At 31.8% G+C, this 72089-nt stretch overlaps 2 protein-coding genes across 2 annotated transcripts in view; both read right to left on the bottom strand.

The window, feature by feature from the left end:
- LOC107914315 (nodulation protein H) overlaps nucleotides 1-1911 on the bottom strand; it is a 3244-nt gene extending 1333 nt beyond the window's left edge. Inside the window, exons 1-3 of the mRNA XM_016843184.2 lie at nucleotides 1469-1911; nucleotides 944-1164; nucleotides 595-853 (exon numbers count right to left, since the gene is read on the bottom strand). Of these exons, the coding sequence (XP_016698673.2) occupies nucleotides 595-853; nucleotides 944-1164; nucleotides 1469-1498 (510 nt within the window). The 5' untranslated portion in view covers nucleotides 1499-1911. The remainder of the gene's footprint in view (nucleotides 1-594; nucleotides 854-943; nucleotides 1165-1468) is intronic.
- Nucleotides 1912-42013: 40102 nt separating this feature from the next.
- LOC121207949 (protein MAINTENANCE OF MERISTEMS-like) lies at nucleotides 42014-42825 on the bottom strand. The gene is made up of 2 exons (XM_041078498.1): nucleotides 42769-42825; nucleotides 42014-42661 (listed from the first exon to the last, which is right to left on the bottom strand). Exons 1-2 carry the CDS (start codon nucleotides 42823-42825, stop codon nucleotides 42014-42016), a joined length of 705 nt encoding a protein of 234 aa, XP_040934432.1.
- Nucleotides 42826-72089: the final 29264 nt, after the last annotated feature.

Genomic DNA, 72089 nt, shown 5'->3' with positions numbered 1-72089 from the left:
ACCATCTCACTTTCGGAGTTCTTTACATGGTTGCTTCTAGAAACAAATGTGGTTTTGTTTGCTAAACCAGAGAGATAAAACATACATGATGAACAGTAAACGCAGCACTTTTCTCACTTTAACTTCATAAAATCACCCATTGAAAGCTATAAATAAAACAATGAATGAAAACTATGAACCATCATCTGCCTGAATCAAATTCCAAAGAACTAAAATGCATGGGTTGAAGATCAATAGACCAATAGGCATCAACAGGGGCTAAACTAGAACAATTTTTTAGGGAGCCCGAATGAAATTTTAATTTTTTATAGTCTATATATTTATAATTTTTAAAAGATTAAATCGAATTTTTATAATTTTAAGGGGCCAAAGTGCAATTTTACCTTTACTAATTTAAAATTTTAAAAAAATTTAAAGGGCCTAAATAATAATTTTCCATTTTTAGGGGGGTGCTGGCATCAAGCATCAACAGCTAAAATGAACAGAAAGAGTTAAAGCCCAAACCACATGATTACTGCCATTGTTCCAAGTTTCATCTACAATCTTATCAGCAAATTTCGTTATTATAACTGAAAATCCGACTACATTGTTTACCTGATTCAGCATCCACTTTAAGCCAACTGCGGCCGAGCACTCATTCTTGGAAGCACTAGTGAACCAATCTAAATTGTAAACTCTCTCCAAAGTCTGTAAAATATTCGATACATTGTTCCTCCTATCAATTACAGAAAAGATCTCACCATTTGAGCTTACATTGATATGGCTATTTAGTAAAGTCTCAAACCATCCACTTCCAGATCTTTGCATCGATATTATAGCGAAAAACCGTACCGGATTCAAAGCGCATTCACCCCTGCCAAAGCATCAGCACCAAAACTTTAAGGCAAATTTGATTAAATCCAAAATAAAAACAAAACCATAGAATTAAACCCTTCTTGTTTACCTACTGAAACTTTCAGGCTTTGGATAATGCAATGTAGGAATTTGAGCTTCTAAAGATGGCTTCTGAATGAGTTGGATGTTCTGAAATTTGAGCATAGTGAAAGTACCGACATGTTTTAAGCAAGTTCCATAGAGATAAAAACCACACAACATTGCAAACCATAAAGCTATTGTTCTTTGAAACAATGAAGACTTCTTAGGAGGCTTTATAATGAGTGTATCCTGGAAAAGGAGAAGAAAGTTAAAACAATGGAGAACCACTAGAAACAGATCAAAGAGGTGAAATAAAGCATTATCCTTCAAACCCAGAAATTATAAAGCTGAAATTTTAATTTAAGAAAACAAAATAGTTTGAATAAATAGCACGAAAAATTAAACATTTTCTTCAAAAAGTTTAGAGCTTTAGCACTAACCGACACATTCCAGAGCCATTGAACAAAAGTCAGAACCCCATTTCCTTTTATAAAACAAAGATTAAAAAAAAAAGAAGAAGAAGAAAGAAAATAAAGTGTAAATGAAAGGGTACCTTGCTAAATAAACAGATATACTCAGCCATTAAATATATTTTGCAGAAGCTGAAGCTGAAGCTGAAGCTGAAGATGAAGCAAACCCAGAAAAGGAGAAATGGAAGCTGAAGCCTTAAGCTGATCTCTGGTTAGTTTTCTTATATATATATATTTTTTCCTTTGCCTCGTGGAAATCAATGAAATGGAAGTGAAACAGCTGTTTTTCCAGTGTTTGCTCTGTTCTACTGACAAGTGCAGATATTTATTTAATTGTGAAAATTTAAAGGAAAAAAGAAAGAAAGAAAGAAAACTGAAAGAAAGAAACACAGTCAAACAAATGGCTGAACTGAAATGAAATCTGGTAAGGCCCCAGCAATGAGCAAAGCACGATCCTCGAATCTAACAAGTGGAAGCTTCTACTTTTCCTTCACTTAATAGTCTTGACTTTGATGTTCTATTTTTTTTAACGTTAAATTAGAACATAAGTTTTTGCTTTTCTTTTCAAGGAATTCTCACACGCTTCACTTTGGGAAATCTATTAAATGTTAAAATGTGTTCTAACTTCTTATAATTTTTATATATTTTGATTTAGTCCTCCTACTTTTATTTAATAATTTAATTTCTTTTTTACTTTTTAAATTAAAAGATTTAGATTTAATTTTTATCGTGTTAGAATTCTTCTATAAAATACGTTAATGTAATGTTTTTTAAATTTAAAAAAAAACTCAATTGACAAGATACAACAAAAAAATATTATTATAATAGATATGAATTTAAAAGAGAATTTTGATGGTGTTAATAATTTTAAAAAGTTTATATAAATATATTAAATATAATAAAATATTTAAATTAATTAATGATATTATAAAAATTGAGGTATAAAATTATGTTAAAATCTAGTCAGCATAGTATAAGGACTAAAACTGTAATTTGACTACTATTGTAAAATTAAAAAACCAACAGATTTTGATAGGCACAAGGAAGGCCTGTGAAGTAAAAATTAAGTATTTTATTTATTTCTTTAATTATAATTAATTATATCAACAATTTTATTTAAAATCAATCACTTTATCAATAATTTTAATAGGAATCAATCACTAAAAATTAAAATAATTTTAAAGAGATGAAATTCCTACCAATGGTCCCTATACTTATCGATTTGTTCAAATTTAATTTCTCTACTTTTATTTGCTCAAAATTAACCTCTTTACTTTTTGATTTGTTCATTTTCAGTCATTTTATTATTTTTTTTCGTTTATACTGTTAAAAAATTAAGCACTATCACAAAATTAGCCCCTCACCTTTTATAATTTTTTTTATCAATTTGGCCCTACAATTTTTTTGCTTTAATTATAAAAAAATATATTTCTAAATGTGTTAATAAATTAAAGATAGAAAAAACAAAAATTTACTATTATTAATGATTACTGTTAGAGAATTTAACCTACAATAAGTACAAAGTATATTTATAATAAAAAAAAACATAAAAAAAATTAGCATCAATGAATGTAAATGTTAGTGACTGATGTTGTGACCAACCCCTGTTTTCAATCTAAATTATCATAATGTATTTCAGCAAACTACAAACTAGCTAACCACTTTTGAAGAAATAAAAATAGAAGAACTAAAGTAATAAATAGAAGGACTATCCTTAGAATTTAACCTTTCAAGTAACAAGTTGACACATAATTTATAATAGAATGAGAGTCAACCTAAACATGGTTCATCACTGTCAAAGCTTATTATTACAAGCACCATTTTTTTAAAGCAAATGATTGAAATAATCAAACTTGAGTGATAGTTACGACAATTTTTAATTTCACAAATGACATGAGAGAATGATGATATACATTTTGAATGAAGTACACTTTCCCTCTCTTTTTTTTTTTTTTAATTTTTTTTATTTCTTTCTTAATTGCTAATGAATTAAAGGTTAAAATATTGTGTTAATCTCTATACTTTGACAAAATTTGAGATTTAGTCCTTATATTTAAAATTTAAAAATTAAGTCCTCTAACTTATTTATTTAAAAATCTCAAATCCAATCATTCAAATCATAAGTACTTTTCATCTAAATTTATTCACTTGGCATGTTGGTTAAGATGTCCTCATGTGATATAAAACATATGATTGATAAAAAAATAAACATATTAATTTTACAAATTTTGACGTAGACTGTCAACGATAATATTGATTAGAATAGGATTTTTATCTTTTAAAGCACATGAATTAAATCTCATATTCTATAGAAGTACAAAGACTATCATAACATTTGAACCTATATTAAGAACATATTTTCATTGTTAAATTAAAAGTATTGACACTTCATTTATTTGATTTTTTTACATTGCTTTACTATTTGCATTTATTTAGAGAAGTTAAATTTAAGTAAAATACATTCTATAGGATAATATAAGTTTTTGGAATGATATTCTTCCTTTGGATTTCAAAGGTTATTTTTGTAACGATTCAATTTTTAGTGGTGTCAGAAATTACAGCTTTGAAATGGTATTTTTATAAATTCTGTTCATAAATATTAATATTTAATGATTACGAGGCTAGTATTGAAATATATTGAAAATTTGGTCTAGTAAATTTTTTAATTAATAGTTAATTAAGGTACAAGTGTAATAATCCTAAAGTTAGTGATATTGAAAAATGTGGTGTCGGAACCCTATTTTTGATAATTATTAATATTTACGAGATTAGTATAAAGTTTAATTAAAGTTTAGCTCATTAATCTTGTTAATTAGATAGTTAATTAAGCTTCAAGGACTAAATTGTAAAAGTGATATAAGTTAATCGTTATAGATTTTAAATTGCTAAAGGGTTAAAATAGCAATTAAGTCAAAAGGCCTAAAGTGACAATTAGACCATTGCATAGTTGAACTGGACGGTTGGGTAGTAATATTAATAAAATAATGTTAGAATTTATAAAAAATAGTATTATAATATATGCAATAATAAATTAAAGAAACAAAAACCATTGTTTTGTTTCATCTTTCTTCTTCCAACCGAAATACCAAAATAAACATAAGGGAGAAGCCATTTTTGAGTCTTTAACATTCGACTATTGCATGGTAAGCTTAATCTAGTCATTTTCTTGTAATTTTTATGTTTTTGAGATTATGGTAGCTCATTTTAGCTAAATCGGATATTGCTTTTTAAAATGTTTCCATTGATGAATGCTTGAAGTTTTTGGTGTTAAATGGTTAGATTAGAAGCTTAGATATGAAAAAGGACTATTTTGTAAAGTGAAAATTATTAGTTTTGAACATAGGGACTAAGGTGTAAATATTTAAAAAATTAGTATGAAATTTCTTTAATTATAGGTTCTAGAGGATTGTAAAGGGGTGAAATTGGGATTAGTTTTGAAACCAAGACTCAAATTTGAAAGTTATGGCCATTTTAATTTTAGGGACTACATTGAATAAAAAGAAAAACTTTAGGGTGCATTTGAATGATGAAATTGAACTAATACATGCGTAAAATAGGATGACATAAGATTTGTAGAATTGATAAATTAAATGAAATTATTGTATGGATAAAAAATTGGACCAAATCGAAAATAATCGTGAAAAATGACAAAATTGTTGAATAGTCTTTAAAGTTTCAACTTGTTTAATGATTTAGCCAAGTAAGTTCATATGGTATGGTTATATGTATTTGCAATATATTATTGAATTATGAATTTTTTTTTGTGGTTATAATTTGAATTGTTTACAATTTGATACAAAAAGGTGTGATATGGACTAAATCATAAAGAAATGATAAATTGACTAATAAATTGAATATGATAAATTGCAATTTGAGATATTTAATGAATTGATATTTGATTATGATTGATCGAATAGTATTGGAATGAATTTGATTGATTATCGAGATAGAAGATTAAATCAAATAATTTGCAAAATATGTATGATCTTGAAATTGAATATGATTTGGATATTATACAATTATTGAATTATTATTCTTAGCTAAAAACAAAGCAGGATCGTCAAAAGGGAAAAGGAATGTGAAAGTCGACGAAGAGTGATGTGAGCTTTCGATTTGTATTTCTATAATTCGAAACTAATTTTAATAAAGCATATTCATAATATATTGCATTATATAACATTAAGGTAAGTTATTAATAGATATTGAGTTGAAAATGCTACAGGTGGAAGTGAATATCGAGTCAAGGACTAAATTGAAAAGATTAGAAAGTTGTATGATTTAATCGATACATGAAACTGAATATGAATTGTGATAGTATATAATAAAGTATGTACCTAAGAGAGTCCTTTATATTTTGTTATGTTTGAAGACTCAAATTTGGAAGTTGATTAGTTTGTGTATGTTATGTTAATGTATGTGGATTATTTTGGATGTTAGCTTGATTTGAGCTTTGGATAATACTTGATCCTTAGTTGTTAATAGGTATATACAAGTGTGTGAAAATTTGGTAACATGTTAGGTTATACATGTGTGACATGAATGTCATTTTAAAAGTCAATTAGCATGGTTTAAATGTTGAAATTGTATGGTTATGCAAGTGTGAATGGGTTGAGAATTTACATGTTTAAATAGTATGTGTAGAAGCATTATTAATGTATGTAGGTTTGGTTGATTGAAGGAATGTTGAATTGAGGTGATTAGGCATGTTTTGGGTTGGTTTATGCAGGGTTGAAGTGTGCCTATAAGCACCATTTGAATTTGGGTTTGTTTGAGCATGTAAAATGAACTAAAATGAGAGAGTTTTGACATTTTAGCGAAAAGTATCGATACTCTGGGTAAAGGTATCGGTGCCTTACCAATTTTTCTTAATTTTTCAAATATCGAACCTAAAAATGATATCAGTACTAGACTAAGTATCTATACTTGTAAAAGAAGTATCAATACTAAGTTTCAAGTATCGATACTAGTGATTTTGATAAGTTTTGCAAAACAACATAATGCCAAAATGGTACTGCTACTAAATTAGGTTTCGATACTTTCTAACAGAGGTATCGGTACCTTAAGCAAAGTATCAATACTTGAGTATTTTATCTAAATTCTTGAAACATCAAAATTGAAAATGGTATCGGTACCTATGATAAGTATCAATACCAGTTCTCAAACTTTGAAAAGTATTTGGATTGGTCTTTCATATCAATTTAGTCATTAACGTTTTAAACCATTTTTACTTTGGTCACTCTTCGTTAAATGCTTAATGGAAGTAATAACGTAACCTTTTTCTAACTGACATAATAATACATTTAGTCCTTTATATTTAAATATTTCAATAAAATTAACCCTCCACATTTATAACTTCTATCAATTTGATCCTCAAACACATGTAATTATATTTAAACCCATATAATTAAATCTTGATAAACTTATATGTAAAATGGTGATTTTGATAACCCAAAACTCAGTAAATTTATGGTTTTTCAAAAAGATTCAAGAGAATTATTCTTTCAAAAATTTAAGGGACCTTAGCTAACTTGGCCATACACAAATAATGATATCGTAATTGCAAATAATAAAATTTGGATAGTGAAAAACTCAAAAATTGAAGCGTTGTTAACAATAAAGAAATTAAGATATGAGTGTAAAGCAAATAAAGAGATATGGTATCCTGTGATGTGTCTTAACCAATTCATTCCTCACACAGATTTGATGATGATAGTCCAATTTGTCACTTCTTTTCTTCCATGGAACCAAGTATACTTGTGGATATTACACACAAGATTTCAAATACTTCATCCTACCAATAATTTTGTCTGTTAACAAGCATATGTTACTAAATTTCTCACCTGATATTTATGAAAAGGTGGAAGAAAAATTTCCTGATTTGGTTAAAACTTTGAGACTATAGTGGAGTCAACTTTTGAGCTTTCATAAGCTCCACTAAGACTCAGTTTTGAGTATACATTATTTTATGCATGGAATTATGTCATGAATCGATGATGAAATGAAATAATGGCTATCAAATTATGTGGCTTGCTCCAAAAACTATGGTAACATCTTATAGTTCAGGTCCAACGATCAGACCAGGCGAAAGGTGTTACATTATGAGACTGATTGACTTAAATATAAATCAAGTGATTTAGGATGCAAATTATTTATGCTTGCCTTTGGAAAGGTGAATATATGTGTCATAGATAGTATGAGTTTAAATTAGGAATGCAACAATTGTAAGTTACATGTTGAATATGTTGGTATTTGAATATGGCTAATGAGACATGAATTGAAAAATGGTTCAATCTTGATCTGTTATGCTAAAATGCTAGCAACCTTGATAAATTAATTATATTGCACAAAATTGTTGTATGAGATGCAATAGCTAACTAGTTTATAGTATTGACCTTCTATAAACTCATATTAAACTTGAAATTGATTGTATATTAATTGAAACGAACGATTTAGGTGATATTAGAAGCGGAAAATTGGAAATAGGTCTGATAAGGACATGTTTGATATCGACAATTTGTTAAAATGTTATTATTATAAGTATGATTAAATGTCTTTATAAATTGCATTAAAGAGGGATGAGTTGATGTCAGCTCTGCACACATAACATGTTTATATTGAAATGTAAAGCTTGGTAACTTCGAGTTACAAGTGTATGGTAGACAAGTGCATATAAATATACTTATTTACTTAGGGTATGTAACACCCCTCACCCGTATTCAATATCAGAATAGGGTTACGGAGCATTACTAAACTTACAATACATTTAAATATACCGTCCTATACATTCAATCAATACATACAATCATTATTCATTCTCAATAAATTTGTCTTTTATACAAGCCTACGAGGCCCAAAACATGCTTTAGGAGTGGTTTGGGACTAAATTGGTAACTCAAGAAACTTTCATGAAACTTTGAAATTTTTTCTTAAAACAGGGACACACGCTTGTGTGGCCATGCCGTGTGTCTCACATGGCCACCAGACACGTCCGTGTCACAGGCCGTGTGGACATTTGAAATGGAAGCACATAGTCGTGTCCCAACCCGTGTCTGACCCCGTGTAACTCTCTGACTTAGGTCACACGGCCAACACACATGCCCTCGTGGCTACCCTGTGTGCCCTAAAAATGGCCATACATGCTGGTTTACGAGGCTGTGTGCTAGGTCCTGCCAATCTTGTAAGGTATACTGAGTTATGCCATACGGCCAAGTCACACGCTCGTGTGTGAGGCCGTGTGGAACATACTGACTTAGTTTCAAATTCAACACCAGGGGACACACGGCCGTGTAACATTACTGTGTGTCACACATGGCTGAGATACATTCCCGTATCTCTGACCGTGTGGACAAAAATAGGATATTTACCAAGCCATTTTGCCACCCAATTTGCACATACCTATACAAGCTCATATAGTTCCATTTCGAGACACAAATAGCAACCAAATATCATCAACCAATATTCAATTCATACCATTTCATTATCGTCAATACAAATCACAAATAAGCCACCATTTGCCATTTATTTACATACCTAATTCACATATACAATTCAATTAACTAAACCATTCCAAACATGCATTATCATTCATCAATTCACAAGTACATAGCTTTCCAAATTATCAACCCTTTTAGCAATCAAATTACCTAATATCATTAAGCATTATAATTTCAACCTCAATCATACAATATAAGTTAATTACCAAACTCAAAATAGAACCATTTGCACATTTATAAACATCAGCAAAATTCATCATCACAAGCCAACTCAAATGGCCAAAATACATTTTCATCAAACATACCAAAATGACCAAAGCCTATACATGCCATATACCATATATACAAACTTCAAAAGTACCAAAATAGATGTTCGATAATGCGATGAAGTCCCTGATGATTCCCGAATCCGAGCTAGCTTCGAAATACTATAAAACATAGAAAAGTAAACAAAGTAAGCTATATAGCTTAGTAAGTTTGTATATAAATAAGAACTAAACTCATCATTCATTAGCATTTCAAAATAGATAACATAAGTTTATAGCATCAAACAATGAATTAACATAAAGTTTAATCACATATTAACTCATAATTTTTCAACTTCTTTTATCTTGTTACTTGAATAAATTTCCGTACATACCTATTTCGATATGTATCTATTTCTCACCAATTCTCCTACCAAATCACTCCAAGCTTATAATTGTTTATGATATGAGTACATCAATTTTTCGATGCCATAGTCCAACTATGATCTTACACATATATTTCCATGGCCCTGCCGTGATCTTACATTCACATGCCATAACCCGGTTATGGTCTTATTTTTCGATTTGCCATAGCCCAGCTATGGTCTTATTCAGCAACTTGTCTTATCTAAACCGTACATTTAATTTAAGTTCTACAAATTTAACTAATAAGATAAATACAATCTCAAAACCATCCATCAATTTAATAAATACACATTTAAGTTCAATTATACGAACTTACCTCGTATACGGAAATGACAGAATGGACCGACTATTCAATTACTTTACTTTTTCCCTGATCTAAGTCTGATTTCCTCTTTTCTTGATCTATATATAATCAAAATTAACATATTTAATTATCTCTCTATTCAATTTAGTCCAAAACACACTTTAAAACACATTTACACTTTTGCCCCTAATATTTTACATTTTTTACATTTTAGTCCTTATTTCATAAAATAAAAAATTAATGAAATTCACAATAAACCTATGCTAGACGAATTACCATAATGCCTCTAGCAGCTCATATTGTTTATTTATTTCACATTTTAACCACAAACTTTACGCATTTCACAATTTAATCCTTATTTTGCATTTTCACTAAAAATCACTTAACAAAACTTGTATATTTCATAATAAGTATTCATAATTTATCATAAAACATAAAAAATATACATATTCATAAATGGAAAGTTTCAAAATCTTTAACAGTTTTGCAAAATAGCCCCTGGGCTAGCTAGTACTAGATGCAATGATCACAAAAACATAGAAATCACTAAAAATCGAGTTAAAATCACTCACCAATTTAAGCTTGAAGTTGTTGAATACTTTAACCCTAAAATGGTTCTCCTATCTTCAATTTTCGGCAATTTGAGAGAAATATGGACAAAATTTGATTTTGTTTTGTTTTAATTAACCTTTATAAGCTAATTACAATTTTAACCTTAATGATATTTATTAATTACACCAAATTCCATGAAACTATCATCCATTAACTCTCAAATAGGTTAATTACCATTTAAGGACCTTTAATTTAAGGTTCTATAGCTATTAGACACCTTTAGCTATTAGAACTCAAGTTTTACATTTTACACGATTTAGTCCTTTTTATAAAATTAAGCATTCAAATGATAAAATTTCTTAACGAAATTTTCACAAAACCACTCAATCATGATGTAAACATTAAAATAATAATAAAATAAATATTTTTACTTTAGATTTGTGGTTCCGAAACCACTATTCTGATTTGACTAAAAACGGGCTGTTACAGGGTAGAATTATTAATGCTAATATTACATACTTAAATTATAAAATTACCACTGAGTGCTTTACTTAGCGTATGATTTATTTTATTCATGCACAAGTTAGATTTAATTCAAGATTTCCAAACACTAACCTCAACATTCAATCTACAATCTCGGTCTTAGCAATGTTTGTTTGTTTCCAATATTACTTATGTTTGGCATGTAGTTAATAGGTTAGGTTTTGTGGTAGTTGAATGACGTTATAATCAAATGCTATATTTTATACTCTAGTAGTAATATATATGGTTGATATGCATATGTATAAAACTGTAAATTATAATTCTTATAGTCTAATAAATGTGTGAGATATGTGATGGTGCCTTAATTGAAATATTTATACAACCCTAATTGATGCTGAATATGTTGTATGTTATTAGGTGTTTACATAAATGAAACTTAGATTTATATTAGTATGTTTAAGGAATGTATATTTGTTTGATTTTATCGTTCAAATTGTACTCTTTAATGGTGAATTGATCTTAGTTGCTCTGGCAACGAATGTGATACACTATAGCTCGTAACCAACAATCTGGTCCGGTATAGGGTGTCACAATTTTTGAGCTAATAATTTTATGTTCTTAATAATGCCAAGATTATGAAATATAAAGTAATATTGCATTCCTATTATCATGAGAGTTTTTAACAATTTTACTCCATTTTTAATAATTTTGATTCATTCATGTAACAACCTGATTTTCAGTGGTATTGGAAAAGGTAGTTTTGGAATCCAATTTTTGTAAACTGAGTCCATAAATATTAAATATGAATATTTCCAAGGTTAATATAAAAGCATATCAATGTTTGGTCCATCAATTTTTCCAATTAAATAGTTAATTTAGGTACAAGACTAAATTGTAAAAGCCTAATCTTTATAGGTTTTTAATTGGCCAAAGGTTTAGGGATTTAAATTGCAATTAGCTAAAGGTCTAAAATGGCAATTAAACCATTCTTAAGTAAAATTTAGTGGATGGCAATATGATAATCCACTTGAATTTGTCAACGTCAAAATTAACATGGTTAAAACTTAATAAAGTTAAGTTAGATTAATTAACTTATAATTAAGATATATAAGCTTAACTTACTGGAGATATAAGTTTTATCTCCTTCACTCTTCTTCTTTACTATCCAAAAGAAGAAAAACCTAAAGGAAAAAGAAGAAGCTATTTTCATGTTTCATCATTCGACCATAAATAGGTAAGGAAAATTAAGTTATTTTTCTTGTAATTTTTATAAATTTGAGGTCATGGGAGCTTGATTTAACTAACCCATGTATCAGTTTGTAAAACTATTAAAGTGTAAGAAAGTTATCATTATTAATTTTGTGAAGAATTATGCTTGGAATTGATAGATTTGAAGCTTAGTTTATGAAAAGGACTAGATTATAAAGCTTAATTATTAGTTTTGTACATTAGGGATCAAATTGAATAAAATGAAAAATTGTTATGAAATTTTCATAGGGATAGAAAGTTGAGGGTCCCAAATGAATATATGTGAAATTAGATTTTAAACCGAGGCTCATAATTAGAAGTTATGATTATTTTGAATTCAATGATTAAATTGAATAAAATGTAAAATTTTAAGGTATTGAAAAAAGTGAATTCATATAATTTTATTCATATCACAACATAATTGAAAAATGTTTAGTATTGATTGATTGTATAAAATAATTGTATCACTACAGCAAAATAGACTTTTAGCGGCGTTTCCAGTCGCGTTTGGACAAAAAATGCCGCAACAGATGTACATTAGTTGCGCCTAAAGAAAAACGCCGCTAAAGGTTAGAGCTATAGCGTCACTTGTGAAAAAAATACCGCAAACGATCACTATTAGCGGCGCTTATGTAACAAACGCCGCAAATAATCAAGCATTAGCGGCGCTTTTAGGGAAACGCCGCTATATGTCGAGCAGTAGTGGCGCTTTTGAGAAAACGGCGCAAATGTGATGAGTAAAACAACGACGTTTGTAGTTGAGCTATACTAGCATTAGCGGTGTTTGTTGTAAAACGCTGCAATATAAGTCATTAGCGGCGTTTTAGCGAATATGTTTAAGATTGAGCAAAAACGTAACCATTTTTTATATATGCTTGTTAGTGGCGTTTTGGGTTACAAACACCGCAAATATGTCAAAATTTTAAATTTTAAATATATATTTTTTTATCAAAATAGCATAAATAACTTATAAGTACGTTATGATATATTTTAAATTTTTTGTATATTTTAATCAAAATAAATAAATATTTTTAAAATTTTATTATATTTCTAACGATATCATTAATCATTTTATAATTATAACATTATGCTACAGAAAATAATGATATGAATTATATCATCATATATTTTAAACTAATATTAGATATAAAAGTATTTTGGTAATTATATTAGACAAGCAAATTTTATTGAAATCAATCTCGATTAGACCCAAATAATTTTGAAATTAGACCGCTTAAAACTCAATTTAAAAAAAATCTATTGGCCAAGTTAAAACCTAAATATAACGAATTAATTAAACATCAATTTAGCTTTAAAAAAAACTAAAACACTACATTATTTGGCCATTTTATGGTTTAGGGTATATAATTTAGGGTTTAAGGTTTAAGATTTACTATTTATAGGTTTATGGATTATGGGTTTAGGGATTATGTTTATGGCTTATGTTTTAAGGGTTGGGGTTTAAGGGTTATGGGTTATTGGTTAGGGGTTTAGGGGTTATGGGTTAATAGTTTAAGGTTAAGGCTTAGGGGTTATTATTTTGAGGTTTAGGTTTTAGGGGATATAGTTTAGGGTACTTTAGTAGGGGATATAGTTTAATGGTTTAAGGTTTAGAGTATTGATTAATTAGTGTTATTGTTTTGTGGTTTATGGTTTAAGGGATATAGTTTAGGGTTTAGGGGATATAGTTTAGAGTTTAAGGTTATGGGGATATAGTTTAATGATTTAAGGTTTAGGGTTTTGATTAATTAGTGTTAATAATATTAAGTATTTTGATTAATTAATAATATTATAAAAATATAGAGACTAAATGATATTAAAAATTACCGACATTTTTTACAAAAATGCCACAAATATCCATCGACTGCAAAACGCCATCGTTTGAAACTTTGTTATTAATGGCGCTTTTAGTAAAAATGCCAAAAAAGGTATGAATTACCGATGTTTTTACAAAAACACCACAAAGTTCTGTCAATAGAAACGTCGTCGTTTACTTATTTTCTTAGTGGTGCATCCTATAAAACGCCACAAATATCTGTCAAGAGATCGCAGACGGCGTCGTTTTGAGTTTTGTTATTAGTGGCACTTTCTTTAAAACGCCACAAAAAGTATGAATTACTAGCGTTTATTCGTAGACGCCACAAATATCTTTGAATAGATAGAAAAACGTCATTGTTTTCATCCTTTTTATTAGTGGTGCGTTTTATTAAACGCCGCAAAAAGTTGGAATTACCGACGTTTTTGAAGAAAACGCCACAAATATCTTTTAGGAGATTGTTGCGAAACATCGTCGTTTTTATTCTTTTTATTAGTGGCAGTTTTATGAAACGCCGTAGAAGGCTTGTATTAGTGGCGTTTTCCAAAAGCGCCGCAAAGTTTTACTCATTTTTAACTTAAACGACGTCGTTTTTGTGAGGCCCGAATTTGCTTTACTTTCTGCCATAGTGGATTTCCCCGAAACCTTCTCTCATCAGTTTTAGAAGGAAACACTTTTATTTTATTTTGGCAGCAAGCAGAAAGATCAAGGTATTTCATATTGAAATCAAACCCGACTGAAGGCTAGCTTTTGGGAGTCCAACAGATCGAGGTACTCTCATTTAGTTATTGTTTTGAACTCTAGGCTTTAGCATGCTAACATTGGTAATCTTAGATTGCTATGCTTCACTCTCTTTTCAGGGTTTTAGAGATGTTTGGGTTATGAAGTTAAAACCTCTTCCGATTCTTGTATATCTGTTCAACGCCAACTATCACCAGGTATTAGCTCTTCTCCATCTTTTACAGCAAATATTATGGGGGGTTTGCCATCATTGGGTGTTTCAGAAACAGACTTAAAAACTCTAGCAGCATAGCCAATTTTACACATTGTCTTTGGGCAGACCTCTTTTGTCCCCCCTCCCACCCCCTATGGCTGTTGGTTGACTGCATCATATGGTTTGAATAGCAGATTTGGCTTTGTGCTTGTACCACCACATCTTGCATTTCTACCTATGTTCAATGCTAATAGCTCATTAAAACTATACTAGTGTCTAATTAATCCAAATTCGATTTGTTTTGTTTAAATTCAGCTTATATATATATAACTCCATTAATAGAAAATTAATTTTATTTTATTTAAAAGTTTAATAATTTGAAATTCTTTAAACATCGCAATTCAATTATAAAAAGATATGATACCTAAATCCAACCCTAATCCATCCAAAAATAATATGACTTTGCCAAACATTTCTTTCAGTTCAAGAATATGAATTAAAGTCTTGTTTGATTCAATTGAAAATTAATATTTTTAATGATTTAATGTTTTTAATGTTTTTAATTATTTAAACTTAGTTTAATTTTATTACTTTTAGTCAAATGTAAAAATTAGTTTTGTACTCCTTCTGTTTAAAAGTTCACCATTTCTATTGTTAAACAAACCATGAAATTGTCATATCTATATTATTATATATAACTTGTAAATGGATATAATCTCATGATTTCCATGTATTTTATCTTTATTTTTATATATATCAGTATGATTTCAACCATGTTTTGCCTTGAGTTAATTATTTATTGAAACAGGGATGGCTGTCATGAAACAGGGCATTATATTGAGTTAAATATATTTGTTAAAGCTGTATTATATTTGTTGAGGGAATAAGAAAACACAAATACTTAAAACACAAATACTTAGTTTTTAAATATTGTCAGAGAATTTGACATTAAATAGTTTGACAATGTTTTAATAAGTTGATATAGTTAGGTTAATGTGCTTTTTTTTTTTTGCTTGCAGAAAAAGTTGGATTTCACTCTGAAAGTCATTGGTGGTGACATATCAACTATTCCAGGACTTTCTAATGCTATTGAGGTTTGTGTGACTTTTGATATTGGATTATCCTTACTACTTAATTTTGTTCTTTTGCACTGTATTAATCAACTTTGCCAATTCTTCTTATTGTCTTTATTTTTTGCATCATTGTTCCACAAATAGAACTTGTTATCATCTTGGATTTGCACTTGCAACTCAAATTCGTATTCCATTTTCATGCTTTGACATCTAATTGTTTATTTAGAGTTTGTGAATTTTTATAGCTCTTTGAAGTAATACAGCATTAGTAAATAATAATTTGTTTCATGTCTGAATTGGTGTTATTTTCCCATTTATGCTATAATATTTTGTATATTAATGTTGTTCATTTTTTAGCATCTTAATGCTATCCAAATACTTGAGTCTTTGAGATTTTTTTTCTTTTTTTTTTTGTGTTTCATAGCTTTATGAACTAATATAAATTCTTGTTGCATTTATGTTGTCCAAGTCTGAATGGATTGAATGTGTTTCGGCATGCATAATGGCTGCATTTCTGCTGTCCAATTTTTGGACAGTTTAAACATGTTTTTGCATGGAGAATTTCTATGTTAAATGCTGTCCAAATTTAGACACACTGAAGGTGAAATTAGCTTAATAAGTTTTGTGTTGTACCATGTTAAATGCTGTGCAAAGTCTTGACAAATTGATGATAGAATGTGCATATTGAAATGTAATGAATTGTCCTCTTAATGCTGTCCAAAACAGCTTGTGCATGGGAAGTTACCATCATAATATCAAGTGTTTAAGGTCTCTTATTTATGGCTGTCTGGAACAGCCTATATATGTTAGATTTTCATCATTTTTACAAGTGATTAATAAATCTTTATAATCCTGAATTTTGTCCTTAGTATAATCAGAGTGGTGAATGAGATAACGTATATTCAATTTTTAAATTTTGTCCTTAGTATATAACTTAAGTGGCTCATAAATGATGGAACATTTGTTATAATTTTCTATAATCTGAAACTATACTAGACTGCATCAAATAATATAAGGTTGAGGGCCTCTTTATTTTATTTTTTATTGCCCTTCTGTTAATGCCCCATCATGTTAACCAGTTTTTGCTTCAATCTTCCTATTTCATACGCTTAACACTAATATATATAGAACAACTACTTTATTTATTTTATTACAAGGTAAACAATATTTTTACCATTTAAATTAAATTTTCCAGGCTAATGTTTCAAAAATCTCCAGTTTTCTACTATCCGGTTTGCTTAGTTGAAATCCACATTCTCTAAGGTAAGTCAGTTCTACTTCCTTTCTTTCTCCAATTTTTGTTGCTTGTTTTCCTGTGCCGTTAGCAACTCAGCATCATTGGCTTTAAATTGTTTTAAATTTTATTACCATGTTCTTCTCTAAAATTTATGTATACCTTTTGTCTTTGACATGCACGCCTCGTGGTGTGAAATTGTCACTAGCCCTCTGCTGCTTCTCCAGTTTGCTGCCGTCCAATTTTCTGTTATCTCCATTTTTTTTTATGTATGATAGAATCTCAATTTTTTTGTCTAGTCACTTATTCAGTCACTACCTTATTGTTCATGAGCCTAATTTTGATTTTAACTTGTCAGGTAAAAAGGGAACCAAACATATCTTACATCTGTTCTAGGTACTATCGAGCACCTGAATTAATATTTGGTGCAACTGAATACACCACAGCCATTGACATCTGGTCTGCTGGCTGTGTTTTGGCTGAGCTATTGCTTGGGCAGGTACATGTTTCATTGCATACTTTTTTGCTTATTTATATGCATTTTCCCTTTAAATTACTTAACAAGTACTATTATTCTGACTCCAGCCTCTGTTTCTTGGTGAGAGTGGAGTAGACCAGTTTGTTGAAATTATTAAGGTACGTTTTAGTTCAAAATTCTCATAAATAATAGTTTTATCTTGATGCAAGATTTACTGCCACTTGCTTTACGGTTCTGTATGCCAAAAAAGGTTACGTCCTGTATAATTAAACTTTCCAATATAATGAAAGCTATTTGTGGCAAAGTTTTAGATGTTGAAGAACTTGAGAAAGTACAGGATCGAGCCGCTTTGACTTTATGCAATTTGGAGAAGATCTTTCCACCTTCCTTCTTCACTATTATGGTGCACTTGGTAATCCATCTCTCTCGTGAAGCAATAAATGGAGGACCAGTTTTCTATCGATGGATGTATCCTATAGAAATGTGCTAATTTATTTGTAAATTATTCATTCATTCACCTCTATACATTTAGTTATAACTTTTGATAATGTTGTATATCGTGTTTAGGTTCCTAAGCAAATTAAAGTCTTATTGTCGAAATAAGCGTTATACAGAAGGATCAATTGCTGAAGGCTACTTGGCAGAGGAGTGTATGACCTTTTGTTCTAGATATTTAGAAGATGTTGAAACAAGATTGAATAGACCAAGTAGAAATGCTGGGCTAAATGATCCCAACTTTGACGAAACTTATTTATTTCAAAGTTATGGAGAACCAATCGGTAAAGATGAAATTGCAGAATTAGATGAAAGATCTTGGATACAAGCGCATAGATATGTTTTTTTCACCATGATTCAATTGAACCATTACGCAAGTAAGTTCTAGAATATGATAAATATTCATCGTTTTTATTTGTTTATTTTCTAACCAATTAAACCTCTTTTTAACATAGTGAGTACAAACAAATCTTGATATCTCGTTCACGCTCCCGAAGATTACAACAACGAGAGATTAATAAGTTATTCACAGAATCTTTTCATGAATAGTTAAGTCAAACGGTATGCAACTCAACCTTTTATTGACCAATAATAATGTTTTCTCATAACATTTATAATTACTCAATTTACTTTCAATTCAATAGGTTTGGAGTGGGAAGGACGTTAATGACAAAATTAAATGGCTTTCCCAATGCCTGAATAGAGTAGTAAAAAGATATAGTGCATTCATCATCAATGGATTCAGATTTCATACAAAATATCACGAGAGATTGTGGAGAACTCAAAATTGTGGAATAGTTGTTAATTCTTCAATTACAAGTTATGCTAGTGCTAATGGCAGTAATCCTGTTGAGGGAAATGTGGAGTATTATGGACTTCGTAATGATATTATTGAGTTGGATTACTATGGAAAATTGAAATTTGTCTTATTTCGATGTGATTGGGCTGATGTTAATACTGCTCGCAGAATTAAAAACAATCAATTTGGTTTTACAATGGTGAATTTCTCTCGATTGATTCACACTGGAGAATAATTGATAGACGAGCCGTATGTATTTCCTTCTCAAGTGAAACAAGTTTTTTACTCGAAAGATCCAACTGATGAGGGTTGGTACGTTGTACTCCGAAACACCTCTAGAGACTTGTTTGACATGGGTAATAGAAGTAGAGATGACATTGTCGAAAGATCAGGAACTTTGCCTTTTCCAGAACAAAACTTAAATGAAAATATCCCTAGTACTAGTACACAATTTCAATGGGTTCGTCAAGATGTGGATGAAGATATGAATTATGATGTAGTAAGATTTTACGATTTCTTAATTATACATAATATTATAATTTTAATCTTGCTCATGTTATATAATTTAACTATTTTATATGTACTATTATTGTTGTAATTTGTTACTAAAATTTCAACTATTTTATGTGTATTGCAGGAAAAATGCGTAGAAGAAGATTACGAGATTTAAGTATTGTCCAGAATACTCCAAATTCGGAAGAGGCAAATAGTGAACAACAGATAGTTATTGGATCTTCGAATGTGCCGGAGACACTTGACGAGCCTGCAGAATTTCAAAGTAATGTTAAGTTTATTTTAAATGTGTGTTGACTTTTATTATTGATTTATTTTTCATTTTTAATATAAATAATAACATATCATTTTTCAGCTGAAAGTGGTGGGACGCACAGAGGTCGAGGACGTACGCTACTTAAATATTTATATGACTTAAATCCTGTTGAGCGTGTCAAAGTAAGTAGAAACAGTCATCGTCAGCCTGTTGGATCTGAAGCTCGACTTTTTAGCAGGCTATTTGGGCATTATAGCACGAAATGCCAATATGTTGCCCATCAACTACGAATCATGGCATCACATGCCTGATAGTAACAAAAATCAAGCTCTCAATAATATTAAGGTAACAAAACATCTAATTGTTATTTATAATACTTTAGTTTAAGTTTCATTTGTATTTACATTTTAAACTTGTGTTTTTTTAGGAGATATTTGCTTTAGAGGTCTCGGATGACTATATCAAGAAGGCATTGGGTAAAAAATGGAGAGACCATAAAAACACTTTGAAAAAACAATATTTTAAGAAAGACATAAGCCTCAAAGAAAAATTGCGAAATGTCCCGCCGGGAATGCTGAGGTACCAATGGGAAGATGCGGTTAGATTCTGGAATTCAAAGAAAGGAGAGGTATTACGTAATTCCAAATTCTTATAAATTTTCCGGTATATAGTGTTTACTATATACATTATAATAATTACATTATGTAGGACCGTGAGCGAGTTGGAATAAGCAGCAGGCAAAAACAAAAATTCACGCACACGGTAGGGTTGAGAAGTTTCACTTCTGTAGTTGAGGCCGAGGTATTATGAATTTATTAATTCTATCAAATATTAATGACTTTCTACTATGAAATAATATTTTTTCTACTATATTGTAGGAAGTCTCGTCTGGTCAAAAAGTTGGACGCCTTAAGCTTTTTGAGATTACGCATAGGAAGAAAGATGGATCTCCTATGACATCCGAAGCTGGACAAATTATGGTATATTTACTTAATAAAAATTGATTTATTATAAATAATTATAATGTTTAATTATAATGGTTTAATTCGTCGTTAGTAGCTTTAAATAATGTTAAGTTATGTTGCATTCCTTTTTATTATATATTTCGTTTCTAACTCTTTGATTGATTTATTAGGAGAAACTAAAGGAGAAGAAGGCAGAGTATGAAGCGATTGCTTCGACTGATAGTTCTGTTAATCTTGAGAACATTGATAAAAGAATTATTACTGAAGTTTTAGGTCCTGAAAGGTATGGTCGGGTTTAATTTCAAGGATCTGGTGTTACCCCGACCTAATATTTTAGATTCGGCTCCCAGCAATACATGTCTTCTGGGAGTCAAGCTCAAGCTGAAGTTCAGAGGTTAAGAGACCAGATGGCTCAGATGCAAGCGAGCACAGTTGAGCAAATTGCCGAGGTTGAAAGAAAATATGAAGAACTCCAGCAACAACTTAGAGAGGATGCAGAAGCGAGAGAGGCAGAGGCAACAGTGATTGTAGCAGAGCAGAGCAGAAAGTATGATGAGCTTCAGCTACAGCTTTAGCATATGATGAAGATGTTTCAGCAGTCGCAAAAGTCGCCATCTTAGACATTTGTTTTCTCCTTGTAATAATATTTTTAACATTGTCACGTTTAACATTATTGTAAGAATTTTTTAGTTATACTTCATTTATTAATTTACATCGAAGTATCATTTTCATTTAATGTTTTTTGTTGTATTTTTTATGTTACATTTGCTATGTTTGGTTGGATTTCATGTTATATTTGTTGTTTTTGGTTAGATTTAATGCAGGAAGGGTTGAATATTGGTGAAAAATGTACATTGCAAATCTATCAAAATTAGCGGCGTTTGTAACAAAAGCACCGCTAAAAGTCACGGTTTTTAGCGGCGTTTGTAAGAAAAGTGCAACTAAAAGCCATGACTTTTAGAGGCGCTTTTGTTACAAACGCTCTTGATCTTTTGTGGCGTTTTTTTCAATAAATTTGCGGCGTTTACTATAGCAGCGTTTTTTGCGGCCCTTGTGAAAATGCCGCAAATAGTTTTAGCCGCTAAAGGCAAAAAAAAAATGCCGCTAAAAGTCTATTTTCCTGTAGTGTATAGATCAAGAATTGGATCAAAATGGAGTTAATCGTGGAAAAGCAAAAATTGTTGATTAGTCCCTGAAGAACCAACTTTTTGGTGTTTTGAATAGGTAAAGTCCATATGAATTTATTATTTTAGGTTGCTATGTGTTTGATTTCATGTATATATATAATTATATATGGACGTTTGATTATGAATTGATTAATTGTAAATTGGTATGAAAGGCTAGAATTGGACTGAATTGAAATGTATATGTTTAAAGATGCCCGTGTGAACTTAGTAAATGATTAAGATACGATTGACATGCCAATAGGGTCTTGTACGCCCTTGTATGAGATTTATTATATATGTTAATGAGATTCAACATTCGTTGCGGATTCTTGGGTATTATGTGACACATGTTTAACTCAAATGAGTAACCTGATGTGTTATGATATGGGTTTAGCTCGGATGAGTAACCATATATATATAAATGTATTCAGCTCGAACAAGCAACTGGTGTGGTGTAGTTACCTATGTATTCGAGTCCATTTACTAGGGTTCATCAAGGGAAACAATATAAATTAAATTGAAAATTTGAAATGTAATGAAATGAGATTGATATACAAATTGAAAAGTCATTGAATGGATTGAATTGAAAATGATACATTTTTATGATTGATAGTAACATCGATGATTGATTTAAATTATGTATACTTGTTAATATCTTATGATTGTTTATTAAATGTACCATTGAGATAAGTTACATGAAAGTAACAAGTGCTTTCTATATGCTTATCTCAATGATCTTTTATTATAATTTAATAATATCTTATGATTGTTAAGTGCTTGTAGCATTAAATGATCTTTTATTATAATTTAATGCTCACTTTGTTGATGTTTTAAGTGCCATGTCTAGCCAAAGTTATACCAAGTTAAGGTAGCTTAAAATGTTTAGGTAAAAAAGAAGAAGAAAGGTAAGCATTGTATTTTATATATGAACTTAATAAGCGTTCTATATGCTTATCCTCATTGTTTTCTTTCCCTTGTAGATCATCATCTTGTGGAACTTGTCAAGCTGTATCATCTCGAAATTCACACTATCATCAAATCGGTAGTTATGTGATCATTTTAAGTATAGTGTTGTGGCATGTATATAAGGGTCTTAGTGTTTACTTTAGTACTTGGAAGTGTTTACCATTTGGCAAGTGTGGCATAGCCCATTTTGTATAATGTGTTGCCTTTGTGACTTGTTAAATGTATGATATTAGTTATGTTTCATGCTAGAATATGTGATGATATATGCTTATATGCTTTGGTATGTGGAATGTTGTAAAAAGGAGGTAGAATAGGTAGTTAAGTTAATGAATGGTTGGAATTTACCTATTTGAAAAGTGATGCTTGGAAGTATGCTTGAAGTATGTTTGTTTTAGTTCAAGATAAGGTCATATAGCCTCATGTTGTACAATATGAAATGGATAGGTTAGTTGTGGAAGTTGAATGGTATGTTGTAACATGTTTTAGCTTAAGTAAATTTGGTATTTGAATGAATGCTTTGAGATGGATTCATATTGAATATGTTGAACTCATGTTTGATTAGTTTTGTTGTGGAATTGGTTAGGTGATTTTAATTGGCATGAAGTGGTATGAATTTGAAATGGAACCAAAATGCTGTTTTTGTCAAAAACAGGTATCTCGTCACAACCACAAACATCCAATGTAACAACATGGTGCCGATAGTGAATGATGTTGCGATGTTGACATGTTCGAAGTCACGATATGACTTACTGAGTTGGCGACATTACGACGTGGAGATTGTGAGGTCATGACATTGGTCTTGAATTGTTTTAAAACTTTACAAATTGGTCCTAATTCGAGCTCGGGTTAACAAAAGAGCTTTCGTAAGCTCGTATAGAACCCCAAAAATGATTGTGTAATAATTTATGTACATGACTGCTATTTAATTATGTATTTAAATGATTAAATGTTGCATAACATTTTAAATTTACTAATTTGATAATTGTAGTATCTCGTAGGTCGGACCCAATGATTGGGTTGAATATATGATGTTATAATTCTACTTAAACCAAAACAAAATAATAATTAATGACTTAAATTCTTAAATTCTTTAATATATTCTTCAGTAATTTTCAATTATATATATTATATTTATTATTACGAGGAAAATTAATTGTCTTATATTATATTTTATCTATTTCATTCCACCCAAAAATTTTAAATTTATAATAATTTTACCAATCATTTTCTTTAATTTTGATTAAATTTACCCTTAAACAGTAAAAAATAGTAACACATTTTAATAAAAGAAAGTATTTTTTTTTGTTTTTTTGTTTTTTTCTTATCAGTTTGATCAAAAGAGAAGTCTTATTGACTTATTATTCATCCTCAATTTCATTTAAAAAAAATTATATGAAATTAATTTACAAGAGAAACTCATTAATATGTTAGTAAAATAAAATACTATAAGCTTAAATCTTTGTAAAGTAAACATGGAGTCGGGAGAGATTTATTTTAATACAACCCTTAATCTAAATAAGATTAGGCTCAAATAGTAAAATGAATAGAAATACATGTAATTATATAAAATAAAAATAAAAGTCCTACGAGGATAATTAGTAAAATATACTTTTAATTACATTTGGTAAACAAATTAATATAACTCTTACGATCCAATCAAATATATTATAAAAGATAATATAACACATCTAAGTAAATTTCATTTTCTAAACCAAACGCTTTCTAAATCTCATCATTCAAAAATTCTATTATTATACAAAAATAAAAATCAATAGCGACAATAAAAGGGGGAAATTTACATATTTTTGTTACCATATTCATTGTTATTAGAAATTACTTTCCTTAATTCAGGCTTTGAGTCTTCTAATTTGTCCTAATCTATTTGAAATATCATCAACATGCTCATCATGTTCGTTAGTAAAATTTCAAAAATACATAAAAAAAATTCCAAGGTTAAATGTTAGGATTTTTATTTTTATTTATTTAAATTAATTATTTTTCAAAATAATACAATATTCATTCATTAAATACTGCTCAAATGATCACATGGCAAGGAAAGACTGTAAAAATTAAAATAATGGAATAACATTTAATGGAAAATAAAATTTTTAAGGTATCCTGACAGCTCTAATGTGATTTTTTTAATACAGCATTATTTTATCGATATTATGATAAATTTAATTATTAAGGTTTTTATTTTTTTATCAATTTGGTTGTTATTAATTAAATTTGACCTTCAATTTTTTTTAAAAAATCGAATTTAACTATCATCCATTTAAAAAAAATTAAATTATTATTATTTTAATAAAAATACTAACTAAAATGTTAAAATTTTAAATGGTTGCTTGTATAACAATTTACGTGTACTTCATATTATTCTTTTAATTTTATGAACTTTTTAAAATTTTTATTTTGTTAAATATTTCTAATAATTTTTAAATTATTTTTTGACGTAATATATAAAAAAAAATAGTGTCATATCATCATAAAGACCTCATGAATTGTTACGCGGATTGCCAAGCTAACATCGTTAGAAAATTAATGTTTTAATCAACTTTTCTGTTAAAAACATAATTTAACTTTTTTAAAAAAATTTAATGGACAAATTTAACTAAAAAAAAGAATATAGATCAAATTAACAAAAGATGTAAATATTAAAAATTAAAATTATCATTATGCCTATTTTATTTATAGCCATTAGATCACTATATATGTTTAGCCATTGATATTCAATGTTATAATAATTGGAATAGAAATCAAACTGATTGTATTTTCAATTTTTGATTCAATTAATTGAATGAAATGATTAAATAACATAAAAATTAATAATAAATATAAAAATAAAATATATATTAAAATTTTAAAATAAGAAAATTTATATTTACAAAAATTCAAAGATAAAAATGAACTAAATCATAATGATAGATACGTATTTTGCTAAGAAAAAAGACTTGAATTTTCTTATTTTCGATTTTTAATTTTTAATTTTTTACCTATTCGTAACAATTCAAGTTATTTTTATTTATATGAAATTTGTTAAACCTTCTATTCTCAATTCAACCTGTTAAACTAGTTGGATTCTGACAATAATATTGACATTGCCATGTCATCATTGAACAAAAAACCTACTGTCTAGTACAAAGTTAAGATAAAAATTACTTGTCCCTTCAAACTTCTGTTGTGGCCAAAATAAAAATCTTTTACAAAATCAGAAGAGTTAAAATTACTATTGGACTTTAAACTACTAACTTTTTCTAAGTTGATATTTAAACTTATTTTACATCACTTGGATTTGGATTCACTATTTTTTTTATTTGACTTTTCGACAATCAATAAAAAACATACAGTCAAAAAATGCTAAATCAAATGCTTAGTGTATTAATGAAATTTGATTAAATATTTAAAATTTAAAAAAAATCTTTTTTTTTGCCAAAACACTACAAAAATTACAAAATGTTTGAAACCAAGAGTTATAGTATCAACAACAAAGAAGAGTAGACAGAAAAGTGAAAAGGTAATTGTATTTTTTTATTTAGGATAGTGTAAGCTTATACATGTCCTCTATTTATAGAGTCTCAATTATCATAGGTTATAAAAACACAAATAAGAGAATTAATACACTTTATAAATTCTTTAAGGGTTACAAGAGCATAAATTCTTGGGGGTTATAGGACTTGTATGGACATTCATTTATCAATGAATTTACAACACCCTCCCCCTTGTATGTCCATCAACGAAAATATGTCTTATTAAAAACTTTGTGGGATAAAAACCTAATGAAAGAAAAAGAATACAAAATCTCCTATTATAAACTGCCTCTTTAAAAATCTTTACTAGTAAAACCTAGTAGGCCAAAACTTTGGTTAAAGGAAAAAAACTACAATGTGTATAAAACTCTCCCTAATGTCAGCATCGCAGTACATCTTTGAGTTAACGCATTTCAATCTTGTATACTAGTCTTTCAAATGTTATGGTTGCAATGCCTTAGTAAAAAGAACTACCAAATTTCTAGAACAAACTTATTGAACTTTTATATCACTTTTCTTCTTAAGATCATGAATGAAGAATAATTTTGATGAAATCTTTTCATTCTGTCACCTTTGATGTAACCACCTTTTAATTGAGCTATACATTCTGTAATATCTTTCTATAAAATAGTTGACACTTTTCTTATAGAGTTGAATCACATATCTTCTGGATATGTTGGGTCAACAACCTTAGTCAAATACATTCTCGGCTTATTCCATGCATTGCAATTATTTCTACATGATTTGAAGAGGCAGGAGTTAATGTTTATTTTGTCGAACACCATGATGTGGTAGTACCTCCACATTTAAATAAATATCTCATTTGAGATCTACTTTTATGTGGATTCAATAGATATTCAAAATTAGCATAGCCAACTGATATTGAAGCTCTTCGGGAGTTTTCCAAAACCTTTCATCTCTTTCTTTAAACAATTCATTGTAAGTGAAGTTTTTTGGAAGTTCCAATAATATTTAAATCGTCAAGACCTTTAGGGAATACAATGTAATTACACTTTGTCAACTAAACACATTTAAGGAATTAAAATTTCTTGTAATTACAAACGAGTATAATTACTATTCTAATAATTATAGTTTTATTCAATTACTCTCTATTGTCCAAACAAAATTTGGTATGTTTATTTAATTCTCACGTCTTATAATATTTAAAATACCCTCCAAGTTGGTCTAGTCTATTCTTCCCTCTTAGCCTTTTAAAAAATTAATTAGAAAAACAGGTTAGCCTTGTTCAGCTTGCAAGGCAAAGAAAAAAAAAGGGTTAATATAATTTTATTTAATGTATTAAAAGATGCATTATAAATTACCACATTATTAATGAGGAAAATAAATAAAATTAAAAGACTTCTTAAAATAAATTAGATATAATTAAAACATAATTTTTCTCTTCTGCCTCTTGTGGGTTTTTTACTAATATAGTTTAAAAAAAATATACTGAAATGGTATAAAGCAAAAAGTAATGACGAAAATGGTATGGACCAGGGTGGTGCCGCCTATAGCAGTGGCGTGACCACCCTGGGTCTCACTCATTCTGTCATTTTCTGTTAAAAAGGAAAAAAAAGGTTAAAAACAAAAAAAGGGGTTGTGTGGGTGCCAGAGGCGGCACCGGTTGTACCTCTAGCATAGGCGACACCGGTTGTGCCTCTGATAGAGGCGGCACCGCCCCATTATAAAACCAACTTCTGGAAGCAAGAAGAAGCAGCAACTCGGGAAGCAAGAAGCAGCAGCAAGGAGAAGAAAAAAAAAGAAAGAAAGGAGAAGAGAAGAAGAAGAAGGAGAAGGAAAAAAAATAGAAAGAGAATGTATATATATATATATATATATTTTAAATAATGGATTTTTATGTTGCTATTTGCTTTTGCTGATATTATTATTGTCGATTTTTTTGTTAGTTATTATTATTGTTAGTAAAAAACCCTTATTATTGTTGTTAGTTATTATTATTGTTAGTAAAAAACTATTATTAGGATTGTTGGTTATTATTGTTAGTAAAAAATCCCAATTATTGTTAGTTATTATTATTGTTGATTTATATTAATTTTGTAAAAAAAACACTAAAAAAGCCTATTTATGTTATGTAATGAATTTTTTTATGTAATTTATTTGTTATTTGTGTTTTAAGTGGGTTTTTTACCCTAATAATATAAAAAATAGAATAAAATACCAAAATAGGTTGTTTGAAAGATAAGTACCATAGGTACTTATCTTTCAAACAACCTATTTTGGTATTTTATTCTATTTTTTATATTATTAGGATAAAAAACCAGTTTTAGGTTAATTAGATAATATTTATGAAATTTATTTGGCATGTTATAGATTTTGTCTTTCAAACAACCTATTTTGGTATTTTATTCTATTTTTTATATTATTAGGGTAAAAAACCAGTTTTAGGTTAATTAGATAATATTTATGAAATTTATTTGGCATGTTATAGATTTTGTTAGAGATGGCAACATATTTGGTATTGCCTGATGAGATCAAAAGTTCAGCACAAAGGGAGAAAGTTGATAAGATGATGAGAGAAGTGCAAGATTACAGAATGAAACTAAAAGAAGACATTGTTCAACACATTATCACAGTAAATAAAAAGATGCAAGAAGTGTTGTGGAAAGGTCATGAAATGATTAGGAAGAATAAAGTGCAATACTTAACCCTTAGAGGGACATTAATAGAATGGGACCATCAAATCATTTTAGACCAACTTTGGAAGACATTGGTACCGCGAACCTAGTGGAATCTAGTTATATGCTTCGTAAAGTTTATAATCTTTTATGGAGCAAGGAAAATAGCAAGACAAAGTATAGGTTCATGAAAGTTGACTGGGAAACAAAATGTGATTGACATACCATAGATGGATAAATTAGATGTTAGAAAATTACCAAGAGAATTTCTAATATCAATACCCGTCATAAGGATTGAAGAGGAAGAAGATCCCGAGGAATTATCAAATTGGATTGTAGAAGATGAATATGAAGAGAATCAAGAATATTTAAATTGATTTGTACAGTATTTCCCAGAGGAAGATACAGGGTCGGAGATGGAAGAAAACTTAGTATTGAATTTAAATGGTTAAATGTAAAGATAAATGTTGTTCATGTAAAAAATAAGAATTGAAAAAGCATGAGCTTATGAATGAAAAAAAATTCATATTGATTAATTAAATTTTTTATTTAAGTAATTTATTTGCTGTTCGAAATTATTTTGAGAAATTTTGTTTATTTTTTAACAGATTGAGCATTGAAGATGGATAATCAATTTTTTGTATGTGTTTATTTCGATGGAATCATCTTGGCAACAACCGTTGGATGCATATTTGAATGTCGGCAACAAATAGCAATGAGATTTAATAGAAATGTCTCGTTGGATGATATGAAGGGAAGGATTAATGCAAAAATTGTTAGACCTTGTGGGAGAAGGATCTCGAAACTTTTTTACAAGTTTCCAGTTTCAACAGATCCCATCAAATTCACTGAAATGGAACTTGTAGATGATGAAGATGTGGAGACAATGATCGCTCTTTACTGTGGGAATGGGAGTGACAAAAATGCACCGATTCACTTATTTGCTGATTTAGCCGGTATGGAGGAAAATGAAGATCTCACTGCATATGGTAAAGAACATAGAGCTCAAGAACCGTGTATGGTGGCTCCAATATCGTACGTTGATAATGAATCGACTATACATGGGATCGATATCGATCTTAATGTTACACCCGATATGGATGTGGTTGGTGATGATGGTTACGATAGTAGTGATCCTTGTTATCAATAGGTCGATAATGATAGTGATCCTGATGTGGACGATGTCCCCGATGATGTTGACGATAAAGACGTGAATGACGATGGAAACATTAACGCATCTTCGGTCAAGAACCAGATGCGACGTATTATGATACACAATAATCCTGGGCCACACATATCGCTCATAGACCCTGACGCGGCGCATGCAGCTGAGTTCCTCGAGTACCCTGAAATACTTCCTGCTCATCGGCTGGCCGTAAATTCTGATCCTGAGGAGTTGTTTGTAGGCCAGAGATTCAAAGTAAAGAAGAGTGCGTATTTGCTATTAAGCGGTATAACATGTGTCGAAACCATTTTTTAAGGTGTTTAAAAAATGGCATTTGACTTTTTGAAAAACGAAAACGGGAGTCGCCACCAACCTTTTAAGGTGTGATTGGATCACCTTATAAAACATTTTGGTCTACGAAAATGTGAGAAAATGGATTTGGGAGTCGGTTACGTACGAGGAAAGACTAGCACCCTCACAACGCCCAAAATTGGTACCAAATTGAATAGTTTTCTGTCTTAATGTTAAAAGTTTGAAAGAATTTAAAAAAGGATCCCTTTTTTAAAACCGACATAATTTGAGTTGGAAATTGATATTCCTTTGCCCCGAAAGAATACGAACATCACATCCAGCACGATTGAACAGATATTCTTAAACTCTCGTAACTAAAATCATCTCGTAATTTACAAAATTCATTTAGAAGGATATTTTAGGTATTTAGACGAACAGGGAATCGCAACCCAGCACGTTAGGACACTATTTCCCAAATCCCTAAACACAAAAACATTGCCTCGTTTTTTTAAAATATTTTTGGGTATATATTTTTAAAACAATGATGCAATCAGGATATAGTATTAACATATTACAAGATATCAATACTAAACTATATAATTCATACATTAATACTTCATGCGAATATAACATAGCAAATAACAAATAACAATATACACTACATAATATATACATTTACATGTCGTGCAAATAAACATAGAAAATAATAAACATAATATATAAAATTACATGATACACACAATAATATTTCATACAAGTATAACTTAAAATAGCAACATAAATGATCAATTTCCATGCAAATATATAAAAACAATAAATAACATAAAAATACAAATAATTTATGAGATAAAATTAACATACTAAAACAATACTAAATATAAAAAAAACGAAAATAAATCAACAAATTATGAACATATGTAAAATAAGTCAAAAAATAAAGATGAAAACTAAATATCGTTAAAAATAAATGAGGTATTAAAAATATTTAAAACAATATATAAATAATAAAGGAGAATTTAAAAAATGGTTAATTAATTAAAAAATACTATATGATATAATAATTTAATATATATTTTATAAAAATAATATTATATTAAATAGGAACAAAACGTTATAGAAAATTTTAGAATATTACATAATATACTAAATATTTAATAATGATATATGTATTATTTAATAATAATTTACAAATTTTTAAAATTACACATAATAATAAATAATAAATAATAATATAATATAATATAATATATAATAAAATAAAAATAATATAATGAATAATATGTATAATAAAATGATATAATATATAATAAAATATATAAATAAAATATATAATATAATATAAATAATATAATAAATAATACATAAATAAAAATAATATATACAATAATTTTTTACATATATAAATAATGTTTATAGTAAAAATAGATAATATATAAAATATTTAAAATAAATAAATTATATATAAAAAATTTAAAAAGGATTAAAATTAAATAAAAATAAAACTCTAGGGTTAATTTTAAAATAATAAAAAATTTGGACCTAATTGAAACGCGCGTTAAAATCCGAGGGACTCACTGGGCAATTAGCCCTAATCCCAAAACGACTTCGTTCCCAAAATAAGTTTTATAATGGCCATTAGGACTAAAGTGAAACAAAAATAAAAGGTTAGGGCCAAATTAAAATAAAAATAAAATGAAATTATAAATATTAAAAATGCGGAAGGATCAATTGGGCAATTAGCCCTTTAAACAAAAACACGCCGATCCTTCCCGGGTCACGGGTCAATGCACGGATCCCTGCCTTTGAAACGACGCCGTCTTGAAGCCTATTGTTTTAAGCAAAACGACGTCGTTCCCATGAGGCTATATAAGCCAAATTTTGGCCCTAGAAATTCATTTTTAACCCGTTTTTAAAAAAAACTGAAAAAAACTCTGAAAGAGGACAGAGAGCAGGCCCTCGAGCTCCGTCAAGCCTCCATCATCGGGCTCCCACGCGTCCATGTGCCGCTGTCGACTCCGCCACGTATGGTGGTCGGGATTCGAAAAGCTTCACTTTTCACAGCGAATCGAGAGGTAATCCTCTTTTTATTTTTTATAGTACTTTGTATGTATGAAATGCAGGTATCCAAGAGGAAAATAAAGAAAATAAAGCAAGAAGAATCACCTCTATTTTCTGGCAAAGCTAAAAAATCTATAATCTGTTTCTCTGTGTTTTTATATCTAATCAATCCTGTATCTTACAGATTAGAAAAGAGACTTTTATAGCCTTTTGTAAATTGTTACATTTTGGGAAATAAATCTTTGATTTCTTTCCATGTTTGCTTATCTTTTCTACTGTGGTTCTTTCTTTTTTGCAGATACCAGCGAGGATATCACAGCGGTGAGTGTGCTGGCGTTGATTCGTGCACCGATTACGGCGCGATACGGAGCTAGAGTCACGGCGCCGATGAAGGCGTCGATGAAGGGTCACTGGAACGGCACAAAACGAAGGGGCGTGACGATTGGAGTGCTTGCGGCGCGAAGCTTCTGTAAACCCTAGGGTTTCCTAACCTGCTAACTGATTTGGGTCTTTTAGGCCCCGTGTATCTTTGGGTTGAGGGTGTAATGGGCTGCTGGGTAGTTTAGGCTGTCGGATTAACAGTGGGCTTTGTAAATGGACTGAACATTTAATTATTTTGGTTTTTTGTGTATTTTGGTTTATTGTTTTTATTGGGCCCGGATGAATTTAGGCTATTACAGCATGAATATATCAGTGGACTACAAAGTTACAGTGTCTAAACTGACATTATATATTGAAGAATGTTGGAAGTCGGCGGCAGGTTGTAATTGGCGGGTATGAGCTGTATTTATTCAAAATTCACAGATGTGGGAGATACGCAAATTTGTTAGGCCTCACACATGCACATAAACACGTGTATGATAGATGATCATCGAAAACTTGATTCCAAAACTATCTGTACGTATATCATGCCAATGGTGAAGGACATGCCAACCATTAAAGTTTCGGTATTGATAGTCGAAATGCAGGCACGATTTCAGTATCGAGTATCATATCGAAAGGTGTAGTTAGCTAAATAGATGGAAATGGAGCAATTGTATAGGGATTTCGATGCGTCGTATAATGAGCTATAGGAATGGATAGCCGCTATGCGAGAGTACGTACCGGGGACTGTTATTGAGTTACAGACAAAACCTTATTACGTTCCGAATGACCAACTACAACCGGGAAAAAGAATTTTCCATCGAATGTTCTGGATGTTTGATCTATGTGCACGCATTTCCCCACTGTAAGCCGTTTGTTCAAGTGGACGGGACCTGGCTATATGGAAAATATACACAGATCTTACTTCTTGCGGTTGCTCAAGACGGCAGTAAAAACGTGCTCCCGATAGCATTTGCCATCGTAGATAAGGAGAACATGGAATCGTGGGAATTCTTCCTTACCAACCTGCAGAGGTATGTTATTAGCAACGATAATATTGTATCATCTCCAATAGAGGGAAAGGATTAATTGCTGCCATTAGGCGTTTTGGTGTACCATGGAGATCCGTTTACTGCATCCGACATATCGCGGCTAACTTTCATCGAGATTATAAAAATATAGACTGAAAGAGACAAGTTGTGAAAATGGGTAAATAATTACCTTATCTTCTAAATATAAGTTTTAATGTTTTAGGGCAGTACTGTAAGCTATCTTTTCTTAATACATATACAACGCACGAGCTAGAGCCACACATTTTTCGTCAAATAATGGCTCGACTTGAGAGTGACATGGGGGGTCAAACAAATACATCTTTCCGACAGTGGTTGGGTAGTATGAAACCGTGGCAATGGGCTCAAAGTTTTGATGAGGGCTTTCGTTATGGTCAGATGACCACAAACTTAGTGGAGGGGGTCAACGCTGTGTTTTTGAAAACACGATATCTTCCGTTTTCATCTATCTTCTCGGCTACATTCTACAGGTTGGCTACCTTGATGCCAAGAATGGGTCAGCAACAAGTCAACTAGATGGAGGCGGGACACGTGTTTGTCGAAGATGTTAGAGATGCAATGGTTGTAAACCGTCGGATGGCGAGGTCGATGAATGTAAAAATATATTCACGACGCCTTGAAACGTTTCGTGTTACGAAGAGTATTAGTTGTTGACCCGGTATACCACCTAAGTCCTATGGAGTTGATATTCGGAACAGACGGTGCGATTGCAGGAGGTTCCAAACACTTCATTATCCATGTGTGCATGTCGTGGCAGCGTATGCTAAAGTGAACCTTAATATTGAACAATTTGTCGATGATGTGTACACATTCAAGAGCACGTTACGTGTGTGGGAAAATGAGTTTACCGTCCTATCTGACTTATCTACGTGGGAGGTGTCTCGACGACTTTCGAGCTTGTCCCAGATAGAGGGCTACGCAGGAATCTGAAAGGTCGTCCGCAATCATCTAGAATCCGTAATGAAATAGAAATTAGGGAGAAATCCGAGAGGTCGCGTTGTGGATTATGTAGGTTACCCGGTCATAATCGAAGTAAATGCCCGCAGCGAAACTATCATGTTGGTCAATCGTCACGATCTAGTAGGAATTGAGCTTATGTTGTAATGTATTTAATTTATATAAAGAAATTATATTACAAAGTTTATTCCAATTAGATTAATGTTGTAATGTATTTAATTTATATTACAAGACTAAGTTTGTTACAAGTTTTAGTGTTTTAATGTTCAAAATGTCCAAATTAATCTAATTTACATTGTGGTCAAATTTTGTTCCACTTTTCAAAGTTCCAATTAATCTAATTAAATATATACTAAAAAATACAAACTTTTTAATATCAAAACCCAACAAACCCCTAAAATTGATGGTTCGATGGTGTAGTCCTTGAGGTATATTTCTGCGGAAGTCGACGTTCACGTTGTGGGTGATTGCGACCACCAACTTCCTCTTCAGTCGCGGGTGAGGGTGTCTGATACATAGAAGAAAAATCATATGGCTTGAATGGCATCGATGAACTTGAGCCGGGAGGAGTGCTATGCTGCGGTGGATACAACCCAAGGGGAGTGGAGTACTGCGGTGGATACGGGCCGGGGGTAGTGCTATACTGCGGAGGATATGGGCCAAGAGAAGTGTTGTGTTGTAGTGGATACGACCCAAAGATATCAAACCCGTAATAGTATCTGCCCCCTAACGAGCCCGAGAAATAGTCATGAGCTGACAAATCCGGATGATAAGAAGTATCAGCCGAATGTGAATGAGATTGCTCGGACTCAGACTCGAGATCTGGCTGTGGATCAGACTCTATATCAGCCACTGGCTGTTGTGCCTCATATCGTTGCACGTGCAGGGGGACTATAGTCGACTGCCCACCAAGTAAATATGGCTTCCCCATACTAGAGTACCATTGTATGTACTCTAATGATGGTTGTGCATCGGAAGACATATCTATCTGAGGTCTTCGACCCATCCGATTATCCCATACCACAACAAATTTTCGGTACACAACCCCCCAATGCATTCCATGTTTCCCTCTATTGTTGATGCCGTGAACCTTCCTCACCTGCATTGGCGGATTCGGGATATACTGGATGCAACCAAACTGTCGTAGTACTCGATCCCTGTGGTACCACTCAACTACATTGAAACTAATAATTGGTGCGTTAGTGCACCACAATTGAGAATGAACGTAGGCAAACGAGGGTATAATAGCCGCAATTTCTGGTTTACGATATGGCATCCATATAAACTACACGATTAATACCATGGCTAAAATTTAACACGGTTCGCGTAAGATATACAAAGTAATTACATGTCACGAATATTTGAATAGCTTACCCCTTCCCCGGCATGTTGTTCAATCATTAGACGATATATCGGAACAGTGTACGACCTCCCGATACTCGGATAAATACTCCATCTACAAAAACAATTTTCAAGTAAATATGGTATCGTTAGAATTATATTGTAGCAACGTAAAAATGTTTAGCTTTGGTCGCTAATTGTGGCGATTTATTGAAAACTTGAAAACTGAAGTTTGATTTTAAAATAAAGAGGGAGTCGCCACCGATCCTTTTTCCTAGGTGTGATCAGACACCTATTAGATTTATTTTTTAAAACAAAAGGAAGGCCGAGTTTAGGTCTACGTCAAAAGTCCAGAGAAAAATAAGGTTCGGGAGTTGGTTACGCGCGGGGAAGGTATTAGCACCCTCGCGACGCCCAAAATTGGTATCTTATAAACATGTGTTGTCTTAATTTTCAAAAATACTAGTTCAATTTAAATTCCAATCGTGATCCAATTTAAAAGACGAGAACTTTCAATTTTTGATTTTTGGGAAGGATATACCGTTTTAACACGAGCCGATTGATATTCACCCAACATAGCGATGAAATCGATGACATAGTGTTTAAATCGGTACGTTGCCTTGCTTATTGAAATGAAAACACGAACAAGTATGTTCGAAACAATGTAAAACAAATTAATAAATAAAAGACAAATCTAGAGGTACATTGAAGCGAATATAAATGTGACAATAATATTATAAACAATAAAGATATATATGATACTAGAATTAAATATGAAATGGAAATAATGAATGTAGATACATGATATTAAGAGTATGTATGCAAACTATATATAATGTTTGATAGTAAAAATATAACTAATAATGTTAAAATATATACATAATATATACATATATACATACGAAAAATGTGTGCACATGACGTATATGAAAAATATATACATAGTAATATAAAATAATAAGTGATAATAGTGAAAATAATGGGTATAATAATTATGACGATATACGAAAATAATACAGTATATAAAATATGTATACAAGTATAATAAAATATGTGTCTTGATATTAATAACAAACATAGTAGGAATAAAATAAATGTAATAATGATATATAGACAATATGGTATTAAGAATATATATATATACAATATAGTATTTAAAAATATATACATAAGATGGTATAAAAAATATGTATATGGAAATGTATAAGAAATATATATAATATAATATTTAAACATTTACATAATATATACATATTAGAAATAAATAATGACTAATAATAATAATATTAGAAATAATAATGAAGTATATAAAAAAGCAGATATAATATAATAGTAATATTAAAATAAATTAATTAAAATAGTACTATATACAAATATATATACATACATATATAATATACATAATATATAAATTACATATATAACAAAACATGTACTAAGATGATAATAATAATAATAATAAGGATAATAATAATATTGATATATGAAGACAAATATAGCATTAAAACATTAAAATAAAACAATTAAAAGACTAAATACAAATACATACATACACATGCATATATAAATAATTATATATTAAGACATGCAATAAATACATTTAATATAATAAATATAAATATTAAAATCAATAAATAACAGAAAATGAAAGCGGGTAAATTTAAAATAAAACAATAAATCGACAAAGAGGACTAAATTGAACATAAAACGCCATTTTGGGGCAAAATTTAAAAATAAGTAGACAGGGAAGGACTTATTAGAACACGCGAGGAACGTGAAAGGACCAAAACAGCAATATTACCTGATCCTCAAAACGCAGCGTGGCAGTAAGGATTAAATTGAAAAAAAAAGGGGGTAAGATTCCAGGGCCGAATTAAAATAACAAAAAAACTTAATTGCAAGATGTTTAAAAAGTGGAGGGGTTAAACGCGCAAATAACCCCTTTCTAAAAAACACGCGGATCCTGTTGGAGCGGGTCAGGTCTGTAATATCTTGATTTTGGGCCTAGTCGGAATAGCGGTTTCGTGACCACAAAATCCGAGATAGAAATAATTATTTTATGATTATTTTGAGGTCTATGATATGATTGCATGATTGTGTGAAAATTTCGTGAAGAAATTTTATGCATAAAGTGCTTAAATTGAAATTAGGGACTAAATCGAATAATTTGTAAAACTTGCATTCTAGAAGTTTCTAGTATGAAATTGTTTTGAAATATTAATTAGGAGGTCTTAAATAGAAATTTTACCAATTTCTAAGTCTATGGACAAAAATTGGACATGGATGGAATTTTTGGAAAGTTTAGTAGTAAGGGCATTTTGGTCATTTAGGGGTAAAATGAATTAAAATACAAAATTAAAAGCCAATTTTGCTCATCTTCAACCCCATGGCCGAATATAGCAAGGAGAAACCATGGCTAGGGTTTTTCAAGCTTCCAAGCTCGATTGTAAGAACGTTCTAGCATCGTTTTTAATGATTTTTACGTTTTTTGAGTCCTGGTAGCTCGATTAAGCTTATGCTAGCAATAATTTAACCTAGGTTTTATATTTGGAAAAATACCCATAGGTGAAATTTGTGTATTTTGGTGTTTTATGATACAATAGTAGGTTTTAAATTATGTTAGACAACTTGTACTACTCGGTTTTAAGTGAAAACGAGCAAAAGGGCTTAATCGGTAAAAATACTTAATAGTCATAAGTACATGTTAGAGTGAGAATTTGATGTTACCATAGAATGGAAAAATGATCAGCATGTCATAAAACATAAGAAAATAGGCTGAAGTTTAATTTACGAGCTTTGGGGCAAAAGTGTAAAATGCGAAAGTTTAGGGGTAAAACTGTAATTTTTCCAAAATATGATTTTGGGTCAATTTGAATAATGTGAGTCCTAATTAGACTATATTTTAAATGATAGAGCAAGGAAAACTAAAATTCGGGCTAAAATGGGGAAAATACCAAGTTGTAGACGAAATGGTAAAAGTAGTCATTTTCGCATATGAGGTAAGTTCATATGTAAATGTTGGTAACATAGTTATTATTTTAAATGTTTTAATGTTATTTAAATGATATGATAATTATTATGAAATATTATACTGTGATAATTGTTTGTTAATATGTCAAATTATGTGATATACTTGGAAAATGTGAAATACTACCGAGTATCGGTAACGGCATTCCGTAGAAGATGGTTGAGACACATGATTGGGAAAAAGGTCCCGTTGAACCTTAGGAATGGATTAGGATACAAGTGACATGTCACTAGGATATTTGGGCATCCGAACTCGTTGAGTTGAGTCCGAGTTCACTTATGGATGCGAATGTCTGAACTTGTTGAGTTGAGTCCGAGTTCAAGAGATGTAACTAGGCATCCGAGCTCGTTGAGTTGAGTTCGAGTTCACTTATGGATGCGAACGCCCGAGCTTGTTGAGTTGAGTCCGAGTTCACTTATGGGCGGGTTACATGGTAGCTTGGCTACATATGTGGCACTTATGTGCAAACTTTCCATGTATCCGAATTATATTCCGATGTGTTCAACGGGTAAAATTCTACTCAAATGGAGGAATACTCGAGATGAAAGGGACTTATTGGTAAGTGTTGTGAAATGAATACTTTGAACAGGTATGTACTTAACCCTCGGGTTGAAAAATCGATATAACAACAATATGGTAAGATGATAAATGAAAATGTGATATGAATGTCTCGGTGATGATTATGCAAATGATGTTTTATGTTTGCGTATATAGTTGTGTTAATTGAGCTTACTAAGCATTTATGCTTACTCCCTCCTTTTCATTCCTTGTAGTGTTGACAAGCCAGCTCGGAAATCGGGAACGGTCGGAGGCACATTCACACTATCCGTATACCATCTTGGCATAATGGCTTGTATATTTTGAGTATGGCATGTATAGCATTATAATCATTTTGTATATATGGTCTTATGATATGGTTATTGAGTGGTATGGAAATGCTTGGTAATGATTAGCCATTGGAATGGCTAATCATGATCATATTTGGTGTTATGTATGCTAAATTGCTAGCTAATCCATGGAAACCATGAAATAGGTAAAATTTACCATAAAATAGATTCAGACGCAACAGTGATGTGAGTTTGAAAAATCATTAAAAATAGTAGAGATATAATTAGATGATGAATTAAATACGAAATTGAAGAATTATGAGTCTATTTTCATATGGATGGAACAAAATAGGTATATGAGTTATATTTTATGAGATGTTTAAATTTTTGTGAAACAGGTCCAGAGCGATTTCTGGATCCCCTGTTCTGACTTTAGAAATTCACCATAAATAGTTCAAAGATAATTATAAGTCATTATTTATTTATACAGATTCCTTATTGAGTCTAGTTTTATTAGAAACAAACGGCATAGTCATTGAAACTCTGTACAAGGAGATATCTGATTCGTAATACACAGAGGTCAGAGCAGTTGAACCCTGAAACAGGGGAGACTTTAACTAATAAACTGTACTAATTTGCTAGACCAAAAATTCTAGAAAAAATTAGTAAATATATATATGAGTCTAGTTTTAGGGAAAATTTACGGAATTGGATTTCGAGTTTTGGAACTCGAGATATGAATTTTTAATCGACTGTGACGCAGATTGCTAGCTTGACTGAAAATTTTAAAAATAAATTGTTTGAGCTGTTCAAGTAATGAATTAAGTCTGTTAACACCTCGTATTCGACTCCGACGACGGTCTCGGGTACGGGGCGTTACAAGGTCGACCCGACCCGACCCGTGTCCAAAACGATGTCGTTTTATTATTAAACAGGGGGACCAAAACGGTGCGTTTTGGTCCCCTATAAAAGTTAAAAATTTTTAAAAAAATTCATTTAAGACTAGGGGAAGAAAAAAAAGAGAGAAAAGAGGGAGAGGGAGGGCCCAGAGCGATTTCCGGCCAGAGGGGAGGGCATCGGTCCGATCGCCGGACCGTCGCAGGCACCGGCGCTGGCCATCGCACGCGGTGGCCGGAAAAGGTAAAATTTACTCTTTTTTTGTTTTTTTTTTTATTTTTCGAATATATGTTTATGTATGTTAGAAATGAGGAAGAAAAGAGAAAAAGAAATAAAAATGGATTTAAAAAAACAAAATCACCTTCCGATTTATGTTTTCGTTCCTTGTTTCTTTTTGTTGTTTTTACTTGTTTTGATCTCCAATATCTGTATTACCACCATCCCCTTTTACAAATGTTTATTTCTCGGCTTTATAGCCGATTACAAAACTAGGAAACTATTATTTATTTTTTTTGTCCTATTCTGTTTGGTCTGCTTCTGTCTTTGCAGGGTATGGAGGTGCCAGGGAAGTGGAGGAGAAGCATGCGATGGCAGACGGTATGGGAGTGACCAGGGATGGTGCTAGTGTCAGAGGAAAGTGGGGCGTGGTAGCCAAGGGCAGAGGGGCATGCTGCGCAAGTAGGGGGCAAGTGGGGGGTTTGGTTGATTAGGGTTTCTGTTTGGGTTTGGGGTTGTAAGTGGGCTAGGTTTAGGTTAGTGGGTCCGATGGGTTTGGGTCTGGTTGTAAATGGGTTTGGGTAGGTTAATTGGGCTCCCGGGTTTGGGGTTTAAAAATGGGCAAATGGGTAATTGGGTTTTGTGGGTTAGTTTAGGTTTGTAATCAGCCCAAAATTGGCCTGTAACATATATCATTATAAAGAAATTGTCAATTAATAACAAGTTAAATTTTATCACCTGTTAACTAGTGGAAATACGTATGGTTGGTGACTAACCGATGCCAAGAATGACATCCGATAAAGAGCCTATGACTGCAACAATACAAGGCATCTGCCTATGTCTACGGCATCAGGCTTAGTCGTCTGACAAAGCTCACGATACAACATAACCAAAACTGCAGAACCCCAACTATACGAACCAACATTATGCAAATCAGCTAATAGAGGTAAATACTGAAGATGAACCTTGTTGTTGTTCGAATTGGGCATCAGTACACCCCCTATAATGTGCATAATGTACGCTCGAGCTGCGCACATCAACTCTTCTTCAGTGGCATTAACTGATAAATGCTCAAAATTTGCTTTCAGCCATGTAAATTTCAACTTCAAAAAATTGGACTCATCATCATCAGGCGAGGCTCCTAGTAGGCTATAACAAAGTGCAGCCGGCTCAGCTATCGCACTTATGCCCGTGACGGCATTCCTGTCGATTAGGAGCCCAAACTGTAATGCAACATCCTCCAGAGTAACAGTGCACTCCCCACACGGCAAATGAAAAGTGTGGGTCTCCGGCCGCCAACGCCCGACCAATGCAGATATTAAATCGTACCACAAATCGAACGTCCAAGTCAATGTTGCTGACCCGGATCCAGCTAGCTCCAAGTAGGGCATCAGTCGTGCATCCGGAGAATATCCTAAACCATTCACCTGGCCTCTTAATACGCAGTACGAGTCCTGACAGTGTTAAATTACATAAAATAGTTATAATAACATAATTTATTTCCTTAAATTACGTAGATTTTTTTAATGGAACCAGTGATTAACAAATAATAATATTTTACCATATTATTAACTGTGTCACATATGTGAGCAAGATCCTTATTGATCAATGAAACCATTACAATGCTTGCAATTTCAAAATAAATTTTGATTATTAATTTTAATGTTTGATGGATTTTAAATATTTATTAGAATAACTAAATTTTATATATTGCTTTTAATTACAAAAAAATAGCAAACAGTTTTTTCGACAACATATTTTTTGTTATACTACATTAAAAAATAAATGTATCCAACTCAAATACAAATATTTTTATTATAATTTAAAATATTTAATAAGTAAAATATTTTGGTTTAAAATATAATATATTTAATACACTCGGCATGTAGTTCAATATATTTTATTTTAATTTAATTCTTATTTAATAATAATTTCAGTGATGCAATAATAATTAAAAAACATATGATAAGTTGTTCAATATTATTTTAAAATATATTATAATATGTAATTAATTAAATTCATTGAGAAATAAAAAAAATTTCGTATTTTTTAAATTTTTAAAATTTTTGGATCTTATTTTTTAAAATATACTATTTTCATATTTTATTTTTTTATATTATTTTAGTACATAATGTTTCAAATGTATTATTTTAGTGTGTTTATATTAATTTAGTAAATAACCCTAATTTTGTCCCTTTGTTTGTATTTTTAAAATTCTCGGATTGTATTTTTAAAAATATACTATTTTCGTATTTTATTTTTATATTATTTTAGTACATAATGTTTCAAATGTATTATTTTAGTATTTTTTTCATATTAATTTAGTAAATAATCTTGATTTTGACCATTTCTTTTTATTTTTAAAATTTTCAGATTTTATTTTTAAAAATATAATATTTTTTATTTTATTTTTTATATTATTTTAGTACATAATGTTTTAAATGTATTATTTTAGTGTTTTTTATATTAATTTAGTAAATAACCCTAATTTTATCCATTTGTTTGTGTTTTTAAAATTTCTGAATTTTATTTTTAAATATATACTATTTTCATATTTTATTTTTTATATTATTTTAGTACATTATGTTTCAAATATATTATTTTAGTATTTTTTTATATTAATTTAGTAAATAACCTTGATTTTGGCCCTTTGTTTTTATTTTTAAAATTTTCAGATTTTATTTTTAAAAATGTACTATTTTCGTATTTTTATTTTTTTATATTATTTTAGTACATAATGTTTCTAATATATTATTTTAGTTTTTTATATTAATTTAGTAAATAACCCTGATTTTTGCCCCTTTTTTGTATTTTTAAAATTTTCGCATTTTATTTTTAAAAATATATTATTTTTGTATTTTATTTTTTATATTATTTGAGTACATAATGTTTCAAATATATTATTTTAGCGTTTTTTATATTAATTTAGTAAATAACCCTGATTTTGACCATTTCTTTGTATTTTAAAATTCTCGGATTTTATTTTTTAAAATATACTATTTTCTTATTTTATTTTTTATATTATTTTAGTACATAATGTTTGAAATGTATTATTTTAGTGTTTTTATATTAATTTAATAAATAACCCTAATTTTGACCCTTTGTTTGTATTTTTAAAATTTTCGGATTTTATTTTTTAAATATTCTATTTTCGTATTTTATTTTTTATATTATTTTAGTAAATAATGTTTCAAATGTATTATTTTAGTGTTTTTTATATTAATTTAGTAAATAACCCTAATTTTGTCCCTTTGTTTGTATTATTTAAATTTTTGGATTTTATTTTTTAAAATATACTATTTTCGTATTTTATTTTTATATTATTTAAAAAAAAACCCGCCAACACCACTTTCTCCAAAAAAATTATTTTTTTCATATTTTATTTCTTTTAGTATTTTATTTTTTTATTAAGATATTTTTTTAATAATTTATTTTTTATACTATTTTTGTAAAATAGTAAAAACCCATCACATAAAAAATAAAAAAATAAAAAAAATCAACCTAAAACACACTTAACAAATAAATTAAATAAAATAATAATAAAACGTTCTTTATACATAATATACATAGACTTTTTTACTTCGATATAAATTAAAAATAAATTAGGAATGAATGAAAATATAAAATAAATACAAACATACATTAATATCTTTTTTTAACCAAATAACACCTTGCAAAAAAATAAATTTATAAATTAAATCTAAATTAAATCAAAATCAATCAACAATAATAATAACACCTAAAAATAAATAAATTACTTACTTAAAAAAATTGCCCTTTTTTTTCCTTCTTTTTCTTTCTGTTCCTTCCCTCCCTCTTTTTCTCCTTCTCTTTTTCTTTTGTTTTTTATTCCCTCACCAATGCCATCTGCTTTTGCTTCTGCTTCTTCTCCTCTTCTCCTTCTTTCTTCCCAAAATATTATGGTCCCAAACACAGAAAAATCCAAAACGCCCGTGTATGATGGGTCTTTTCACGGTGCCGCCTCTGACACTGGCACCACCAGTGCCGCTCAGCTTTTTTTTTCTGCTTCAGTTTTTTTTTCGTTTTTAACTTTTTTTTTCTTTTAACAAAAAATGGCAGAATGAGTAGGACCCAGGGTAGTCACGCCATTGCCATAGGCGGCACCACCCTAAACCATACCATTTCCGTCATTACTTTTTGTCTTATACCATTTTAGTATTTTTAAAAAAAAACTATATTAGTAAAAAACCCGACACTTGTGTATTGATAGAGTTTTGTTGTTGAATAAAATCGCAGAGCTCAATCTTACCCCTATACTGGAGTGAAAGGGATGTTTGCTATAGCACATGTAAACACAGTAATATAAAACGTTTTAAGGCTTTAATTAGTAATGAAGTATGCAAAAATGGTAACATTAACGATGAAAAAGAAGATAGTGAAATCGTAATATTATACTTTTAATTGCAACCATTAGCTTAAAATAATATTTATTATTTAAATTATTAATTGATCAATTAAAATGTTACAAAAGAAAATTCTCAAATAATAATTAAAGTATTGTAAAGTGATAATTAACATAATTAACTCTATTATCAATTAAGTGATAATTAATAGAGCTAGAATTTTATTAAAATAATAGTTCTATTTTATATAAAAAAATTAATACACTTTTTTTTTTAAAATACAGATATAATGACTTATTTGTCTCTCTAACTTACAAAAAAGTTATTTTAACTCTCCATTTATTTTTACCTCTTTTGACGAAAATATGGTAGAAAATAAATGATATTACCGTCAGCTTATATCTATCTATATATATTATAAAAAATAAATAAATTATTTTTAAATAAAAATATTTATTGATACTATATATTTTGTATCATAAATATTGTATGATTATATTTTTTTATGAAAACTTAATAAATGGAGTCGAGTGCATGATGGAGCCAAGGTCGATGGCATTGAATTAATGATGGGAACAAGCCGCGTCGTATTCTCCACCAAATGCTTAGGATTTGCTTAAAATGTCCCTCTCTTTCAAATGGACCTTCTCACTATATTATTGAAAATGATAATAAAAAAAAAATATTTTCTTACCAAATATTTTTAGTAAATTATTACATTATAAATGGATTATAAATTGAAATAAACTATAGAATCAAGTATTAATAAACTAAAAAATTTACATATAAAATTAATCTTTAATATTCAGGACCCAAAAGCATTTATCTTTGCAAACTGTACCAATTGATAGTATAATTATAATTTTTATAATTATTTTTCCATAGCTAATTATTTTTATGTCGTATTTATTGTGTAATTATGTTTTGCAGTTCCAAGTTTAGTTGATAATATAACAGTAAAATTCCATACGATCCTTTTAGCCTCCCATGCTTTTATTATTATTATTATTATTATTATTATTATTATTATTATTATTTCCATCCTATTTTATTATTCCACAACTTATCTTAGATTTAGAGATACTGTATCGTGTAATATTTTTGTATTTTTCTACTATACATTTATTTAAACATTAAATACAATAATATAAATATTATATACACATAAAATAAAGAAAACTCTCCATGCAAAAAAATTAATTTATATTAGTATGATCCTAAAAACTAAAGGTTTTAAGCACCAATAAATTTTCATCAAATCATCAAATATTAAAGATATGAAATTTTTACTAGACACCCATCAATATTTAACCTACTCTCCAACTCTATTTTTTTTAAAAAAACATAAGTAATTAAAATAAAAAAATAAATAACATAGAAATTTTAAAATTTACAAAAATAAAAAATAAAAAATCTATTGTTTAGAAACTAAGATTTTTTAAAAAAAATTAATTGCAAAAAAATAAAAAAATATTAATTTTTGAAAAAAGAACAATTAAAAATTGTAAAAGAAGAAAAGATGATTGTCTATAATTTAAAGAATTAATTATTTTAAATAATTTAATTAAAGTTAAATTAAGTTGAAGAAGATAATAGACATAGATGAGAGTATACTAATACTTTATTATCTTTAAAATTTAATGATGTGATGCTATTTTATTAGTACATAAAAATTATGCTTTTAGGATGATTCTAATATAAATTATTTTTGAAAAAAAAACTCGCTCACTTTTCTAGATTTGTCTTGAGGGTGTCTGGCCACTTGGTTGTTGATGGCGAGCTGCAAATCTCTCTCTTCCTTTTCCTTTGTTCCCTTCTTTTCGAAAGAATTAGTTCTTTTTGTGAATGTTCTTGGTGGTGCGCTGATTCTAAATGTAAATTTGGTAGTATGAGTGTTAGATCTATTATAAGAATAATGTATCTCATCGAGAAGTTCATTAAATAGGTTGTTGCTTGACATTTTAACCAGATCTTGTAATTATTTTTCTTGATGATTCTTTTAACATGGGGCCAAGAACATGGTTAGTAAATCAAATTGAAATTTGATTGTATTTTTTATTTATAAATATCTTACAAGCACGGATTACTTAGATCAATTTTAAGATATTTAATTTATAAAATCAAATTATTATATTTTGAGGTAATAGTTACTCTAAATTTTAATTATGTATAAAAATCAAATTTCTTCTTTAAACTCACTTTGCTATATTAAGGCGACAACAACCTTCTTATTGTAGTGGTGAGTAATCATGTAACATAAGTAAGTTGCATTATGAATAACGAAATAGATATACTTCTTTAATGGAGTATTTTTTTTTCATTGTATTATATAACTTTAAACTCTAATTAATGTGAAATCTAGCATATCCAATTCATTATTTATTTATTTATTGGAACCATTTTCCTTAGAATTGAAGTATCAAACAATAATGACCATAGAGACATAATCTGATGGAGATCCTTGTTTTGTTTTTGGTTGAGTAGGATGATAGATTGATTATATTTTTTAATTTAAAAATCTAGCATCTTTAATTAATTCATAGTAAGTAGCACCTATTTAATAAAATTCGACATATGTAATCCATTCAGACCACAACTTTTTTAATGTTGGAAAAATATATAATTTTGGAGTTATAGAGTTTTAATTTAAGTGTTATTCATTGGATCAAAATTATTGTCCCACATGGCCCCCAATAGATATGGCCCAACCATTGAGACAGACGGATGTGGAAATTCTTTTTTTTTTTTTTTAACCAAGCGTTATATGCTTTTATTGTGTCGGCGAAGTATTTTATTTTGGCTAAATAACATTTTCTTTTTGTCATAAAGGAACTGCCTTAATAAAATTTAAGACAAATTATATTAACAGTTATTCAACTTTAATCTTAATGATAAATTAATCACTCAACTTTAATTTCAATGATAAAGATGTCACTCAACTTTCATTTTAGTCATTTAATTTTTAAAATATAACAAATTAATCATTAATGTTATCGAAAAGTGACAAATCAATCACCCATTAATATTTTTCATTACAGGCCTAACAGGTTAGTTGACGTGACTAGTCAACTTGCCACATTGAACATGAGGAGCAAAAGGGTCTTATTATTCTTCTTCTTCTAAAATCAGTCTTTTTTTTTTGTATTCTACATCTGGAATAATCTCATTTGGTAGAGTTTGATTTTAAAGTTGAAGGTTTGGATTTTATTACACTTGTTAAGCTTTACCACCAAACCACATCGGTTATACTCGTTTTCCATTAAGCGAGGAGAAATTAAATATAAAAAATCAAACAAAACCCCCAAAAAAATTAAACTCCAATTTCGAAATGGGTCGTTTCAATTTCAAGAAAAAAGACAGAATCAAAAGATAAATGAAACCCTTAAATTTTTTTCCAAACGAAAAAGGGAATTAAAGAGGTAAAAATAATTATTTGATACAAAACAAAAAAGTAAAGAGACAAATAAGCAAATGGAGAAAATATAGATTTCATGAAATTAAAGGATTAAAATTAGGAAAAAAATACCTGGATTTTCCCTCTATTTTCTCTCTTTGATTGTTGTAAGAAACTTTATCTTCCTCTTCCTAAGGTTTTGTTAACAGTTGCATTGGGTTTTTGGATGAAAAGATTGTTCTAAAGAGAGAAAATAGAGAGAAAAATATAGTAGAGAGAGATAAACAAAGAAGTTGAAAAGAATTTTAATTTTTGGTAACAGTCACTCAACTTTGATTTCTTTTTCTCTTCTTCTTTTTCTACTGTCTAGATAGGGTTTTTATTGGGGTCGTTTAAATGACAACATAGACTCCAACGTGGTTAATTAAATGCCACATCAATTTGTCATTACATCTGTAACGGAAAATGATTAGTAGGGTCGATTTCTTAATTTTTTGAAAGTTGAGTGACTATTTTGTCATTGAGATCAAAGTTAAATGACTGTTGGTGTAATTTGCCCTAAAATTTATCCAATAGTGAGGTAAACGGTAATCCCATTACGTAAAATAGGTAAAAGATTACTAACAAATTTTTTTTTCAAGTAGTTCCATGGCATCAGTTAGCTTCAAGTCATGGAAGCTCGTTTGCACATCCATTAGTTTCTCTGAAAGTATGCTTAATCTTTGAATCGTATTCATAATGGTTAGGAGCATCCTACCCTCATCAATTAATATTGCATGTATAATATTAGAAGCTGTCGTGGAATACATAAAATTTACAATAATAGTAACATTTGCTTTAATTTCTAATTTGTTAATATCAAATCTTTGAGGAAGTTCGAGGCAATTGCATAAGCCTATAGCTTTGTTGTCATGCTTGTGGCATTTGGTATGTGCCTATATCATAGGTTACAGATAGGAGTCTGCAACCATGACACACTTGTGTGATCCATCATGTTCAAAGGAGGTCATTTGGCCCAACCAGACTACCCGTTAGTTAGAGAGTGAAGGCCCATCTACAAAGCTTAACAAATATGAAATGTGATCTTCAAAGATATATAATCCTAGTTATGATATGTAATATTTAGAAGATATAATTCTATAATCTTAAAGATTTGATTTGTATATAGCTTTTAATCTCAGCCATTGATGTACTTTGATCTGTACAGTTGATTTTGGGGAGGCTCAACTATAAATAAAGGCCTCTTCCCCTCATTGTAATTCATTCAATGAGTAATAGAATTTTGAGAGCATTCACTCAAAACTTTCTTTCTAGTGTTTTTGCTTTTCTATGGCTTTGTTCATCTTTCGAGTTCTTTCATTTATCGTTCTTCCGCTTGTTTTTCATGGGCGTCTTAGAGGAATTCTGTTGAATCTTCAATTGTTGGGAGTTAGGCTAACTTCAGCCTTTTTTGAGCAAAAAAACTGCTTAAGGCTACACGGATTGCATGGAAAAAATCTAAGTTCGAGACAGTTGGTATCTGAGCCAAAGGTTGAAGGCACTATTGAAAGATGTCAAAAGAAATTTTCAAGTATGTTGAGCTAATGGAGACTCGTGGGAAGGCCAAGAAAGCTAGTCGTTCGAGGGACATACTATTGACTTTGGAGGATCGAGTTGTCACTCTTGAGGAGTCCACAAGGGATGTCAAGGAGAGGGTCAATAATAGGATCATCAATGGGTTGTAGTCCATAAAAGAGTAACTCAGAGATTATTTGTTGGATTCTGTCAAAAAGTTGACTAGTGATGTCCTCGAGGCTATGATGACGACCTTAAAAGAGGATATTGCGAAGCTTAATGGTGAACTAATAATCTACAAGACTACTTTGGGCAATAGATGGTTAGTAGTTGTTGTACCCAAACCCAGCGTGGATGTCCCCAAGCCCAAGGAGTTCAAGGGAGCAAGGTTCGTGAGAGATATGAACAATTTTCTGTGGGTAATGGAACAATACTTCCGTGCCAAATGTATCATAGACGATGCCACTAAGGCAATTACTATTGCTATGTATTTGACTGACGTTGTTTTGTTGTGGTGGTGTTATAGGTCTACATATGTGAGACATGATGGGATTGAAATTGGGACTTGTGAGGAGTTCTAATGTGAGTTCAAAGCACAGTTTTATTCGGAGTATGCCAAGGATGAGGCTCGAGTAAAGTTGCGCCGGCTTACGCAACAAGACACTATGAGGGAGAATGTACGGGAATTTAACGAACTCATGCTTCAAATATCAGATATGGGTGAGAAAAAAGAGTTTACTAAGGCCATGACCATAGCAGAATCACTTGTTAAGTTTGGTGGAAAGAAAGACAAGCCTGAGTCTTCCAAGCTCAAATTCAAATTAAAAGGCAATGGAGGGGGTAACAAAGACAAGCCTGCTAAGAATGAAAACAGAAAGAAGCCTTGAGATAAAAAGAAGAATGAATATTTAAGTTGCTTCCATTGTGACAGTCTACATATGATTAAGGATTGTCCGAAGAAGGCCGCACTTTCTGCTATGAAAGCAAAGGATGAGGCAGATAAAGTGGACAACAATCTTGGTTCGATTCTATAGGGTGTCAAAGACAAGATGAGTCATGGGCTAATATTTGTGGACATCATGGTGGCTGGTATAGAATTGAATGAGTTTGTCGACACAAGTACATCTGATTTGTTCATGTCCGAAGAGACTACTCGTAAACTTGGTCTCAATATCAAAAATGAGTCGGGTTGGATCAAGACGGTGAACTTAAAAAGTGTTCCAATCAAGGGGGTTGCAAAGGGAGTGGATCTTTAACTTAGTGATTGGACTAGTAAGGCAACCATTAAGGTAATACCACTTGATGACTATAATTTTATGGTTGGATTAAGTTTTATTGACTGGGTTAATGCGACTATTTTTTCTTCTGGTAATTACATGGTGATTTTAGATTCGAACCATCAATATATGGTGAGAATGACAATGAATGGAAGCTTGAAGGGAAAAACACTGCTGGCAATCTAATTTGCTAAAAAGTACGAAGAGATGAAGTCTCTTACTTAGCCACCTTGAAGATCAATGAGGTCATTAAGCCCGTTGGTGAGATCCCAAAGGAAGTAGGCCAGTTATTGCAGTCTTTTCAAGATGTGATGCCTACCGAGTTGCCTAAGAAGTTGCCACCAAAGAGTGAAGTGGACCACAAGATCAAGTTAGTGCCCAACATGGAGCCGCCAGCAAGGGTCTCATATCGTATGTCTCCATCAAAATTGGAAGAGTTGCAGAAACAATTGAATGAACTTTTAGATTCAGAATTCATTAGGCCATCTAATCTCCGTACAGTGCGCTAGTGTTATTTCAAAAGAAACATGATGGGTCATTGAGGATTTATATCAATTACCGGGCTTTAAATAAGATTATTGTGAAGAACATGTACCTTATTCCCCTTATTGTGGATTTGTTTGATCAACTTGGTAGTGAGAGATGGTTTACCAAGTTGGGTTGAGATTGGGGTACCATCAAGTTCGGGTAGTCGAGGGAGACGAGCCAAAGACAGCTTGTGTGACTTGGTATGGTTCGTATGAGTTTCTTGTGATGCCCTTTTTACTTATGAATGCCCTAACTACATTATGTACCCTAATTAATAAAGTACTTCAACCTTTCTTAGATTGTTTTGTTGTTGTTTACCTTGATGATATTGTAGTGTATAGTAAGTCGCTCGAGGAGCATGTGGAGATTTGAGGAGGTGTTTCGAACTTTGAGGGAAAATAAGTTGTTCGTCAAAGAGAAGTGCACATTTTCCTAATGAGAGGTGTCATTTCTAGGCCACATTATGAGAAGTGGAAAGATTTGGATGGATGGGAGCAAATTTAGGCCATTGCTAAGTGGAAGCCACCAATCAAAGTAACGGAGTTGAGATCTTTCCTTGGGTTGGCAAATTACTATCGACACTTTATCGAAGGCTGCTTCAAAATTATCGCACCTTTGAAGGAAATGTTGAAAAATGGTATGGTATGGGATTGAGATTCGCAATGTGAGAAGGCCTTTAACAAATTGAAGCAAGTGATGATGAGGGAGCCCGTACTTGCTTTGCCAAATTATTCGAAGCCATATGAGGTACGTACAGATGCATCAGATTATGCCATTGGGGGAGTACTAATGCAAAATGAACATCTAATTGCTTTCGAGAGTCGAAAGCTTAATGACATGGAGTGGAGGTATACAGTCTAAGAAAAGGAGATGGCCGCTGTGATGCATTACTTACGCACATTGACGCATTATTTATTAGGTTCCAAGTTTGCGGTCTTTACCAATAATGTTGTCAATAGTTATTTTTTAACCCAGAAAAAGTTATCTCTCAAACAGGCTCATTGACAGGTTTTTCTAACTGAGTTTAATTTCATGATGGAGTATAAGTCGAGGAGTGCCAACACTGTAGCTGATGCACTTAGTCGAAAGATGGAGTTTGTAGCAATCAACCAACTTGATGGTTCCTTATTGGAGCGTATTCGAGAGGGATTGTCTTATGATCCCACAACCAAAAACTTGATCAAGCTTGCAAAGTAGGGAAAAATAAGGAGATTTTAGCTTGAGGTGGAGTTGTTATACACTCATGGGCACCGTCTTTATGTGCCTCAATATGGGAAACTGCACAAGAAAGTCATGAAGGAGTGTCATGACTCGAGATGGGCGGGCCATCCGGGAATGCATTACACTTTGGCCGATTTGGAGGATCGTTACTATTGGCTTCACATGGGTGATGATGTGGAGACCTATGTGAAAAATTTTCTAGTATGCCAACAAGACAGGGTTTAGTTAAAGACTCCAACCGGTTTGTTACAACCTTTTTCAACTTCAGAAAAACCATAGGATAATGTATCCATGGATTTTATTGTTGGTTTGCCTAAGTTTGATGGGTTTGCAAGTATTTTTGTTGTGGTGGATAGATTTTCGAAGTATGTAATGTTTATTCTAGCTACTAAGGAGTTCTTTATTGAGGAGGCAGCTTGTTTGTTCATTAAACATGTGGTGAAATATTGGAGAGTGCCACTGTCTATCATCAGTGATCAAAATGGACGATTCACAGGCCGATTCTAGACGAAGTTGCTCAAGTCGATAGGCTCAGACTTAAACTTTTCCACTAGCATGTATCCATAAACAGATGGAAAAACCAAACGAGTAAGTGCATTGTTAGAGACATATCTTTGGTACTATATGAGTGCCATACAAAGGGACTAGCCAAAGTTGTTGAATGTGGCTTAATTTTCATAAAACTTGCAGCGTAGTGGAGCCACTAATCAAAGTCCATTTCAGATAGTGACGAGACAACATCCATTCACACCCAACGCTGTTGTGACCCTTTATACAAGACCGGATCCAGCAACTTATCGATTTGCGAAGGATTGGCAAAAGAAAAATAACTTGGCTAGAGCTTGTCTACACAATGCAAGTAAGCACAACAAGAAGTGGACAGATCAGAATCGAAGAGATGTGCAATTTCAGGTGGGTGATTCAGTCTTTGCTAAATTACATTTGATTTTGTAACTTAATGGTTTGCACAAGAGGCTTGTATGATGGTATGAGGAACTATTTCGAGTTGCAAAGAGAATAGGCAAGGTGGCCTACAAGCTTTAGTTGTCATCAAAGCTCAAAGTCTACCTAGTGTTTCATGTGAGCATGCTTAAGCCATTCCATGAGGATCAAGATGATCCAAATCGAGGCAAGTCTGAACGAGCACCGATCGGGGTAAAGGTCTCCTACGATCGTGAAGTTGAAAGCATCGAGCCAAACCATGTAATCAGACGAAAGTACTATCTGCCGTGGCACGAATACTTAGCTCGATGAAAGGGACTTCTTAATAGTGAAATGAGTTAGGAACTTACCAAGGCATTGTAGCAGTTCCAAGGAAAAATAGATCAGTTCCATGAGGAGGACGAGACGAGGGTGTTGTTAAAACAGGTGGGGGAGAATGTCATGGGTTGCGTATGAGAGCTCGCAACCATGGTGCACTTGTGTGATCCATCATGTTCAAAGAAGGTCATTTGGCCCAATCGGACTGGCCCGTTGCTTGGAGAGAGTGAAGGCCCATCTATAGAGCTTGGTAAATACGGAACATGATCCTAAAGATATGTGATCCTAGATATGATATGTTATCTTTAGAAGATACGATTCTGTAATCTTAGAGGTTTGATTTGCAGATAGCTTTTAATCTTAGCCATTGATGTACTTGGATCTGTACCTTTGATTTTGGGGAGTTTCAACTATAAATAAAGGTATCTTTCGCTCATTGTAATTCATTTAGTGAGTAATAGAAATTTGAGAGCATTCATTTAAAACTTTCTCTCTAGTGTTCTTGCTTTTTTGTGGCTTTGTTCATCTTTCGAGTTCTTTCACTTTTCATTCTTCCGCTTGTTCTTTGTAGGTGCCTTTGAGGAATTCTGTTGAATCCTCATTTGTTAGGGGTTAGGCTGACTTAGGCGTTTTTGGAGCGAAGAAACGGCCTAAAGTCACACGGATTGCGTGGGAAAAATCTAAGTCCGTGAGACCTATACAATCCAATGATTCTATGCATAAGTACTATTGTATGCACTTTGAATGTTTTCGACACATGTGAATGTAAAGTCATGCTAACATAGACAAAAAAAACCATATGATACATTTTGATTGATTGTAGATGGCTTTTCGAGTTTTTTTAATATCATTAATTTTGGGGGTTAAATAGATGGAAGAAATAAAAATTAACTATCAAATTAAACCCAAATAAAAATTAGGTATTAAATTTTAGGGGTTAAATAGAGGGAAAAATGATAGAGTTTAAGAGCTGAATTACTATTAAAGTCCTAATTTAATAAATTTAGTTTTAGTGTTAGAATATTATTATGAGATATTATCTTTTAAGAATATCTAACCATATTGTATATTATTGTATATTTTTTAGGAATATATTTATAAATATATTTAGGAATATATTATATATCTTTCCTATTCCTACATGATTACCACTGTATAAATATTATGTATACTCTTAAGGTCTATCAATAAGATTGAAAAGGATTATCTTATTCTTGTAATGCTATCTAAGCTTGATGTTTAACACAAATTTTTGTTCATCATTTTCAATGGCTGGCGGTGATTCTATTTCCACCACCACCATCACTAGCATAATTATAAGGGGGCGACACTTCCTGGTTTTACTGCTAAGCAATGGCAATCTCTTCTGGCAGTGTTTGGTAATACACAATCCACTACAAATTAGTTGAATGGTATGTCCAAGAATAATTGGATTATTGATATAGGGTGTTCAAATAATGTTACATGTGATCTTATGTGTTTGACGAATGTTAGAGAACTTGTAGCATGTTCAATAGGACCCTCTGACGGCTAAACGGTGGGGGCTACCCAAGAAGGAACGGTTAAATTAACAAGCAAAATTCACTTAAAACATGTTTTTTATGTTCTTAAATTCAATTGCAATTTAATTTCGGTTTCATAGTTGAATGATGATATGAATTGTTTTGTCCAATTTTTTACTAATATATGTGCTATTCAGGACCTTCATTCGAGGGAGCTGATTGGAGTGGGTGAGAGGAGGGATGGACTTTAATACTTCCAGTAGGTATTGATGGGTCAAAGCAGTTTCGATTGAAGCTTCATCCTCTTTGGAACTTTGGCACAAAAGATTAGGTCACCCTTCCGAGAAAATAATAAAGTTACTTCCCTATGTTACTAACTCTATAGATCATTTGAATAAAGCATGAGCAATTTGTCATTGTGCTAAGCAAACTAGAAATAGCTTTCCAGTTAGTGAACAGAAAACCACTCGTATTTTTGAGTTAGTTCATTGTGATTTATGAGGTTTTTATGACACTTTTTCATCTTGTGGATCTCATTATTTTTTTTATATTAGTTGATAATTTCTCTTGTGCTGTTTGGGTATATCCATTGGTTAATAAGAATGAGGTTTTCAAGATTTTCATGTAATTTATTGTTATGATTGATCTTCAATTTTCTCAATAGATAAGGTTTGTTAGAAGTGATAATATGACGAAATTTAATTGTTTTCAAGATTATTTTCTTACAAATGACATTATTTTTCAAACATCTTGTATTGATACTCCTCAACAAAATAGGAAAATGGAGAGGAAACATCAACATATTTTAAATATGGCTCGTGCTTTACGTTTCCAAGGAAATCTGCCTATATATTTTTTTGGGGGAGTGTATCTTGGTTGTTTCTCATCTTATCAATCGAACTCCTTCACCTCTTCTTCATTGCAAAACACCTTATGAAATGTTGTTTGGTAAACCTCTTTTGTTTGATGATCTTCGTGTGTTTGGTTGCTTATGTTAAGTATCCTTTTAGCAAAAAGGGTTAGTATTTATATGATATAGATTTAAAAAAGTTTTTTGTGTCACATGATATGAAATTTTTTGAAGATAATTTTTCGTATTTAGATGAGAATATTGAAAGTATTGAGCCCAACTATATTGCTCTGCCATATGAGAGTGCAGATACAATTTTTGATACGTATTTTGGTAATTCAGAGGTGTCGCAGTCTGCGACAGTTCCTCCGCTTGACACTCCGTAGCTTGTGAGTTCATCAACTACGGATTCTTTGTCACTTATGGTGTCTTCTTCTTCCTTTGATGACACGATGGTACATGGGTCTTTGGGTAATGATGTGCTTGAATTGGGATGAGGGCATAGTTAGAAATTTTCCTTAGTGAAGCTACAGGATTTTGTCACTCATACTACCATAAAGAAAAGTCCATCTCCCAACTAACCTGTTTTAGATCCTTCCTCAAGTACTCCATTTCCTATAGCGCATTATGTTGATTGTGACAAATTTACTGTGAAACAATGAAATTTTCTTGCAACAATTATTGTAAGTCGAGCCACAGTATTTTAAAGAGACTGTGAAGGTTGTAGGATAGCGTGATGCTATGCAAAGGGAAATTCGTGCTCTGGAGGATAATGACACTTGGTCTATGGAGACACTTCCTCCCAAAAAGAAAGCTTTGGGTAGTAAATGGGTGTACAAGATTAAATATAACTCTGATAGAAGTATTGAAAGAGTTAAAGCTCGTCTTGTTGTTTTTGGTAATTACTAGGTAGAAGGTATTAACCATAATGAAACTTTTTCTCCTGTGGTGAAAATGGTGATTGTCCGTGTTTTCTTAACTATTGCAATTTCGAAAAAATTGAGAGTTACATCCAATGGATATACATAATGCCTTTCTGCATGGTGGTCTTGATGAATAGGTTTTCATGAAGCTTTCTTTAGGTTTTTCCCCTAATAAACCTGGAATGGTTTGTCATTTGTGCAAATCTTTGTATAGGTTAAAACAGGCTAATCGGTGTTGGTTTGCTAAGCTAATTACTGCATTGAAAGGCTATGAATTTTTTCAATTATATTCTGGTTATTCTCTTTTTACATACACTAATGGATTTGTACACATTAATGTGCTAGTTTATATTGATGATTTGCTTATTTTTTAGAATGATTTCGCTGATTTGAAAACTTTTAAGGGGTATCTCAGTTCTTGCTTCCATATGAAGGATCTTGGTGTTTTGAAATATTTTTTGGGGATAAAGGTAGCTCGTAGTTCTTTGGGTATATTTCTTTGTCAAAGGAAATACACATTTGACATTATCTAGAAGACAAGTCTTTTGGGAGTAAAGCCTGCAAGATGGCGAATAGAGCAAAATCATAGATTGACGTATGCTACAAGGGTAGTTTTGACTGATCTTGAGTCATACAGACGATTAATGAGTCGTTTGATTTATTTGGCAGTAACCAGACTTGATTTAGCATACTCAGTTCATGTCTTATCTTAGTTTATGCATAAGCCAAGGCAGGGACACTGGGATGCGACTCTGTGTAATTTTTCGGTACTTGAAAACTCTCCTAACCAATGGATTCTATTGAGATCTGATAGTGATTTGTCCTTAAAGGGTGGTGTGATTCGGATTGGGCTGCTTGTTTGTTAACTCGACGTTTGCTTACTGGTTGGCTTGTCTTTCTAGGACAATCTCCTATTTCCTAGAAAACTAAGAAACAACATATTGTGTTTCTATCTTCCGTTAAGGCTTAGTATAAGTCTATGGCTTTTGTCACTTGTGAGCTCAAGTGGTTGAAGGCCTTGCTATTGAGCTTAGGTGTTCATCATCCTAAAGCTATTCCTTTATTTTGTGATAGTCAATCTGTGTTGCATATTGCACAGAATCTTGTATTTCACAAGCGTACTAAACATATTGAAGTGGATTGTCACTTTGTTAGGAATGCAATCAAGGATGGGTTGATTGCACATTCTTATGTTCCAACATCTTTTCAATTGGCTAATATTTTTACCAAGGTGTTTGGTAAGCCATAATTTGAATTCCTTCTCAGCAAGTTGGGCATTTATGATCTGCATGCTCTAACTTGAGAGGATGTTAGGATATTATTATGGGATATTATGCTTTAGGAATATCTAAATATATTGTATATTATTGTATATATATTTTAGGAATATATTTATGAATATTTTATATACCTTTCCTATTCCTACATGACTACTGCTGTATAAATATTATGTATACTCTTAAAGCCTATCAATAAGAGTGAAAGGGATTGCCCTAATTTTATTACTTAAGACTTCAATATATAAATCTTAGTCTAATTGTTTTTATACAAGGCTTATTTCTACCTTTAAATCCTTAAATTGGAAAAATCATTACATTTAAACACATTCAAACTCATGTCCTCCATATTGCAATACTAACTATACCAATTGAAATATCCAAACAAAATAAGACTATATCATTTCTTTTCCTTTACTTTTTTTTATTATCTTTTACAAACTATCTATTTAAACATAATGTTAAAGGAAACATCACTTTCTTGTCCGTAACTTTCCCCCATCATTAGGGTAATTAAAAATTGAGTAACTTAAAGGAAAGTAAAATTTATCCATACAAGGGACATGATACATTCTTTTCTTTCTCTTATCCTTTCCCTTGTTTTTATTCTATCTAAACATAAGGTTATAGAAAATAATATTTTAGAATTTTAAGTTTAGAAAATTTGTAATTATATGCAAAAATAAATTTTAATCCTTTTGAATTTAGATTTTTTAGATTATATAAATTTTTATAATTACAGAAAAAAATCTAAAATTTTAAAAACTTTTTATGACTTTCTGGATTTTAAGATTTTTTAGGATTTTTTTTAGAAATTTGTATAAATTTCTGAAATATTTAGAATTTTTTTCTAATATAAAAATATGTATATAATTTTAAAGAAAATTAAATTTATAAAAAACCTAAATTATAAAATAATAATTTTTATAAAAAATATAATTTCTATTTTATAGATTTTTTTAGTATTTTATAAGTTCTTGAAAGAATATATATTCAAAAAATAATTTATATATTTTCAAAAATTTTAGATTTTTATTTATATTTTATAAAAAAATAGATTATTTGTATTATTAGAACTTTGTTATTCCATAACCTAATGGGTCCAAACCCAAACATAATATACAAACTCAAGCCTTAAAACACAATATTTGGTCAAGAAAATGAGTAGGATGACTCAAAATATAAAAATTAAAAGAGGTAATTTAGCCTAGACAATGTGGTCATAGGCCCTGAAGCCTTACATGGGATTTCATCCTCACAAGCTCAAAATGATTTCACACCTGACACCTAAAAATACAGAGAGATGAACTGACCAATAAGAAGCAACAGTTTGATGCAGGCATAAGTTGGAGATTCTTGCAATCTCGCAATTCACAAGATCATCAACACTTAATGCATCCTAGGTCCTTCCATACTTCCATGCTCTCTCTACTCTAAAAATGACTAGTCAGACCATTAAGGGTGGTGGGACGCTGGGACTACTGTTACACCACAACCTAATGGGTCTAAACTCAAAACATAATGTGATCAGCTCAGGCCTTGAAGCATAATATTTGCTCAACAAAATGAGCAGACCATCACAAAATATAATATATATATATATATATATATATATATCAAAGAGGAAATTTAGCCCAGACAACATGGAAATGGGGGCAATTGCTTTACACGAGATTTCATCTCCATAAGCTCAAAACGTTTTTACATGTTGCATCCTCTTACTATCTTTTGAAATAACAAAACAAGTTTCTACAAGAAATTTTATCAGCTCAGAGCTCAGAGCACAGAGCTAATGCTATGGAGAGATGAATTGATGAATAAGGAGTGGCAGTTAGATTCGAGCACAAATTTAATTAGTGTCTGACAGTCCTGCAAAGGTCTAAACATACTAAGACTCTGGTGCTGACTAGGTTTCATTCTTTTATTCCACCACAACCAATTTAATTACTAATTATTTTTGGCTAAAGTTAAAATTTAAATGTTGTAATATTTTCCAAGTTTTTGTATTATCTTTTATTTTTGGAAGTTAGTCATCATATTTTTATTTTCAAGAATTTAGTTTCCATACTTTTTGATTTTAAAAATACAAGTGTACTTGCCACCACCTTAACATTTATCTATTAAATTTGTTGATTTGATATTCTAAAATCTTAAAAAAAAATACTCATTTGATAGAGATTAAAATTGAAATTTGAGAGTTTATATATAAAAAGTGTCGAGACTATTTTTAAATCGAGTTTTGGAAAATGGGAATCGACTTTAAGAAAAACGAAAATGGGAGTCGCCACCAATTTTTTTAGGTGTGATTGGATCACCTTATAAAATGTTTTGTTTTAAAACATTAATTTTGGTCTACGAAAGTCGAGAAAACGGATTCGGGAGTCGGTTACGTACGAGGAAGGGTTAGCACCCTCGTAACGCCCAAAAATTGGTACCTAATTGACTATCAAATGTCTTTAATGTCGGAAGTTTAAAACTTTTAAGATGCAATCCTCTTTAGAATATTTTAAATTTGAAAATTAGGGTTCACTTGTATCAAATGAATCAAAATATTACATTCAATAAGTTAGGAAGCAATATTTTTAAGACATTCGAAGCTAAGCTAGCCCTTTTTAAAAATCCTTATCTCAAAACAACAAAACGCCATATCCAGTAAGTTAGGACACAACGCTTTGAAATTCCAAGACAGTTGCTCGTATTTTGAAAACCTTAAAAACTTAGAAGGGTGCTTGACTATTTGAACTCAACAAGAAAAGTCTCAACCCAATAAGTTATGGCTGTGACCTTTCTCGAAGTTTCAAAATACCAAGCATTGCCTTTTTATTTTTGAAAACTTTTGAATCTCATTTTTAATTAACGCATGAAGAACCATATATATACATTATAACATGTAAGATAGCATATTACAATAATAGGTAGCTAAAACATGCATTTAAATAATATGATAGCAATAATATAAAGGTCCTATACTAGATACATACATAAATATAGCAAATCTTAGTTACATAACAACATACATATTAAGATATACATAGCATATATTGAAGATGAATAAGCAAAATATACGAACATACAAAGTAATAATTAATTTAAAAAACGATGCATGATATACAATTAGACATATAAATACATACACAAAACAAATGTGATAATATATAAAAAATAATAATAATGTAGTAACATATATATATCAAACAAACAACACTTAATAATATTATGAAACTAGCATTTAATATATAAATGATATAACATATAACAATATATAAAAGATTTAATACGTATTAAAATATAAAATAAGGTGAGTAATTATTTAAAAAATATACATATATAATTAAAATACAATATTTAATAATGCATGATAATAATATAGATAATATATATGTAATGAAAAACTTAAGTAAATATAATGAAATATAATATGAAATATGTATAATAATAATAATGTAAAAAATATTTTATATATAAAAATATAATAAAAATATATAACATATAATAAAATTTATATATATAATGTTACAAATAATATAAATAAAATAATATATTATTATATACATAACTAATGTTTATTAAATATATATATAAAGTATTTTAAATAAATCAAATTAAAGGTATATAAGGATTAAAATTAAATTTAATTAAAGAATTTAGGGTTAATCACAAATAAATAAAGAAAAATAGGCCAAATTGGAACACAGACTAAAGTCGAGGGACTCACTGGGCAATTTGCCCTAATTCCAAAACGACACCGTTTCTCCAAATACAATTTTAAAGTCACTAGTAGGATTAAATTGAAACAAAATTAGAACGTTAGAGCTAAATTAAAAATATATATAAGATGAAATTATAAAAAATTAAAAAGGCGAGAAGACCAATTGGGCAATTAACCCACTTTACGAAAACATGCGGATCCTCCCCGGGTAATCGGGTCAACACGCGGATCCTAAGCCTTGAAACGACGCCGTTTTATGCTTATTGAGTTAAACCCAAAACGGCACCGTCTCGTTAGGGCTATATAAGCCAAATGTTAAGCTTTAAAATCATTTTTGCACTCTGTTTCAAAAAAAAACGAAGAAAAATTATCTGAATGAAGGCCTAGGGTGAGTTTCCGGAGTGTCATTGTGCCTCCGTCCAAGGGTTTGTATGCGCTCATGCGCCCTCGTCTACACCGCCATATACGGCGATCGGAAACTGGAAAATTTCCTTTTTCCAACGCGAGTCAGAATGGTACGTTTCCCTTTTTTACTGTTTACAATATATATATATACACATTAAAAAAATCACCTTTGTGTTTCTCGATTGACTGTAGTTCCCTCTTTCTGTATGAAAAAATACCATTTTTTTATTGAATCTCTATTTTTATATGTCAAAAAAAAGATCTCTCTACATTGTTTGATATCCGACCTTTATAGGCTTTTTACAATACAAATCTTTGGTATCTTTTTGTTTGCTTGATTTCTTGCCATATATTGCTGGTACTGTTCCTTTTGTTTCCTTTTGCAGGTGAGTGAAGAAATCTCGACGGAGGATACGCCGATTATTGGGCGATGTGGCGCTGGAGTCACGGCGCTGATGGTGTGTAGCTAGATCGACGCGAGATGAAACGACGTGACTCGGGGCCAGAGTTAAGGGGTGAGGTGAAGGGGCGTGTCTGTTGCGGTGCGAAGCTTCTGGAAACCCTAGGGTTCCCATATTTAATTTAGGCATTGGGCCTCACTAGTTTGGGTCTGGCTCGTGTATTTGGGCTTGGGTGTAACGGATACTAGGTAGTGGTAGGCTTACTCGGTTGTAACCGGGTGTAGGGATTGTGGGCTTCAAAGATACCCAAACTTTGGGCTTTTGTAAACAAACTTTATTAATAGACTGTTTCATAAATTAACATTTATTTATTTATTATTCTTGGTTTTAAGGCCCGGGTAAATTTGGGTTATTACAGCTGCCCCTCTTTGCTCATTTCTATATAATAAGAATCGAGCAAAGACTATAAAAGGCTAAATTTGCCCGGCTTTATCAGATCAGGATTCCTCAATCTCCTCCTTGCAAACTCATGACTATCATGTTGATATCTTCGATCTGCTCTCCGTCGAACACAAAGACGCCAAATCTGCTTCTTCGATTTGTTCCCTGACAATACAGAGATGCCAAATCATATTAGATTTGCTTCAGCGTAAACACGTGAAAGCCAAATCTACTGTGTCTTTGATTTGCTCCTTGTGAACACAAGGATGCCAAATCATCTTGGATCTGCTTCAGTAAAATCATCTGAAGGTTAGATCTGCTATGTATCTACTCTCCGTCGAAATAGAGATGTCAGATCAGTTATCTTGGATCTGCTTTGGTGTGAGAACATCCGAAAGTCAAATCTGCTATGTCTTCGATTTGTTCCTTGTAAACACAAGAATGCCCAAATCATCTTGGATTTGCTTCAGTATAAACATCTGAAGGTTAGACCTGCTATGTACCTGCTCTCCGTCGAAATGGAGATGCCAGATCTATTATCTTGGATCTGTTTTGATGTGAAAACATCTGAAAGTCAGATCTGCTATGTCTTCGATTTGTTTCTCGTCAAAGGTAGAGAAATCAAAGCTTGTTATCTTGGATCTGCTTCAGTGTAAACACGTGAAGGCCAGATCTGCTATGTTTTGGTCTATTACCCTACTGCTTAAGGGATTAAGGCGCATCATCTTTGATCTACATAACCTGTAGAATGCATATGTGCTCATGCCTGATGATTAGGATGCTATAATCGAAGTGAGTCAAATGCTCCTAATTAGACATGTTATGATGCAAAATGTTATGAATATGACTCCTATTCCAGACGTCACCACACATTCCTTCTTTTATCTTTACTTCTCTCAAAGTATTATTCCTGCTCAGCCTGTAGGCTTGTATCATTCTTCAAATGCTACGACCCACTGAGAATATCTGTAGGATGATCTTTTTTCCAATCATAATTTTGGACTGGAAGAAAGAAATTCCTCAAGTTCTTTCAACCCTCCCTTACGCGAAATTTCTCAAGCAAATATCCTGTTTTAGTTTCTCGTATTATCTAGAAATTTCCAGAGTAATGAACAAAACTTCATTTGGAAAATTATTTAGTTCATCTATCATTATTTAATGCAACATACTTTAAGAATAATGGAAGATAGATTTAATCTTGAGAATAATTAGAAAATTAGTCAAAAATATAAAGGAAATTAATCTAAAAGCCTATCTTTGAGAAGAATAAGAATCTAAAGATAACAAACAGGACAAAAGTTAGATGCCCTAGATATCGCCGCTTGAGCGTTTATATGCCAGCTCCATGAAGACTTTCTTGAGTTCAACATGTGTTTAAAAGACCCAAAGTACTTTGTCGATGCCCCGATATGCAACGCGCTTCACTCTTCGTTGAATCAGATAAAGCAAGATTACCGTGTACTCTTCAAAATTTGAGCTGCCCTTTCGGGTTTTCAACTCAAAAACCCCTTTGGTCACAAGGTGCCCTTTACGGGTTTTCACTTTGGCCTCTCCATATTTTTTTTTTGAAAACTCAAGGCGCCCTTTGCGGGTTTTTACCTTGAATTCCTCTCTCCTTTAGACAAAGTACTTTTTGACTGAGTCTGAATTCACTGGATTGCGTAAACTTTTCCTATCCATTTCTGTCAAGATCAATACGCCCCCACAGAAGGCCTTTTTCACGACATACGGCCTTTCCCAATTCGGCATCCATTTTTCTCTAAAGTCCTTCTAAATGGGAATGATCTTTTTTAACACAAGATCCCCCTCATGGAATTCTCTTGGTTGCACTTTCTTGTCATAAGCCCGCATCATTTGCTTCTGATACATCTGACCATGACGAATGGCCCTTAGTCTCTTTTCCTTAATTAAGTTCAACTGGTCATATCGCGATTGAATCCATTCTGCTTTATCCAACTTTATCTTCGATAAAACTCGAAGAGAAGGTATTTCAACTTCAATGGGTAACACTGCCTCCATTCCATATACCAACGAGAAAGGGGTTGCCCCAGTAGAAGTTCTGATGGAGTTCGATAAACTAAGAGTGCAAATGGTAACTTCTCATGCCAATCTCTGTAGGTTTCAGTCATTTTCCCCACTATCTTCTTGATGTTTTTATTAGCAGCTTCTACTGCCTCATTCATCTTTGGGTGATATGGAGAGGAATTATGATGCTTAATCTTGAACTGACTACAAACTTCTGCTGTCATTTTGTTGTTCAAGTTCAATGCATTATCTGATATGATCCTTTCAGGCATCCCATATCGACAAATGATCTCTTTCTTTAAGAATCGACTTATAGCCGACTTAGTAACATTTGCATAAGAAGTAACCTCTACCCACTTTGTGAAGTAATCAATGACCACGAAAATAAAGCGATGTCCATTTGAAGCTTTTGGTGATATTGGCCCAATGACGTCCATGCCCCACATAGAAAAAGGCCATGGAGAAGTCATAACATGTAGAGGTAAAGGTGGTAAGTGAATCATGTCTCCATAGATCTGGCATTTATGGCATTTCTTGGCATAGTTGATACAATCCCCTTCCATGGTAGACCAATAATATCCAAACCTCATGATTTGTCTAGCCATTGTGAAACCATTAGTGTGTGTCCCACAAACACCCTCGTGAACTTCTTCCAAGATTAACTTAGCCTCCATGGCGTCAACACATCTCAACAGTACTTGGTCATTTCTTCTTTTGTATAAGATGTCTCCATCCAAAATGTAATTACATGCTAATCTCCTTAAAGTTCGTTTATCATTCTCAGTTGACTGTCTGGGTATTTACGATCTCTCACATATCGCAATATATCCTGATACCAAGGGTTATCATCCTTTTCTTATTCCTCAATGTTACAACAGCTAGCTGGAGCCTCAAAGATACTCATTTGAATGGGTCTCATCTCTTCCTCTTCATTCACTCTAGTCATTGAAGCCAAGGTTGCTAGAGCATCTGCCATTTGGTTTTTGTCTCGCGGGATATAATTGAAAGTGATGTCATCAAACTCCTCAAGTAACCCCAAGACTAACTTTCGATAATTGATCAATTTAGGATCCCTTATCTCCCATTCACCTCAAAGCTGGTAAATTACCAATGCAGAGTCTCCATATACTTCTATGGTTTTATTCCTCGCTCTATAACTGCTCAGAGTCCCATGATGCATGCTTCATACTCGGCCATATTATTTGTGCAATCAAAATCCAACTTGCATGTGAATGGATAATAATCGTCATTTGGGGATACCATGACTGCCTAATTCTATTTCCAACCGCATTGGACGCCTCATCAAAGCTCAACTTCCAAGGACAATCCTCTGCAGTTGCTACACACATCAACTCCTCATTTGGGAAATCGAAATTCAGCGGCTCATAGTCCTCTAGAGCTCTACTAGCCAGAAATTCCGCTATTGCGCTTCCTTTTATAGCCTTCTGGCTCACATAGATTATGTCAAACTCTGAAAGAAAAATTTTCCACCTTACGATTCTCCCATTCAAAGCTGTTGACTCCACTATATACTTCAAAGGGTCAAGTTTTGAAATAAGCCAAGTAGTATGATATAGCATGTACTGTCTAACCTTCGAGTCATCCAGATTAAAGCACAATACAATTTCTCAATTGGTGAATATCTCATCTCACACTATGTAAATTTCTTACTGAGGTAGTATATCGCCTTCTCCTTTCTTTCCGACTCGTCATGTTGACCAAGCACACATCCCATGGAATTGCTGAATACTGATAGGTACAGTATTAGTGGTCTATCTGGACTGGGCAGAGATAACATCGGAGCATTCAACAAGTACTGTTTGACTTTTTCAAAAGCATTCTGGCATTCCTCATCCCAAGTACCTTGATTGTGCTTTCTAAGGAGGTGAAAGATGGGATCACACTTCTCAGTTAGTTGTGAAATAAATCGAGCAATGTAATTCAGTCTTCCTAGAAATCCTCGAACTTCCTTCTGAGTTTTTGGTGGAGGTAATTCTCGTATGGCTCTGACCTTGTCTGAGTCAACTTTAATTCTCTTTTCACTGACTACGAAGCCTAATTACTTTCCCGATCTAGATCTAAAGGTACACTTTGTTGGATTGAGCTTCAACTGAAACTTTCTCAATCTCAAAAACAATCTTCTCAAGACCTCAATATGCTCTTTTTCTGTTCGCGACTTGGAAATCATATCATCAACATACACCTCAATATCCTTATGCATCATGTCATGGAACAAGTTCACCATGGCCTGTTGGTATGTTGCCTTGCATTCTTCAACCCAAACGGCATCACTTTGTAGCAAAAGGTACCCCATAATGTTATGAAGGTAGTTTTATCCATGTCCTCTAGATGCATTTTTATCTAATTGTACCCCGAGAAACCATCCATGAAAGAGAACAACGAATATCCTACCGTGTTGTCTACTAAAGTGTCGATGTGTGGCAAAGGAAAATTGTCCTTTGGGCTAGCTTTGTTTAGATCTCTGTAATCAACGCATATTCGTACCTTCCCCTCCTTCTTAGGAACATGCACAATGTTAGCTACCCATTCCGAGTACTTTGCTTCTTGTAAGAAACCTGCATCGAACTGCTTCTTAACTTCGTTCTTTATTTTGAGAACAATATCTGGCCTCATTCTCTGTAACTTTTGTTGGACTAGCTTACAATCCTGTCTTATTGGAAGATGATGCACCACAATATCGGTATTTAACCCTGGCATATTCTGATAAGACCATGCGAAGATATCCTTGAATTCACGTAGCAACTCAATCAGTCCTTGCCTTGTGTCCTTAGAAATAAGTGTCCCAATTTTCACCTCCTTCCCTTCCTCTAGGGCTACATTCTCTATTGCCTCTTTCTCATGTGGCATGATTTGTTTTTCCTCCTGTTTTACCATCCTTAAAAGATCCGAAGACACATCACAATCCTGGACATCTTCAAAATCTTGAGATTCCTCTAAACACATATCTTGCTCACGAGAGAAATCAGGATTTGACTTATCAGTGCTCATGTCATTGATATCTAGGGATCTGTGAAGTATAAAGAATATACAAAAAATGAATGAATTTAAGAATGATTATCTATGTGTTATGCATGAAAGAATGAGAATTGCCAAAATTTAAAGGAATATTGGTTGATAAAAATGAAACAATACTCGTTCAAATTGATAAAAGTTATGTTTTATTTAAATAATAATAGATGAACATAAGCCTATTTCACAAATGTAATCCTATTACTCCTAGGCTCTAGAGTAACAAGAATGTTTTGAAAATTACTCTGAAGAATTCCTAAAGACTACAGGAAGTTCCTCCACAGTCCAATTGTTCAGAGAGCTTCCCGATTCGTAAGGGCGAATGCTTTCAAGGTTTCTTTACTTCGATCCTTCGTCTTGTATAGCATTAATTTGATGACTTCCTTCTGTGAGTAACCCTCTCGATATGAAGGTTTGGGATATTGGAGAGAATGTAATCGGCTCCCACTCCACCTCTCTTCTGTTAAGACGCGCCTTTCTTCCCTCTTGGCGCTTCTCAACTTCCTTCCTCCTTTGCTTGTAGTCCGGTTTGAAGCCTAGACCAAAGCGATATCTCTTCTCCTTAAGTTCTGGGACTTGAGTCCCTCCTTGCAGGTACTTTCCTAACCCTCTTCTTGGTAAGGCTCCCTTTCCCGCTATCATTTGTAGAGCCATCCTCGTAGCTCTTGCTATCATTGGCATCGGTAGCTCGCTCCCTTTCGAAATGAAAGTCGCATTCACAAATTTTAAGAATGAAAGGAACACTCAATAGACTCTTCGTTCGTCTCGACATAAGGGGCCTTGCTAATGACTGCGGCTATAATGTCCTCTTCCGCATTGATGGTTACTAACCGTTCATCCGTCACTAACTTTAATTTCTGGTGCAACAATGAAGGTACCGCTCTAGCTGAGTGTATCCATGGTCTTCCTAATAAGCAATTGTAGGAAGGCTTGATATCTATCACCAAAAAGTCTACTTCATATATATTCGACTCGATTTCCAAGGGGATGTCAATCCTTCCCATCACATTCCTTTCTGTACCGTCAAAGGCCCTTACCACATTTTTGACATATTTTCATGTGAGAATCGTCAATAGGTAATCTATTCAATGTAGATAACGGTAGAACATTCAAGGCCGATCCATTATCAACAAGCACGCTTGGGAGTGTGTACCCTTTGCATCGAGTTGTGATGTGCAAGGCTTTAGTTGACCCCCTGCCCCCAGTGGGATTTCATCATCATTAAAGTAGATGAAATTATCCGCATTTATGTTATCCACTAACCGGTCCAACTTGTTAACAGATATGTCATGGGTGACATATGTTTCTTTAAGCACCTTCATTAATGCATCCCTATGCACTTCAGAACTCAGAAGTAGAGCCAATACTGATATGCGAGCCGGCTGCTTACGCAATTGCTCGACCACGCTATACTCGCTATGTTTAAGGAACTTTAGGAATTCCTTACCCTCATCCTCCTTTACTGGCTCATTGATAGGTATTTCGGTCTCTTTCTCCTTCTCAACCTCGACACCTTTCGTTTTTGTGGGCTCCACTCTGACGCCCCCGTATCATAACGCTTCCTACTCCGCGTGTGGGAACCTTCAACCTGCACGTCTTTAGATACACTGGCTATATTTTCTTCCTCTGGCACTGTCACACTACAGTCATAACTCCATGATACTCTCTTGCTATCCTTGTAAGGGAAAGGAGTAGGCTTATGAATAATGACCTTGGGCACTACTGGTGTCTCCACTTCGTTATTCCCTGGCAGGGAGATAATAATCCTTGACCGACTGGTTCCTTTTTGTTCATTTTTCAGCACATTTATTTCTCTTTTATAAGAGCTACCTTCAAAATTTTGTAGCTCTTTATTATCTATAAAGCCTTGCACCAAGGCTCTGAATTCTTCACAATTTTGGGTCTCATGACCCTCTTCTCCATGGAACTCACAGTAGTTCCCTGTTTTTTCTCTTTCTATCCTAGAGGTTATCATCCCTCTCTTCATCATCTCCTCCCAAATCACCTTCATAGGCATCCTCACATCAACAACATTTTCCTTCATCATTTTCTTACTAGCTTCGCCAATGGCATTCACTCCTTGATCGTCATGATTTGGAAAAGGGTTTTCAGTATTTGGGTTACTATCGAATTTCACAACCCCCATCTTGATCAACCTCTCCACGGCCTTCTTGAATCTGGTACAATTTTCAATTGAGTGCTCCGATATTCCAGCGTGGTACTCGCATCTGGCGTTTGCATTATACCATTTAAGATATGGAGGCTGTAACAGTTTCAAGTGGAAAGGAGCAATAGCACGTGCATCGTATAAGCTTTGATAAAGCTCACGATACGTCACAAGGATAGGTGTGAATTGCATCCTTTCGTGCCTCTTGCCCGATTCCTGCATTTGAGAACCCTGTTGCCCAACCGCAGCTATTTTGGGTTGACCAACTGTAACTGCCTTCGAGTTGAAGCTACTTGTGTTGTTCACCTCATTGTATTTCTCCTTGGGGCCGATCTTTTGGCCGCTTCCCCCTCAATTTTGCCACCCCTTATGGCGTTCTCAATCATCTCTCCCGCAATGACTATGTCCGTAAAACTTTTGGTAGTGCTTCCAATCATGTGAGTAATGAATGGAGCCTTCAGAGTGTTGATGAACAACATGGTGATCTCCTTCTCCAACAATGGTGGCTGAACTTGCATGGCAACCTCTCTCCATCTTTGAGCATATTGCCTAAA

The sequence above is a fragment of the Gossypium hirsutum genome, chromosome A10 (assembly GCF_007990345.1).
Source record: "Gossypium hirsutum isolate 1008001.06 chromosome A10, Gossypium_hirsutum_v2.1, whole genome shotgun sequence".
NCBI lineage: Eukaryota > Viridiplantae > Streptophyta > Magnoliopsida > Malvales > Malvaceae > Gossypium > Gossypium hirsutum.
The sequence above is the reverse complement of the archived record's forward strand: the minus strand, read 5'-3'. Positions and strand labels throughout refer to the sequence as shown.

What these genes read in the sequence shown, in the direction of transcription:
- LOC121207949 (XM_041078498.1), bottom strand. Translation starts at nt 42,825, where the DNA reads ATGGTTTCATTGATCAATAAGGATCTTGCTCACATATGTGACACAGTT. An exon ending in GTGACACAGTTAATAATATG is followed by an intron (nt 42,662 to 42,768) that starts GTAAAATATTAT and finishes TAACACTGTCAG; the next exon opens with GACTCGTACTGCGTATTAAG.